The following is a 70631-nucleotide window of genomic DNA, read 5'->3' on the forward strand; positions in this document are numbered from 1 at the left end:
GCTCAATCGCGGTTGTTGGACAGGGGTCGCTCCCGTGTTTCGGGCGCGCTCTCGATGAAATTTTCGGAGATGAATAGTAATCTCATGAGCTCACGTTAGTTGGCGATTCTCTAGGAATTCACTGACCTACTTATCCGACACTCTTTCTTGATGCTTGAGATGATCCTTGCTCCGAGACATGAACGGTTCCGGGGGGAAGTTACCGATTGTTGTCCTTCCCTAAATTAATTGAGTGAGCTTTGACTTTCAGCCCTTTCTTGTGGGAGCTAATGTTTCGAAATTGTTTGCAATGGAAAATTCAAATCGATGCAGGAAAGGACATTAGGACATAATTCATATTCATCATGAACTTCTGAGCCATAATCTGATGAGAGTTTGCGGAATCGGAGATCGACGATTCCCGATTCGTACGTCTATCCCAGCCTGCTTAAACTGGGGGAAAGATCTGATGTCAAAAGTTTATAAGATATCGAGTCTAACCGATTGTATGAATGTAGGAAATCTATATCCCCGTTGCGATTGATGCGTGAGCCCGAAGTCGTCGTGAAGTTTTAGGGATCATTCATCGGAATGATCGGCCGTCAGATCAGCCGTGATAAACCGTGTTACAATTGGAAACTGAGGAGCTGTGTAATCCCAAGTGCTGTGTTCTAGAATACAGTCAAGACCGCCATTCGACATCTCACTACAATCAAGTGTCGTGTATGCTTGAATTCATTTGAGACTCTGAATGAGTGTTCCATTCCCCGATTTTGGAGCCTGGAATAAATTTTTGGAAAAATGCCGTATCTTTGTGTCCGGTCGCGACCGGTAAATTCGTTGATGAATCATAATCAACGGGACTTTCTTAAAGTCCATGAGACTTTGGGAGCTCGCAGGTTCCTCCGCCAAGGACTCGAGCAAGACAATTGGAGGTGAGCTGGATATTTCTCACTCGCGTCCGTCGACTGCAGATCGGTCTTAAGCCATTCTCCCCGACCAGCTTAGTTGCCCGAATACCCGAGATCCATCAGAGCTCCCCCCGAGAAACTCCAGCAGCCAATAGCGGTCCCGCGGCGGCTTTCCGCCGTCTCTCAGCACCTTTGCAGATTCACCTCGGACTTCGTCGCGTCGTACGAGACAGAACGTTGACTTATGCACTTATGCCACGCACAGCAGCCGTTGCGAATGTAGTCTCCCCCTGGAGACGTCCCCTCAAAAATCTTCGGGACCACGTTGTCGTTTCCAATAGAGCGAAGCTAGCGACCTACGTAGTTTTTTGTTCTGCCGCGTGTCGCCCGCTCCGAGAACGAGAATCGTAGTCGCTCGCCATCGATTGAGGTCCGCGCCATTCACGCCGCAACTGCTGAAAGATTCCCGATCATCGTTCCTGAGCCTCGGTGTCTGGGAGGGAAGAAGTTCGAAACGCACGTCTATCGAGTCGTATCCAAGAATGCGAGGAGAGACGAGAGAGGGAGCTCCTTCATCTAATCGTAAGCATAAGTTCCCTCGCCTCAGTGAAGCTTCGAATCATGGAATCGTGTGGTTCTCGATCGGCATGCCTCTAGGATCTAAAAATTCACAGCGAATACGATTCTTCAGACGATGAAAGCTTCAGAAGGATCTCTGAGCAGATAAGACGGCGGGTAATCCAGTCCGCACGGAGCTCGCGAAGATTGAGAGGATCTAATTTCAAATTAGACTCTGCGTCCCATTCCGACATATGTTTTGAACGAATCGCAGAAGGAAACCTTATTTTCCTCTTCAGCGAAATTTGGACTGACCACCCGGCGGAGTGAGAGCCTATACATGAGATGGACCCTCCATTCCGGAACTATACGAGGAAGAAGCTCGAGCAGGGGAGGATAGTATTCCAGGGAACCATTCCGTCTGCGACATGCGTATTTCGAGTGAAGATACTGAAGCACCTTAACTGATGCCCGAACGGGAGGATATCGATTCGATTCTTTTTTTCTTGATTCGTCCTCGTGCGGACTCCTGATGCATTATTCAGGGGAACGAGGCGGTGAAACAGAGCGCTGCCCCAGCGAGTGATGCGACGACAACGCTGCGTTTCACCCTCTGTTCTCCTGATTGGCTGCAATCATCCTTGACGACAGGGACTTTCCCCCGTGAGCTCCGTCACTCGCCACGGAGCGAGATACTGATCTGAATATGGCCAGGCTCGGGAAAATCTCGGAGCGTTGAAAGCCACCTCAATCATTGAGACAGAGGAGTGAAAAAGGCGAGACTCCGTTTCGCGGTGCAATCGCCTTTCCTGAGGCTTGATTTATTCGACAATCGATTTTTCGAAGAGTCTGATCCTTCTAACGAGCCACTCCGAGAGGCAGTTTGAAACCGCGGGTTAACAAGCGATGAAGTCTGTGGGAAGTTCCGCGGTATATTAAACGACGGAACAACATTCTGATCACACTCTGAGTGAGTTAGTGCGTGGAACAGTCGTAGCGTAAGTCGAGTTCTCTACGATCAATCGAGTCAAGCAATTCAGACTCTCAGGTGACAGAAGAGATCAGCATTGTGAGATTCGAATGAGAACCGCATCTTATTCTGAATCGATGGAATGTTGTCCTCGCTCGGAACCAAACTTCTCCTCTGTTCAATCGACCTGACGACCGGTCCGCGCACAGGAACTTTGGAGTCCGGGCAACGATAGCATCTGACACCCCCGTCTCGTTGAATCTCAATCCGAGGAAGTCCCATGCAGAGTCAGAGCCCCGAAGATCCGTCAAGGGATCACGCACCGTCCGCGCCCTCCCCGCAGAAGCTAGGAGCCCTACGAGAATGTGGGCGAGAGGCTTTCATATACCGAAGCGCTCCGCTGATGGTAAGTTCCGTTTTGGCTGTCGCCTGGGCGCTGAAAACGAAAAGAATATCCATCGAGCAAGGAACTCCTAAGCTCCCGATCTACCTGGCGACAGCGGCAGCTGCCTTCGTAATCGGGAAATTCTCTTATCGCATGAATTGCGCCCATAAGCTTATCGCTCTCAGTGAGGAGCTCGAAATCGAGAGACACAAGACTTCGCAGCCAGCGAGTCCGGACGAGACGCTCGAATGGGGAGCGGGGAGAATTCATGCGGAGAAGGGACTCGAGGGCGAAGATCCCCAGCAGAACCGAAGACGCCAAGAGTTCGCTCAGCCAAGCCTGAGTAACGCCGCTGACAAATCAACCGATGAAATGATGACCTCGACAAATCGTTATGGAGATAATTGGATTCGGTAAAGGAGCGTTGCGAAGCGAAATATTGTGGAAACTTGTTGGAGAATTGACAAGCCGATGGCCAAGAACGACCCTCTCCGATTGAGAAATGGCCGTATCTTTAGGCGGGCATCTGAGTTATTGTTTGTAGCAATTCGAATAGAATTCAAGGAAAGGAATAAACCGAAGCCGGCACGGCACAACCCGGTCGATGGCGGAATTAGTCTTCACTCCACTTTCCTTCATCGATCCATTCCTGAGCGGAGTCATCTGCTGCGCATCAGGATTCCGGGACAGATGACGTCGATAGCACTTTCTCCAGATTGATTCCCATTTCGTCCCCAACAAGAATGGAACCCTCGGAAAAATCGTGTTGACAGCGCTGATACTCTGTTCTCATTGCTGTATGTTGCGAAACGCCCTCCTCTACTGGCTCTTTGCCAAGTCAAGAGATGAAAGCAACAACCATCACAAGCCCTCAGGCCGGGAGAATCAGTTTTGGCTCTCCAAAAAAGTCAGCCATGCGGGAAGTTTTGACGGAAAAAATCGGCTATGCTTGGAAGGGACTTGTCTGATCGGGAAGGACTCGGAGCAGAGACGGGATCTATCTGATCCGTCCGAAATCGTCAACGGAGGGATCTCCGGTCCTGGTGCGAAGGAGACGAATCGTCTGCTGGTAGCTTCTGAAGAGTTCTTCCAGAGAGCTCAAGACATTTGGTAAGCTTGCGTTGGAAGTCAGCGAATCGATCGATGATTTCAGGATCCCTCATCCGCGGCATCACGAAGGAAACCTGCAGAAAACGGTTCGTTCTCGTTCTACCGGATCCCTCTGCCCCGATTGGCCTTTTGATCTTTTCTCTGTGAACAGTGAACTTCAGCGAAATGACATAATGGATGACTCATTGAGTGAAATACTCGAACGATGTCTCCCCTCCCATTTTATAATATGGGGGATACGTTGCTCAATTTTCCCCGCGAGGAACAGCCGGGGGTGCCCCGAACAAGAGAGGTGGGTTTGTCGTGGAAGTCTGCTCGATTGACCCCCCTGACTGTCGATTCCAACGTCGATGCGGTAATGTCAGAACCCGATGCAGACCATTCTGAATTATTTCTAACTTGTCAATTTTGGGGAAAATCGATGCCAAGGATGCCCCGCCGAAGTGCGCAAGGAATCGGTTACCTCCCTCCGCTGAATCTTGGTCATTAGTCATCGCTTTCCATTCAAGTCATTACTTGGGGTACCCTGAAAACAGTTTTTTCTCCGCTCCCCGGCAGGTTGGGGCCTCCAGCTCCGATCTCCGCTGGCATTTCGGCGAGCAAAGACTCCAATCGAGGATAACATTGAGATTGGATCGCTGGGTCTTCGGAGATTCCAGACCGCCAGGGTGATTGCATATTCATATAAGTGGCGCAGCGCTCCTCTGCTTGCTCTTCCGTCTCACGGAACGAAAGCAAAGAACACGGGACAGCTGTATATGCTCTCGATTATTTGCCATGTTTCGAAGTCGACAACGGGATGGTGCGCATATCATGTCTCTCGAACATCTGTAGGTGGGAGCCAAGCACTTCGGGCAATTCGTGATTTCCTTCGGGGGCTTCTTTTTTTCGAATTCATACATTGCGACAAGAAGCGACAGATTCGAGTGTTTCGTGATGTTACGTCGAGATTTGGCGATTTTTCAACCGATGTAGCTCCTTTTCATCGCTCCCGAATGTCCGGACCAGACAAGGCTTCGTATGGAGAACATTACTCCGTTCTTGGGTAAGAATGTGGCATTCCCCGACCCGGTGAATTCCTCGCGAGGCATAGCGCCTCTATGAGTCTCTGTTCTCTCGGAGGCTATAGCGGGTCTCGAGGAGTCTCCGACCGTCCCCGCCTCGTCCAAGGGGACTGGAACCGTCATCTCCCCCTAAAATCTCCAAGGGCGGAGTACGTTCCAAGCGATTCGAATTCCTGTAAAATCGAAGGAGTAGGGAGCACAGATTACTGAGCAGTGACTTGGCGTGGGTGCTCCATCTGGGGAAGATGAACAGGTCCCCAGCTTACCGTGGATCGGTGCAGCGTTGCCGTAAGGGGCTCGGAAGGTGAAAAAAATATCCAGAGACTTTTCAGAGGACAACCATAAAGGGGAGAATCGAACGAACTTGCATGACCAGCTCCTATGGGATCTTCCCATTATGATCCGGTCACATTGATGGACGAAACACGGAATTTATCCAGGTATTCTTTGTATATAACATTGGAAACAATCTGGAGCGCCTCTTCCCGCGGCGCTCCGTTGATGAACGCTGGTCGGATATTTGAAGGGGATACCTCTCTGACTATCAGAAGACCCTGTCGCTCACGGTTTTCTCCGATTCATTGCTGTGTGATGGATCTCCTGAATTCTGACCCGAGCTGGAATCCGGAGGGCTGAAATCCTGAACACGAGAGGTTGGCTCGAAAGATCATCGTAGCTCGAAGAGTGAACTCGAAATCTCCTGATGAGTATGAAATTGAGGCATAACTTCTCCCGATCCCACTTACCGGGGGCGCGGAGACTTGAGTCGTGCGTGTAACCGGCGAAATGTTGCGGATCTTATTAACTATCTTATGAACTTGCAGCTTCCCGTATATGACGCGCTGGAGGAATTCCTGTTTGAACTTGCGGTTGATGAAGGCCAGGATATAGAAGTAACAGGAGTATTTGACCATGTAAGCCGCGGTCGAAACGATCGAATGAATCTTCAGAGGAGTCCCGGGCGGGGCTGTAAGGAATAAGAGAGGAGAGAACTCGGCGTGCAACCTTGCGTCTGCGAGATCAATTTTTCGCTCAGACTCACAGACATCTGTGTAAATTCCGCGCGCGATCCGAGGTAGGCTAGTGAAGAAGAGTACATCACATACAATGCTGATTGTGGGTAAGGCAAGGAGGGACATGGTCAAGCGATTCTCTTCGATTCGGCGTTTCAGGGTCGTACTTTCCTCGTTCTGCGACAAAACACTCCGTTTCGCTTCGCGATTGGCTTTACGAACCTGAGAGATGGGTACGTATTTAGTCTAACATTCGCAAGGATTCGACTCCTCAGTATCTAGCGAGATACGTGGGACCTGAGTGAGAGGGATCCGAGATGATCAGATTACCTCTGATAACTGCTCCTACCTACAGTGCTAGCCTAGTCTACTCCCGTGAACTCCTGATACCAAGATGACCTTCCGAAGTCGCACTCACCACCATAACGATGAGAAGACTGAGAACTGTCAGGGCAACGGTTGAGAATATTCGGAAACCCATCATAAGCCTGCCGTAAATCTTCGAGAAGCGTCCCTGCCAGCCGGGACGATCCGACGCTTCCATGCATCGGACTGATTCCACATGCTGCATCACGAGGTGGCTATAGAAGTTCTTGAAGATCGACTTCACATTGCGCGGATTCAGGAAGAACTCACCTGCGAAAACGAGCTCGCCGTAGGAATCGTAGTTCATGGGGAGGAAGTTTCGAGCGTGATGCTTCCGAGCAGCTTGCATGACTCACAGGTATCATTGACGTGAACAGCCCGGCCGATGAGCTCTTCGTACGGGAAGGTTTTGTTATAAACATTCGGTTGTGTTTTGAAGCGCCTTTTCTGAAAAAAATCATGAATTAGACTGTCGCAGGGGAATACGACGACCAGCGAACGGGCTCGATCTACTAACCACAACAGTCACGTTGAGTCTCGTGGAAGTGTACTTGAACATGTTGCGCTTTGAGCCGAGCTCGGAAAAATTGAAACGCTGACTTTGGAGTATTCGCGGCAGATCACAGAGCTGCTTTTCACAGTCTGGGGTTTGCGTTGGGGCACTTAACTCGTTTCTCCGCTCTTTGAAGCTTTTTTTGTGACACTCGAAAAGATTCTCGGACGAAGTCTGCAAAATGAATCAGCTGCGAGTCAAGTCCGGACTTTAGCAGCTCAGAGAATCCCAGGGAGATCTGGGGCACCCGCCGATTTTTTTCTAGGAGCACTCTCTGGGCTAACCTATCCTCACTGAGGAAAGGAACCCCTCAGGAAGAGAGGAGAACTGAAGGTCCTCTGCAGAAAATTGAATTCAATAAGACGGGGCGTAGACTTTGAGTTTTTGGAGCTCCATCACATGCTAGCTTCTAAAGGAAAGCGGTACTCTCGACAAGAAGAGGTACCTGTCTCTCTGTCAGGCCAAGACCATTCATGAGCAGCATCTTGATCGGGTCTTGGTTAACAGGGAATGATCCGTTCACTCGATATACATGATTCCGGCCGCAAATCGCGCGCGCATCAAAAAGGCAACAAACCTCGTTCAAGTCCGGTGTGCAATAGAAATCGAAAGTTCGAGCGGGAGGGCCGGGCTTCGGTAACTTCCGATATTTTATTCCTATTCTGATCTGAATAGGAATCAGAAACGCGGAGATGCAGGACAAAAGGAAAATCGCAACGCAAATCTTCCGTGCTCGTTCCCTGGTGCATAATGTGCGCGTTTTCAGGGGCCATTGTACATAGACGAATCTGGATGCAATGATAAGACGAATGAAATCTCGGGGCTCCAGGCCGGAGATGCTGAGCGAAAAAGCCTGTTTCGTAGAGGTAAATAATCTGGGAGGGATCAAGGATCGGAAATCCCACCTTTCCATCGTCATGATGAGCGTCAGGAGTATCAACCAGGTTCTCATGAAATTAATGAGCACGGTGTAGCAGTACCTGCAATTCGATGATTCGGTATGAGGTATAGATGATGGCAGCAATGTACGCAAGACCTCCGGTACCAAGGAACCTCGGCCGGTAATCTTCGGTTCGCGTCATCGCATACTAACCAGTACACAAGCTTATAATAATACATCATTTCGAGGCTGAGCTGGCATGATTCGCACGATGCAGCCGCTTGGCTCAGGTGACAAAAAAGTAGGATGAGGTTTGCTAGCGCGATGCACTTCAAATACACATATGGAGAATCATTGAGCTGTCCGTAGTGTATCGTGAGGAGCATAAGGAAATCGCCTACGATTCCGACCATTGATAGGATCAAGTTGACGGATCTCGATGTGATGTGGACCCAAGCACTGCTCGGGTAAAGGTCTTCGGAGCTGTAAATTCATTCAGACTCAGGTTTCTTCTCGAACCATGCCCGCGGGAATCCCCACGATATGGAAAGTTTCGATCAGGCTAAAGCCCATGCCCCACATCTCGCTCGTCCCCGTCTCCTTCGGTTGCTCACCATCTCTCATCTACCGGGAGATACATCTTCGAAAGAGATGCGGGACGGTCTTCTAGTCACTTGACCAACATTTTGATAGCGTCGCGTAAACACTTCCCACATCCATTCATCAGAGGCCGATTGAGGAAGCTGGATGGTTGATCATAATCACAGTTTTGTCACCTTGCCGCGGTATGTGGAAGGAAAATCCCGAAGCCGAGTCCCCGATCGCTCTGCAAGCTGCGAAAAAACGCACGCCTCGGTCAGACCCGACGCTTTCGATTATCCGGTCCCACAAATGTGGACATGGTCTATGATCGATGTTTTCTTACCTTCCGCAATTCGAACAGACTCTCCTCTCGAACCTCGCACAGCCCCGAATCCGGAGGTCAGAAATCGCTCCACGAAAAACTTTCTACGACGGACATTTGTTCCCAATCCATTGCTCGCTTAAACCAGAAGACTAATTCGATCCTCTGCGGCTGTATCGATCGTTGCACACCAGTTGTAGCGCTCCGGAGTAGTATGTGCTGCTAGCTCTTCTCCCGAGGGACGACTTGTCTAAAAGCGGAAAGTACCTACCAATAATTTTCGCTAGCACCATCTGCTCTCCGAAACCGAGCCAAAACACTATTAAAGATTCGTGAGTTGAATAATATTATTATTCATCTATTTCGTGACCTTGGTGGGTCGCATGAAAAATCTGACGGCGATACCAAGCACATTGTCGTCGACCCAATCCGAACATTTGAGCTCTACTCCGGCCGTTTGCTCCGGGAGTGTCTTGCTTATCACTTCTTCACTCCCAAAATTCGAGATCACCGCGCGCAATGAGCAGAGTCGAGAGAACTCGAGATCACAAGCTCTGACGATGATATTCATCTCACCAGTGAGATACTCTGCAGCAGAAGGGAAGCGTATGCGAATGGTATCATGGTATCGGTGGTATCCGTACCAAGAATTGATTGACCGAAGACCAAGGAAAGAGAAACGGAATCACGTTCTGCCTCCGGAGTATTCCTCACCGATGGAAAGTCGGCGAATCTGGGTCTTGTAATCCCCGGGAAGCTCGAGTCTAGCACTGGGAATGGCAAGGGAAAGATTCCACTTCTCGTCGATAATATCGCTTATGTAGCGATTCTTGCCCCCCCTCAAACCATCATCGGGCGCCAGCTGTGCCGACAATAGGAGGTGTTGGGGCCAGCCCGAAAAGAGTCTGACGTCTTCAACAGAGAGATGCTTTCCCAGAAGAACCGGATTTTGTCGCGAGAATCGCAATCATAAAGCTGATGAGATTTCCGGAAACATAAAGAGTCCCTCAGGAATAAGTAGGAAATTGGACGGGCCATATAATGCGCTGACTGAGGCCGATGATGTCTGCTCTGGCGAGAGCGAGAGTGCGTGTTCCAGATCGAGATGAGTTTTCCAGAGAGATTGAGTAATCCCGGAGGAACATGTTCATCGCCTAGAGACTCTTCCGGACTGTCCAAGCGAAGCATTGCTTTCGAGAAATTCTATCCGCCTCTCCTATTTTGCTGTGTACAGGTGTTCTCCAGAAAATTTCGCTGATGTTCTCCCCCGGTTGGGGGAGTCTCCCAAACAGCTTCTCTGACGGCGGGGCACTGCGACAGCACATTCGGAGCTCGATCGGGGGCGACGGAATCTGTTCCCCAGGCAGTGGCCGATGCTCTTAGCGGCGACGCGCCTCACTCCTTACGGAACACCCTACTTCCGATCATCCCAGCCGAATCCAGCTCGTTGAGATACTTCTTCCCCGCCGAGGCTCACAGATTGAAGATGACCTATCCGAGCTTTCAGAAGCGAGCCGTTCCCTCGCAGGATGATCCTATCGGATGACATCATGAGTAGCCACTAGGCATCATACGCCGCTCCGTGTTGTTTTATTGTGCGAATGATTCTCTCTTTCCCGAGTCCCCTGCTAACATTCGTCTAAAATCGATCAGGTGGAGTGTTCCCGGGAATCATTTGGCTGGATTGAAGCATGGAGTTCTCTTGGTACCATCCCTCATTTTAAATTGACTTCCCATAAATTAGTGTAAGCTCCGGACCCGGGCGCTCCTCTGCATGAATACGATATCTTCAGGGGGTACAGCCGGGTCGACCGGAATCTATCGCCTCTGGAATGCCTCTCCGCCTCTTCCGAAGCCTCTCCGAAATTCTCTGTGTGCTTCCAACAGAAGGGTCCTCATCACAAGCGGCGAAAGTTAAGACTGTCTTCGAAGTCGATTTTCTTTGTTGTGTTAGCCTTATATGAGCGGAACCTTTAAGGCGGCAGATCGAGCGGAAATATCTGACACGAAATAGGTCACGGCTTGAATTCCGAAATCATACATCCGCGTGCAGAGCACCGAGGGGCACTCATTCAGATCTGATGAGCCTGTATTCTTAGAAACATCGGGAAAGGAACGGAAGATTATTGCGAAGAAAAGACATTAGGCGTCTCTTCTTCTTCAACTCTTTCTTGGCTCCGGAGCCTCCGCTATCGACTGGTTTTATCATCTCAAAACCGTCCTTTTGACCAGTCTTCCTGTACATATCCGGAACGAAACATGAATGAGTGAAGCCACATTTTTCGTACAGGCGAATCGCTCCGATGTTCTCCGCCATCACATGCAGGAAAACGTAGCTTGTTCGAGAGGCCATAGGATAGATTTCGGAGTTTTCTAAGGTGGCTAGAAGGATTCTCGCGAGTCCTTGCCGTCGATAACGCTCAGCTACGGCCAACTGTGCCACGTAAAGGAACGAGCCTTCGGGTCGAGTTCTGTATCGTATGTGGTACGTGGGAGGACATCTCCTCGTGAGTATCGTAGCGATAAGCTCATTCGTGGTGCCTTCGAAAACCCCAAAGGACCAATTCGGAGAAGCCGTCAGCGTCTGAAATGCTTCCGATAACCCCATTCAATGTCTGTAATACTGAAACAGTATTTAGATGAAGTTCGAGATCAAGAGCAGACCTTATACCTGTATGTAATGCAGATTCGCCGGAACGATCAAATTCCGTCGATGGAAACGCAACATCTCTGCGGCGTCTGATGCTCGGAGTTGGCGGAACTTCAGATTTCTCAAGATCGGATCGCAATCTGAAGAAGTCGGCATCTTGCTTTGAGGTCTGGGTGGACAATTGGACAGCAGATCACTTCGTTGTATGTTGTATGGGCTCTCGGCAAGTAGCCCAGAATGTTCTCACAGACGCGAGGGCTTTATTAATCACGAGTTACAAGCATCCAGTCGAGAAGATCAGAGGAACCAATGACAGACTGACTGAGAGGCTATGGCGTCAGGACTTAGAGAGTGAGCGTCAAAGAGGTGGAACTTGCTTCGGCGAAGGAGCGAGGATAACGAAAACGGTCAACGGTCTCACCTTCTCGGGCCGTTCAAGTTTTCGCAACAACCCATGCAGTCTGTCAAGCGATACGGGGGTGGGCTTGAGACATTATCCTCGCACAGTAGTGAAAGTGATCGTAGTTCACGGAGTCCTACGCGGAAACCCAAGAAAAGAGGAGGGAAGAAAAAGCAACAGAAGCCAGGGAAAGCACCTCAATCTTATTCGATCATTGTACCCACGTCTCAGGGTTTGACATCCGTGCCTCTCGCAAACCCGGCTGCCGCTTCGCGGAAGACTACATCAGCTTCGGAAAAGAGGCAGAAATCACCAGAAAAGTGCATATCTCCCGGTGGAATTTTTCATGAAACATAATTCGTAATAATTATCGAGAGTTATCGGGACAGGATCAATTATTCCACTACGGAGAACGACAGATAATTGTTCAGTCTCAGTGTCCGGTTCAAAATCCGAAGTTTCTCTCCCGAGTCCTCCCAAATGACGGTCAGAAGGTCTCCGTAAAGTTAATGCGGGATCGATTTTACAGGCGCAGCGAAGCCATATGGTGGTTCCTCACTTGCTTCGTTTCGCTGTTGACAAGCACAATAATCACGCTGTCGATCTACATCTCATCGTGCACAATCGAGAAGCCGCAGAAGACCGATGATGGATGATTTTCATGGCTCCTCGGAAAGGTCGGAACTCCATGAGTTCTCCATTTTTTTTAGGAGATAATTCCTCAGTGAGCAGCTTCCCTGGCTCTCGAAATCATTCTCGGCTTGAACCGATCCGGGATGGAGCCGGTCAAAGTAATAAAACAGGCAATGACATACTTGGCGCCTTTTTTATTATTATTATTAGTTCGATAAATAACAAAAATTGCTTGACATGGCCTGCATCGATACTCCATCGTTCGATTTTGATTCGTCGGCTCCATGGTATGATATATGCGTGCACGCATCACACGCTCAGACATCCATTCGCTCTCTTAGGATTCTTCGTTTCTCGACTTGGTTCAAATACATGTCGAATTTGTGGTGGTGGTCGTCGTTCAACTTTGTTGCTGGGAACTTGGTGAAAGGCTACTCTTTCGAGCTCGGGAAATTCTTGGTTCCTTTGCAGTCAGAGAGACCTACAGGGTTTTTCGACGTAGGTCCCTTGTTTCCATATTCCCAAGATCAAAAAAGTGCCGTTCGAGAGGGCACTCCGTGCGAATGCGGAAACTCCTTTTCCCGCCCGACAAATTCGTTCGCTGCTTTATCTCACACATCGACCACTGGGAAGGCGGCCTTGTTTCGTCGTCGAGGAAGATGAAACGGGACGTCTTATGATGCTGAGCTGATTTAGTCGGAGTCACCACGTTGGCACGGAGTAAAAAGGGGTCGCATCGTCGCTCCTTTGCAGACTCGGCAAGCGACCCCTGGCCGAAATCATAGGAATCTGACTGCCGGAAATGTGTGCGGGGCAGTTGACGCTTACATCTGAGTGGTGGAGGACTCTTCTGTGATGAACACTTGTCGGCTGCCGCCGGGCACCTGCAAAGCGGTCGGTCATTGACTTCTCTCCCTCGATTCTCCGAAAACTCTCATTTGATTTTAACCTCGACGCATCTTCCTGTGTAGTACACGTCTGGTTCCGAACACGGATTTTTTTTCGGACCCGACTCTCCCAGTTCCGGGACCGAATGAGGCTCCTCGCTTCCTCCCACGTCAAGACTGTTCCACGTCCACTCCCGCATCGGGCGGTGTTGTTGCTTTCAACATGTCGGCATAACTTTAGTTCGAAAAGGCTCTACTTACGCTGGATGTGGTCACCCAGCTCCTGTGCTTGGCTCGGATAAGCGAGAGATTTCCTTCAGCAGAATCGGCTCTATCTTCGGCGGCTTCGAGCTCTCGTTGGAAGCGACGGACACGGGACAGATTCTGCTGGCTGAGGCCTTCCTGCGAATTTCGTTGAGGAAGAGAAATCAGCGTCAGACTCGATTCAAGCGAAGCGTGTTCGGGAAAGGCACAATCCCCATCGACGGGTCGGTGATCGCTCAGCCTTTGGAGAGAATAAGTCGGATCGATCGATCGAGAGCGATCTTCGGCGAGTCCCTTCTACGAACTATCTACTCACGAACCTGCTCAGTCATTTGCCTCTTGTAGACTTTAACCTTCTCGTTGAGCTTCTCAATGGTGTCATTGAGCATGGTGATGGTCTTGTGGTCTTCCTCGGTCTGGACAAGCAATTCCTTGGAACGGTGATCCTTCTTGCGGAGGACCTTCTGAGTCTCACCGTGGCGTTTCTTCTCTTCGTCAAGTTCGAGCTCAATGTCACGGATCTAGAGAAGAGTCATGAAAATGAGTACCGTTAGAGGAAGAGGTCATTGACATCTTTTACCGCTCACGAAATTTGACGTTCGTAATACCGTCGCTTTTTTCGTCATTTCTCCTCGGAGGTACCTACATCGTGAATGGAGAGCAAGCGACGGAGAAAAAAACAGTTCGCTCGTGCTTACCCTGGCCTCGAGTTTTCCAATGACCCTCTTGCCACCAGCAAGAGCATTGGCTTCGACTTCCTCGATCCTGACTTGGAGGGTGCGAACCTCGACCTCGAGCGACTTCTTGATGGATTCGACCTTGATGTATTTCTCTTGTTCCTCGACGAGGAGATCCTTGGTGCTCTTGAGCTCGACAAGGGTCCTCTGGAGGCGTTCATCGACAACGCGGAGCTCCTTGTGGAGTTCATCGTAGTCGGCTTGGAGGGCAGAGAGTTCGCCCTCGAGCTTGCTCTTGGCCGAAGCGATGTTGACGTTGATGGTGGTGAGCTCATTGATGCGAACCTGAGCCTCTTCGAGAGACTGCTCAGCAACGCGTTTTCCGCGGAGGGCGGATTCAAGCGCGACACGTTGTTCATCCAGCTCGGCCTGGAGACCCTGGCACCTCCTTTGAGTGACACCGAGTTGGTCGAGGGTCTGTTGGAGCTGTCTAGCGACCTCGTCGTAGTGGGCCTGGAGTTCCTGGATCTGCATGGCTTGCTTCTTGATGACGCGCTGCAGGTCGAGGTTCTGCTTGTTGGCGGCGTCGAGCGACATTTCGAGCTCGGTGATCTGAGCCTGCATCTTCTTCTTGATGCGAGCGACCTCGGTCTTCAGCTTGGCCTCAGCATCGGCCAGACGCATGTTGAGATTCTCGACTTCCAGCATGTACTGCTTGCGGAGCGCCTCGAGTTCCTCTTCCTTCTGCGCGAGACGCTTCTCGTACTCGTGACGAACTTGTTGGAGCTCGGACTGGAGCACCTGGCAGCGGTTCTCGGCGGACTTGCGCAGGGACTCGCTCTCCTTGTAGGCGGCGCTGAGTTCGTCACGCTCGTTCTCGAGACGCTTGATCTCGATCTCGAGCTCGTGGAGGCGACGGATGGCATCGGCGAGCGAGCTCTTCGCGTCCTGGAGATCGTCGCTGAGTTTCTTGTTCTCTCGGGCGAGAGCGTCCTTCTGTTCTTGGAGCTTCTCGTACTCGTGCTGAAGTTTGGCGAGCTCGGCGGCCTTCTGCCGGGCGTCCCTCTGCGCCTGCTCCATGAGCATGGTGACTTCCTCGAGCTTGGCCTTCAGATCGTTGTTGAGTTTCTCGAGCTGCGCGACGCGTTTCTCGAGAGCCTGGGCGTGAGCCGTCGCCTTCTCGAGGTCCATGATGAGGACTTCGACTTCGGACTGCAGACGCGACTTCTGCTTCTCGAGCGACGAGCACCTGTTCAGGAGGGCTTCGAGCTGCTCTTCGTACTCGGCGATCTTCTGAGCCATCTTGCGACGAAGGTCTTCGACCTCGTCGATATGCGCCTGGCATTCGGCCTCGTACTTGCTCTTGTACGTGGCAGCGTCAGCGTTAGCCTTCGACAGCTGTCTCTCGATCTCCAGACGGGCTTCGGCTTCCTCATCGAGTTGAACTTTCAGAGACTCGATCTCGACCTCCAGAGTGTGCACGTGGTTTTCCAGAGTGGAGCGCCTCTGCGAATCGGATTATCATTTTATTTTTTTCCTGTTCCCCCTCCCGAGAGAAATGACGCCTCGCCCCTCCCCCTCGGATGATTGCTCGGATATATTGCAATGAAGTCGGAAACACATACCCTGTCCTCCTCTTCGAGACGCCTGCGGCAGTCTTCCAGCTGGGTTGCGAGTTGGCCTTTGAGGTGGTTGACATTGTCGAGGGAAACCTTAACCTCGTGGATCTCTTTCAAGTACTCAGCGTTCTCGGCGCTGAGGCGGGACCTATTCGAGGGAAGAGGGTTAGCTCGGGCTCTAGACGCTCGCCTCGCTATTCGAGCCGCCACTAAGCCGAAAAACTCGCCTCTGAGCGGTGACCTCTACGATGGTTCGGTTCAACTCTTCGATACGGATGTTCAATTCATAAACGGTCGTTTCGAGCTTCTCCACGGTCTTCATGGCAGTCATTTTCTCCTTCTGGGCGTTCTCGACTTGAGCAAGCAATTCGTAAACTTCGGCCTGGAACTTCTGCTTCTCTTTCTCGGACCTGGAAGCCGGACATTCGGTTAGAGCTGCAGACCCGCAATCCCTCATGAGGGGAATCAAGTGTTCGCGAGCGATTTTCTTCATTGTCCGTTTCCTGCTACGAACATTGATCCGGAAAAATATCGGGAACGAAATTCCCCTGTTCGGGAATTCACAGCAGGTTCTATGTCATGATCTCTGTTCTGAGCTGTTTCGGTATCGATTGAATGCAGTCGTGAGAGCTAGATAAATTCTGATCCGGTTCTTACTTGGCCTTGGCACGAGCAACCGCATCGAGCTGCTCTTGGAATTCAGCGATGGCTTCCTGGTGCTTCTTGCGCAGATGGTGGGCGGTTTCTTCGCTTTCCAAGTGGACATCTTCGAGCAGTTTCCTGCAATCGGATGGACGACAGATTACTTCCTCGAGCGATTCACCGACTAATTTTTCCAGAGCCGCGTCAAGCTCTCTCGAGCTCCATCGCACCAGAGCCGGGGGAAAGCATGGGGAGGCTCCTCCCCCGGACAGGGGCTGGGAAGCCCAGCCGGCCGAGTTCCGAGCCCGTACGCAGCCATTCGTTTACATACCTGAGCTTGGACAGCTCAGTGTCCCGTTTCTTGTTCATCTCGCACTGGGTTTCGGCCCCACCTTCGGCCTCTTCCAGGCGGTCGGAAAGTGCGATGAGTTGACATTGCAGATCGGATCGTTCGCGTTCAATCCTCTGCCTCAACTCTCGCTCGCTGTCCAGATCCTCATGGAGCAGACGGAGTTTGTCCTGGAATCGTCAACACCTTAATACGACCTCACGTCCCTCGCCCCCAGGCTTCGAAAGCATCGAAGGTACACCCGCAGTCACCACCGAAAAGCTTGATATTCCGAAGCGAACAGCACATGATCTACGATACGATCGCTTCCGGACATCCCGGAGTCGCGTATCTCTTAACAAGCGAAGCCGAAGCGTCTTCTGGCTCTGCAGAAGCAACTTTTCTCTTGTTCTCTTCGTCGTTGAGCTCGTCGTAATCCAAAATTGCGGAGCATCACAGTCGTCCAATCCTCTCTTACCTCGAGCCTGGTCAGGGCGCCGAGGTCGGTTCCATACTCGATCGAAATGTCGCCTCCGGATCCCCCGCTGCTCTTGTACACGTATTTGCTAGACCTTGATACGGAGGCCATGATCCTTCGGTGGGATCACGAGATCACAGAACCAAACACAAACCCTCAACGACAGGCGCGAACGACGAACTCGACACTCCCGAAGCTACTGAGAGCGGCCTAGCTCAAGTCTGGTATTAAGTTAGTAGCGGTGGCCTTTTTGGGTATTGGCTTCTAGGCCCGGAAAGGGCCTCGGAAGAGTGCGAGAAGGAACGCACCGCAGAGATTAGTCATGATCCTCCCTCAGGGCTCGGGCCCGCTTGCGAGATGGTGCAGCGCAGCATCGCTGGCTTTCCCTCCAGCTGACCTACCTGTATCATTGTGGAAAGAAGGAGACGCGGCGGCGCCGACTGCTTCCTCCATAGAGACCATTGGAAGGTGGAGAAACCCGGTAGAGGGCGGCTGAACCGGGAACACCAACGCCCGCATTCCTTAGCTTGGTTGCTTGAGCAGACCACTTCAAAGAAACGGAAATTAACACCCGGTCAGGGTACCTATTTCTCCGTGAGGACTTTCTTCGTTTCGGATTGAACGATCGCTCGTGTTCGGCACGTTGTAGAGTCCGATCGAGGATCGAAGGAACGCCCGATGGAGAGCGCGGGAGAGGGAAAGGATGAGGGACCATTACGATCTTCTTGGCACGGGGAAAATACCGTGGGTCTGCAGTGCTGGGCTCCGGGGTCAGAGACGGCAACTCGATACGGTCCACCCGACGTTCGGGTGTCTCCTGGGATTCCCATCGAGTTCCTCGTTCCTATGAGATAATTTCTCCCACCTGGGTCCGTGGCTTGAGCCGGTGGCTATCAAGCAGGCGACATCCGAGGACGTCACTCGGATGAAAATTCAAGCGATACTGAGGGCGCAAGATCGATATCAGATTCAAGGATGCAGGCCGAATCTACTCCCTGTCGTGGACGTTCTCTTCATCAGAGAAAAGGGCTCCTCCAACCGAAGCCGGACCAACCAATCACAAAAGTCTCCCGATGTATTTTCATTTTGAACAATTCTCGAGCAAGTGACCTGTTGGGATCAGGGGAGCATCTACTAGGGTCACCTGCAGACTCGTCCCTAGGAAAATGAGCACGTACTCCCATCTGGCGGATTGAAGAACGCAGTCCTGCTCCTGATCTGAACCATCTCCTTCGATTTGCGAGTGCCGCGATCGATTTCGCTCAGCTGTATGGGACTCTGGAGGGGAGGATTCAGTGCGCTGTGAACTCGGAGACCATGTAGGGTCGTCGGTTCTGTACTCGAGAAGCCTTTGTATCTCCCTAGACCTGTCGAGTTGACGAGCAGCGGGAATCAGCTCTTTAGAAAGGGAGTGGCTGTCGAAGAGTGAAGGCCATCGGCTTTGTCCTGGTCCAGTTTTTTTTTGAGCTCTTTGCGAGCTCGAGCGCTCGTCGTGATTCCGTGGCGCAATGAGAGCAGAGCTGGGAAGCTCTTGCGAAGCACACGATATTCCGAATGAATTTCTATAGCTTTTCAGTTTCTTTTCCCTCCGTCCCTTATCCGGCATATCGGCTGATTATTCGATGATGATTGTCCGAGTCGGGGGAACGAGAATGCAGTCTTACGGAGAGGACGCTTGCTCCACTTTCTGACGAGGCCCCTCCTGTCGTTTCTGCGGACTCCAGGGCGGGACTGGAGGATCCGCGGCACCGTCGCGAAACGCTCCCGTCCTAGGCGAGGAGTAGTCCCACGTGACGGTCAAAGGGTGTCCCACACTGTGAATTGGGGTTCGAAGAACGTGCTGTCGCCGCGTTTCTCTAGCCTGAGTCAGATGATCTTGCACGACTCACCATCCGGTGACACCGTGTTACCGACATCCGCGATGTTTAGCCTCGCTCTGACTCACCGCAGTCGAATCAGTGATCACCAAATAACGAAAGAGTACAAGTACTTGGATTTTTCACATCCGAGTGAGTCATTCAGCGATGTTCCCGGGCTCGTCAATATACGCGAAGAACGAACACCACGATCAGAAGGATCGTCATCTAGGAGGATTTGAAGCCGAGCCTGGACCTCGAAGGTTCCTGGTCCCGCCGGCAATTTCCCAATCAGACCGAGACTCGATCCTCGCGACGATTATGACATTTCTCAGAACGAGATTTATCTCCCGGTCAGGAGATCTCCTTCGGTTCACCGAGGCGGTTGCGAAGAGCTTCTCGAAGAGTGCACATCTGCCCCGTCCAGCTAGTTTCGAGGGTTCGGTGAGAAGTTGACGATAAAAAGACAATCTAATCTCTTTCTGCCGTAATGGCCTGATTCAATTAGCGCAGCACGCGTTGCGGTCCAACAACGAGCATTCGTTATGTAATATTTGGCTTGAAACAAGTGGCGGTAGTCCACCGAGAGTTGCTTAAGAGTGTGGTTCACCCGCCACCATGCTCGGTAGCCGGCCGAGCTCTGCCCCTCGCGCGATTTTCGACACCGGTAGCTGTTCCGTGATGGACGAATTCATGTGCTTGTCCTTCTTACCCTGGAGTGAATGTGTATCTTTACTGTTCGGGAGGAATCGGACTCCGTCCAATCTATCTTCAGGGAGAACGAGTCTCGTGACCTCAACAATAATTGACGGGTCAATGAGCAATTGGAGAACTTTGGACATGCTACGCATATTGTTACCCTCAATCAATAGGGTTCAGAGTTTCGAGTGGGAGCCGCTTGCGTTCGATCTACCCATGCAAGCGAATTCGTGAGACGTCTCCGAGAATACTCGGCTTATGCCTGGTTACATCTCACTCCGAACTCAGCGAGGTGGTTCAAGGTTGGCCCGCTTTGTTAACCTCGCGAGAGAGAAGTCACAATCAGTCGGCATCAATGCTGTCGTGATCATAAACAATTCCGACTCGCATAGAGATCAAATAGAGCTCCATCTCCACAGCGCTACTTCTTTTCCACATCGCCTTCGCTGACTCCTCACAGGGAAATGGGAGGAGAATCGTTCCGATCCCCTGAGCCCCCTCGCTTGCAAGCCTGCAGTGGAGTTCGAAAGTTACGGCTGACGGAAAATCTAGGATTGACGGTCCTGGTATGAGGAAACAGTAAGTGCCGTCGACGGTCCGAACCATGAGTGGTCTCGAGTCATCAGGCGGAGACTCGGAGGAACGATCGTCTGTCTCACGAAAGGGTGACTTCCGACGTCAAGTCTGCTCGTAATAATGCGTGGGCCCTCTTCGGAGAGCGCGAGGCGACTCTAACAACAGGCTTCTCGCGAACGTGAGCGAGAAGAAATAGATTGAAGCAGCGAGAGTGAATGAGCTCCGTCTGTGATGCACGCCTAATTTTATCCACGGACCGATTGCGCCAGCCATCGTTGTTCGGCACTCACGGTCGCCAGCCAGAGCAACGACTTCGATCGCGGAGAAATTCTCAATGGGAGAGCACGACCATGTAGAATACACCGATATTTTTTCCGGCGAAAAAAAAAGATCTGAGGAGATACTATCATGAATTTCCGGAATGGAGACCTCAGCGGTGAGCGGTTCGGAAGTCATCAGAGAGCAGTGAAGATATCAGGGCGGAGTAGGCGGCCCAGATATGAGTCTCGAGGCCTGAATTTCCGGAATGACCACGCACGCTCGCATATATCATAAGCTTGGAAAACTCTGAGACAATGCTCGACATCTCTATTTCTCGAGGGCAGCAGCTTCAGTCTAGAGGACGCCAACTGCTACCGCTCTTGGGTGTGGTTCTAAAGCGGGCATAAAGCTGATTGTTTAGGAAGTGGAAGGCTCAACCACTCTCCCGTCGTCTCGGTGGTTTCGGAGGGTCCCTTTTATTTTGCTGTCAAAGCGGTTCATGTCTAATCTCATTATTCCTTAATCCCTCGATCGTCTGTGGGGGAATTCAGCCATGTCTGCTCGAATTTCGATCATCTTCCCCTCTAGGTAGAAACAGCTGAAACGACTCGGATCGAATGGAGTGAACACATGCTGGGGTGTCGCTCGGAGCCGAGGCCGCCTCGGAGCCGATCGGTTCCTCTGAGCTCGGAGCCGATCGGTTTCTCTGTGCTCGGAGCGCAGAGTTCCAGCCGACTGGTCATGCATGGGGGCTCGTCTGAGCGTCTGACCGAGCGGACTCGAGCAAGTTCGGGAGATCTATCAAATGTTCGAGACCGATCGTATATGTGTCGAACAGTGAGTCATCATCCATAGAATTGAGGGTCTCGTGTGTTTGTGGCAGAGGAATTCGTATTGCCTTAGTTTCCAAACACCCACGAGCTTTTTTCTCCATCGTCGTTTTCGTGGTCTTATGCAAGAACGAGGTCGGCAAGGCGTCGTCGGCAAGCAGCTCGGCCATACTATTTCGACGTCATACGCCCAGAATGGACCCGCGGTCACAATTCGTTGCCTGATTTGAGATAAACCGGCAGCGAGCTCTTGCCCTCTGACAGCCATCGCTCTGAGGCTTTCATTCTCGAACTTCCTTAAGAGTTTCGAGCCGAACAGCAGGGTTCTTCAATCTCGGAGTGCATGTTCGCATCCCTGAGAATACGTACGCGCAGAAAGTATCTAACTCTTTCGTAAAGCTCTACCTACCCACCGTAAGGTCACGAAATCCTTTTCGCTTATCAATCCCATGCATGGTGAGTGCCTCTGTCTTTCTGGTGTGGTTGACCAAAGTTGCCACGTCGGCGATACCCTCACGGAGTAGGCCCGCGGATGAGCCACCCCTTTCGTTGTCATCTACGTCCGAGGGATGCAGCTTCCGACGTTGCGTATACACGTACAACCTTCCTATATGACCGAATTCCGGGGTCACCGGAAATTCCGGAACCTTAGCCGCCGCGAATTGTGCCAAAATGAGCTGGGAATTGTCTCGTCTCGCCGAAAGCACCGAAGTCGGAAATTGTTGTTTGGGAGTAGTGAGACAGGACCGCGTCGGATACTTGGTGGACCCTCTAAAGATGGCAGCAAGCCAGAGCCATCCTAGAAGAGGTCCGACGACCGAAAGAACACACCCTTATGGCTAGCTATCTGGATGCTTCAACTAGCAGCTAGCCCGCTTGCTTGCTTCGGAACGAGCAGGAGAAATCTCTAGAGGAGAGAAACAGCCGTCCACCCGCCGTCGAGCTCGCCTGCCGGCGGCGGGCCAGTTGGCTGCCCGGTAGGTCGGCAGGCTCGCGGACCCGCCCGCCCTCGGTTCATCGCGACAGACAGCCAGACAGAGATACGGACCGACCCGGCAAGCAAGAAGAGGAGGACCGAAACAACCACCGACGGTCTTTCTCCCACACTCTTCGTAAGCAGCATCGGTAACTATAGAACGCCTGATGAAGCAACTTATCCCTCGTTCGTTACCTCTCGATCAATCGGGTCGCGGCGATCTTCCTCAGCCTCATTAAAATTAATTCGGTGATTTCGGGGAGACTCCCCGAAATCGATTTAGGTACTCCCCGGGGGAGTACCTAAATCGTTTTTCCGATAATTCCTAATCAGTGGTCTTCGGTTCTCTCCCCTCGGCTCAATTTTCACAGTGTGGCTGGTGACATCGATGCCTTCTCGGCTGATACATATATCTCTCTGAGACACCGCGGCTGGATTTGCTTTCCGCTCGACTGTCGGCCACAGACGTAACATGACGTCTCAGGCGTACATGGAATAATCAGGGGGCCATCGCTATGTCTAGACATACTTATGAACATCCAGATAAATATGATGCATGATGTACATTCCCGTATAAAGTTACAATGGACCCTCCTGCGAATTCTTGGACCTCGAAAGCCTTGTGGAACACGGCGATCGTCCTGGAGCTGCGACTCCCAAACATTGTCGCAGGATTCATGAGCTCTGTGGGACGCACGATCGATGCGCTCCTGCTGGAAAAAAACTTCTTCCCGCATTCAGAGGGACAAAAATTCGGAGGAAAGTTTCTGAAATCGTAGACGAAAGCTTCGTTCTCCCCTCGACATCTACTCGAGGGACATGATGGATAGAAGACACCAATAAGTAGTCCGTGGTCGACTCAAGGGATGTTTTCGTGGGTCTCGCGATGTGTTTCCTTCCTCGATGTCGCTTCGAAGGATATCGCGACAATACCCCGCGGAGAGGTCAGCGATCGAGGCACTCGACACAGGACGGAAGATCGGGAGGCGCGCGGCCAGGAAAAGAGCGTTTTCCACGGCTCACTTCGATGATAGATGGAAGACATGGATGCATGCGTTTGTGAATTTCGCTAAGTATGTCGAGAAGCATCTAGTTGAAACGGACAACTCTCGAAGCAAGGAAAAACTACGCTTCGCTGGCTCTAGGGACTATGAGCTGGCGTCGCTTGGTTACCAGGTGATCTGAGTGCTAAGCTAGCTCGGAGATGGCACGGTGCTACTGGGACTGTTGCTGCTGCTGCTGTTTCTAAAATCGAAGAGCTTCCTTGACCCTCCCCGACAGAGTCAACGCTTGGTTTATAAATAGGGCGCTTGCCGAATCCCGGATGTCACAAGTATTGGGAGAAATTCCCTTCTGTAGAAATTTCCCGGCATTCCATTGGAGGGCACTCGCGGAACGGGAGCGGGCGGGAGTCGACTCAGCCGGCTCGGATCCAATGGAAAGCCTCTCAAGGGGAGGACTCTCTCCAGGGCCTCGCGTTAAACCTTGAATCGATTTCATAGAGACCGATTCACGGATGCTAAGCGTACTTGATTGCAGGACTTGGCCCAAATTCTACTCCTTCGTTGTAGAGTTCCATAATTGAGTTTTACCCAGAGAATCGTATCTCAAAAATCGATGGTTCTTCGCTACAGAATGTCGAGAGAGAGAGACCGTCTGTGTACCGTCGGTGAGCCACCCTGCACGTCATCTGTTTGAAAGTTATTGATGTTCTGGAGGAAGTTTGTTTACAAGCTCTTCTCGAATGACCTAATCGTTGTGGCTTCCCCCTTATCGCTATTGTGATACGTGATCCGCGGACACCTCAGGGTGGTGATGTCTCTGTGATAATAGAAAGATAATAATAATCACCGCCAAGATATGTTGCAATTCCCACCCTTTGTGCTTGTGGGCGCCGTGGCGATCACGTTTTTCATTGCCATCAGTGTCTTGATCCTCCTCTCACGGTATTTGGCGGACGAAGCGGAGCAGGACGACACGAAAAGGTCAGAGGAATCAGATCAAGCTCCATAGAGACGTGTATCAGCTCGGAGATGAGAAACAAAACAGAGGATGGAGAGCGAGGGGAGTGAAGATTATTCTCAGAATGGATTTTGAATCCAATAATGCCTCCCTTCCAGGCTATGGAACGACATTGTAGATTGCTTGACTGTACCCATGGATGATCCGGATACGCCGGGCGTGCGTATCGTCGTGGAGCCTCCGTCTCCTGAGATAACTCGAAGCTTCTCATGGGAGCATTCTTATAACCACGGCTCGTTCTACGCGTCCATCGGCGAGAGAAGTACCCTGGGAGCGGTTCTCAACAACTTCACGCCCGACTTCCCGGTGTATTGATCTCATGCAGATCCTGCTCAGAAATCGAAAATCTGGTTCCCGCTTGCATCGCAATCGTAACAACGGATGATTAATTCGAGATTGAATCGAGAAACCGAGACAGCGACGGAGGCCAAAACGGGAACTCCGTCGGCTCCGCCGTAACCTCCAGTAATTGTGTCCGCTCAAGCGACCGAGGTTTGCCCTCACCTGATGCATCTTAACTTCCCCAAGACGAGACTGGTCTGGTATCTCGGAGAGAAAGTAAGGATATCACGAATATTTCGATCCGGATCGGTCTGGGCCGTTTCATTATCGAGAACGAATACTTTTATGTTTATTGAATCATTTCGGCCATTGGTCCAAATTCTTCGTACCGTCGGAAACTCTCCGAGTGTTCACGAGAAACGGATTTTCAAACTGAGGAAATTTTGATAAGATACATTCTATAGAATAATTCATGCTGGCGAATTTCGACCGATCATATTAGTCGATAATATATGAAGACCAACGCCAGGGCAGACGTGACGGTCTGACAGACATGACTGGATTGATTCGATGAACAAGGCTTGAAACATTCTCTCATAAACGGAGTTCTCTTCGGTTTCGTTCACTTCTCGAATGATAAGAAAATACTTGCGGGCTCAAATATTCCTCTCGAACACAGAGAAAGTTTATTCGGTTGAACATGCATGCTGCTCGCGAACGACTACGCATTCTTCCAGCCTTTCCGGCGCTTCGAGTTATTGTATGGCTATACATATCACATAATATTTACAGCTCAATTTTCTGGCTCGTCCAGCGATTCTTGATTAGTTGAAGAGGGGAATTCATGATTCTGAAAGTTTTCTCTGAAATTATCTCAAAAAGCCTCCCTTGTTCGTTTGCTTGTTGTCCGTATCTCAATGGTCCTAAAATCGCACTCGAAAAATTATGAAGCTCATGATCGAGAATCATTTCGGCGACGGTCTCGCTTCGACACCGCGGATCACAGCCCGATCCCATCAGTTTTTGCATAAATATCTGCGGACCTTGACTAGTATCTCATGGTTCGGCTGCTTTGAATCGTCGTCCTCTGGGTGACCATTCGTCCTCCCGAGACGTTTTCAACGTCCGTTGTCGTCGTCCTCGACGCAAGAGCTTCGGCAGGGATGTCGAAAGTTTCGTCCGATCGAGCATCGTCGGACAGATCTGCATCGATCTCGATGGGTCTCAGCACGGGTTTCTGGTAACTCGCAATCGAAGCCGCTCTCCTCCGTTGTGGAGGCTCCGTGTACTCAGAAGTCGCTCTGTCTCCTTCCGGACGCGATTCATCAGAGAAAACGGAATCGGCCTTCCTCCTTGATGGTCCAATTTCGGTTTCGGTCAGAGACCGGAAATCCACGTCAGGAACGTCTCGAAGCGGTGGAAGCCTCCTGATAGTGATCGTGGGTTCGAAGTGATAATCCGGGAAAGTCAAAACGCGGATTATCACGTCCCACACTGGTCTCTCGAACACCTGGACATAGTTCGCATGATACGAGATACGAGTGTATTCCTCGACGGTGTGAGCTTCATGGATCAGCGTCCGGAAGGTGTCGTCCGTCGAGATCAGGACAGTCCAACGCTCCTTGATGGGTGGTGTGATGAGCTCAATTCCCTCGACGGGGGGCGGGGAAACGATTCTTTCCAAAAGTTCATATTTAGGAGGGGTCGAAGAAATCGAAACTAGACTTGGTTTTGGCGGGGTGACACTTTTTGGCGGTTGTAAGAGGACTGTATCGACGCTGTAGTCGACATTCCGACGTATATCGGTCGTACTGCGTATGTCTACGTTGGTCACGTCGATGTTCCGCACGTCGATATTCCGCACGTCGGTTGTACGGTAATCTACGTTTCGGATATCCACGTTCCGGACGTCCGTATTCGTGATGTCTACGTTTCGGATATCGGTGAAGCTTCGGCTTACGTTAGTCGTGTCTCTGACGTCAGTCGACGACATGTCTATGTTGGTCTGACGCACGTCACTATCGAACCGATCGGTCACGTTGCGCGTCGTGAGGTCCTCCGTCTCCCAGGTGGCAGAGGGTCCCTGGTCCGTTGAGGCAACCGGGGTGCTCTTGAAGTTCACGTCCCAGGTGGGGGCGATGTATTCGGTGGGAATTTTCAACTGTTCCGGTTCGGCTTTCTTGAATTGCTCGATTGTGTCCCGACGACGTTTGGTCACTTCTTCGTTCGTGATGATGTCGTGCTCGGTGGTGATGATGACGTCTTCGATGTTCTTGACCTCGATTTTCGGTTTTCTGGCCTGGACGATCGTATTCCTCTTGTTGTTTGTGATATTCTCGTCGGTGTCGATGATGTGTTCATTCGTGACGTGGAGATCGTCGATGAACTGCGAGCTCCGTTGCGGCACGCGCTCCTTCTGCGGCAAGATGACTGACTCAATCTCACTCTGCGAGTAGTTATCGTTGTCAGGAATAGATCCGTATAAGGGCTGAGCTTCAACAGCATCGATGACGGTATTCCGTTGAAGATGGTCGACGTCTAGGTCCTCCGTTGTTTCTTTGATCGTGTCAATGAAGAAGTCGTCCGCGGTCTGGAGCTCTCGCTTCGGTCGGCGGGGAATTGTCGCGACTCTCTGCTCGGATGAAATGCTCTCGGCACGTTCGGCGTCTGCGGGATACGGTCGGGACTTGGGTCGAGGAATCGGAGCAGCTCGGAGAGGAAGCTCCACCGACGCGAGAGACTCGGCGCGTTCTCCATCCGTGGGGTAAGGGGCCGGCGGTATCGGGATCTTGGCGTCGACGAGACGCCTGTCGACGGCTTCTTCAAGATCGCTCGCGCTCGATGGACTCTCCGATGGATAATCCGAAATCAGAGTGGACTCGCTCGAAGATGATTGAGCAACAGCTCGCGGGATCGTGATCGGAGCGAAATCGGATATCTTCGTGATTTCAGATGCGGGTGCGGATATGGGACGTTTCTTGATGACCTTGACATTGCGTCTCTTGAGACAATAGTATGCGATACCGATGCCGAGCAGCAGAAGCGTCAGGAACAGGAGGGCGCAGATGATGAGGAGCAGCTCGATTTCGGAGAGCTTCGGAGGTCGCAAGGGTGGCACCAGAAGTGGAGCTTCGACTCTGGAATGTCGAGTATGGGCATTTAAATATATCTTCCTCGAATACGTGGGATTCCGTTTTCTCCCGATTTCAGGGTCATTGCCAGGAGATTGATCCCCTAATTAATTATGCTGTCACCGTTTTATTGATACTCACATCGGCGCGATGACATTGGCGGGTGGCGGTGCGAGCGGTGGCGGGTAACGGCAGATGATAGTTTTTATTTCGTCCTCTTCGAGCTCCAGCGAACGATGGAAGCGGACGATAATGTTGTTGATGAACACCCTGGGCGCTTCCTGAAATAAAGGAGCTCTTTTCAGTACGGCGGCAGGGAACGTCAGGGCGCTCTGTACAGAAAAGCAATGGGGATGCTTGACTCGAGTAATTATCGAATATTAACAGTAAATGCACTTTTAACTTATTCGATTGCAACCGACCTGTTTCGTTCCGCATCCTTTGAGCGGAATGCGCAGCTCGTAGTATTTCTGTCCGTCTCCGTAGAATTTACAAGGGCTCGTTTTGTCATAATCGACGTAGGTTATGCCTCGGAACGGTTCACTGAAATTCAACTTTACGTGCATCTCGCCGGAAGCGCACGACAGGAAGGCCGTAGTCTTGTTGGTGAGGATTTTGGAGTCGAACTCATCGGCGACCGCCTTGTGCACGACATTCTCGACGTGAGAATCGTCTCTCACTCCCTCTTGAGCGGCGATCACCCCGACGAGAGCAGCCACCTGTGGATTAGAATAATGCTCCTCGATGAGTTTCTGCACGAGACGAGCCAGGGAACCTCCGCACGAATGAACTCGGTTCCGTCGAGCGGACCGCGGGTCGACGAGCAGCAGCGAAAGAGTGATGCCAATTGAGGACGAGGAGAGAAACTTTTCGTCCAATCGAGGCTTGTGATGCCAACTCCCCCAGGGAGGAGATCACCTATCATCGAGGTCATGAGACATTTCTTTTCAACAGGAAAGGCGTCCGATTCCAAGCGCAGAAGAACGACAGATGGTATTTCCAGGCAAAGCGAACTCGCCTCTCCAACGTGAATTTTTCCCCCATCCTTCAAGGCTCGAGGAAGTCCTCTCGACGAAGTCCGAAATTCGATCGGACCTCCCGAGCTCGCAGCTGGAGGTTCGCACAACAGACCCCGGCTGCGGGACCCAACATGGTCACGCAGAGTCGCGCAAGGTCCGGAATGTTATCATGGACAGCCAGCATACTATGCATCAAGTCATTCCGGCCCGGGTCCGGTGCAGTCAGAATCTCCCCATCCTTGGAATTTCCATCCACCGAGAGCCCCGGTTGGATGCCGAAGTCTTATCATGAATCATGAGTGAATGCGCGATGCTCCGTCCCCGGTTCTGGGGCGAAGCCGAGGGGATTGAGACGGCCGAGCTCTGCTGCTCGCCGGAGTCGCACGGCTGATCGGGCCCGCTTGGATCGAACGAACCGGGAACTAGAAGCCCGAAAGCCAGAGCTAGAGCCTGTCCAGTCTCTAGGCGGTGCCACCGCAACGTGTTCCAGATTCCGTACCGAGGAAGATGTCGTACCGTTCTCGGTATCCCAGCATGACGACACTTATTGTCCGGTTTAGATGGAAATTCTTGACATTCTGCTTTCAGAGCACTCTTGCTAAACACCCTGGAAGCGTTAAGAGAATTCATCTCATCTCACGCCTCGCCGCATCGCATAACCTTGGGGAGCGGTGACGTGGCCTGACTTCAGTTTTGACAGGATTTTCCGTCTTCTCAAGGGGGAAAACACCGTGTTGACAACTCTGTCAAGCGCGTGGAGGCGAACAGCAAGCGGAAAATTCACGGGCTCTTGACTTGATCGGTAACGGATAGCGTATGAAAAGCGGAACCATGATAATGAGTATTCGTGACGCAGTCTTTTCTGCGAAGATGACGACTCTCTCCGAAAGGAAAATTAGTTTCGAAACAATGTAATTCAATATTTTGGTTCAAGAGCCGCAGGCAGTTCACGGAGCACGAGCAGGACGGCGCGGCGTAGATTCAGCAGCTCAGAAGTTTTCCCCGAACGTATTTCGGCGTCCCGGGACATTCATATCGCTTGGGCGTCCTCGATCGAATCCGAACGCCACTCGAGGATTTTCTCTCATCGAACACTCGTGGCAGTACACTGTCGTCAAGCGCGCCAGAAGGTGCTTTGGAAAAGCTCGATGATACTTCATGGTAATTACCACCGTAGTGCTTGCCAAGCTCTTGGTCGCGGTTCCGTTGGTTTTGTTATGGTATCTAAGCAGTGGAGCTGAAGTTGCCGTTAGGACTGTCGGCGGTCTTCAAGGCTACCCAGCATGGAAGGAACGGCATGCTTCGTTAATGAATGGCTCGGCAAGCGGCTGAAATTTCGTTCCTGCCTCCGATTTGATAAATATAGACATTGTGCGCAGAAAAAACGCTTTGCAGAAACCCAAATCAATTACCGTCCCTACTCTGACTCAACGCGATGTGAGGACTTCATGTTCCCATATCGAGCCCGAAGCCCAAACCAGCCTATTCCATCGTAAAACTTGTCCCCCATTGACATGTGTTTAAGCTCGCGCGACCCGGACGAAAACCTCCCGCAACGGTCCTACAGGTTGTGCATGTCGACGGCAAGGCCGGGAAATGAGTCCGAGAAATTGACACTGAAGTCGATACTTACGCATACCGCGATGGCGAACATTGTGTCTTGTGCTTCTTAATCGCGTCTCCTGAAAACAAGACGAGTATCGCTCTTATAATATTCTCTCTAACAAAGACTCCTTTTTCTGCCTTCGCGGAGGAACTATTGCGAGGCATTACGGTGCTCGAATGAGGAATTCCGATATAATGGATGGAATTTCTAGTCAAAACCTGTATTATCAGAGAGGCTAGCACTGCCGAAGGCAACGATCACCAGAATTCTCTGACAATAGAATACTAGCGCAACAAAAAAAAGAAGGAAACTTCACCCCATTCACACAGACGAGGCGGAAAAAATATAATAAGTATAGCGTAAGGCGAGATTGATTCATAGCAATAATAATCGACGGTCTTCACTCACGTTCTGGGAAAGCCTTGGCGACACCTTTTACGGTCAGATCATCTGGAACAAGCACAAAATGAGTCACAATTCCACGTCCATTCTCTTCTGAATCATCCCTAGACGAGTAACGCAGGAAATATCTCCCCACTACGAGTCTTCTCCTTACTGGAACAAATCACCTCGAAGAATCGACCGATCCGAGTACACCCACAGGGGCTCTCCGTGAAGTCGTGATTGATGCTCACAGCTGCCACAGTGGGCTCGATACACAAATCATAATCAACATGGCCGTATCCGAAGGATCATCGAACAAACTATGCGCGACCGGTTGATGACGGAGTTTCCGACGTCGTTTCCGTTGAGAATCTCCTCCCCAATTCCAAGCAGTGACGAATTCGTCGCTTGCCGTCGCTAAGAAAATGCGATGGCCTCAGCTAGCCTACACGTTGGCATTGAGATGTGGCTATGCAAGTGGGTTGTATGGAATGTTCTTCCCGTTCGTCGAGGAACCGCCTTCAGAACATTCTGTTCGAAAGGGGAGGACGCAACAGCATTCGCGGCGGACATTTTGTTCTCGATTTCAAATGGTATTTCTCCCTCAAAAGCGAGATCATCGATGGATTGATTGAGACCGGTATCCCCCGATATTCTTCACTTCCCGTGGAGAATTCTCATTCGAGCATCAGAGGGCTAGGTTCCTTATCGTCGCGGAAACTATGGGTAATGTCTTGCCTACGCCATTCACGAGCGGAATCAGGCGCCGCACCGTCCGAAACTTCGCCGGAAGAATGGTTTGGCAGAATCCGTTCTCAAAGAGAATTCGACGAGCGAACGAGCCGGCTCCGACAGGAGTGTACCTAAGTTTCTGTTTGAATTGCCGAATGGCTCATTCCGGTGAGTGTCTAAGTGCCGTCGTGAGAACTTTATCACCAAGCCGAGTTCGGTTTCGATTCGGGTTGTTCTGGAACGGGAACACAGACTTCGACATTGAATGGTTGAAGCCTGAGTGTTTGATCAGGGAGGGGAGAGCACTTCATTCCTGCTGTGTGCGCGCGAACGGCCTTGCAATTTGTAGGATTCCGAGACTTTCACTTTGCTGGCCGATGGATTTGACGGATGGCTCTCGAAGTCTCCCGGTAAGGAATCATTTCACAGGCGGCAAGGCCTTGTACTGACGCGCTTCAGTCGAAAATGAGTGCGGCCGTGAACAAAAGAACATATCTCTGATGTTCCCTCACGGGACACCCCCTAAATGGGCTCTCATGCATGAAGTCAGTGAGAGCCAGGGGTTAGAATCCCGCGGACCCTTCATCGATAATTCCTCCATTCCGAAAGCCCGGATGGAGCAAAATTCTGATGTCCAGAAATAGATCTTGTGCTGCTCGCTGCTCTGTGTGTCTCGCCAGCTCTTCTTTGGAATAATTCAATGACGCAACGGTTATCGCCCATGGCGACCGTCCAGAGGGTTGGTCCGCACCCGTGTGGGCTCCTCCGACTCAGCGTGGGCTCCGAAGGTCCCCTCATTCAGTCACTCCGTTTGAGCAGCCGGACAAAAGCTCGTCCCATCCCGCATCAATCCATCCCTGGTAGAACTGAACCTTACCGCCCGGAATGGAGTCTGGAGAGAAAAATCCGATGATCCCGCGGGAAATTCCCGCAGTCGAGACCGCCAAACACTCCTAATTATGACACGAATCCCAGCCCGATGCGTAATCTTCCGGGCGATCCTAAGTCGGGAAGCCTCGCTTTCCCAATTTCCGCAAATTAATCCAACGATCCGGAAACTTTCGAGCACCACGAAGCGTCTCCACTTCTTAGATCCGAGATCAGATCCGGAAACAATCCGCGCCGGCACCACTGTCCTGCGAACTGCACGCTGTGAACACTTGACAGGTCGGTATTCACGAGGGTATCCTTACCAAGCACGTATTTGAGAGTTTTCACCCGCTGCACGACGACAAAGCCTCAGAGTCGAGCATGCACGACGAACCGCGTTGCACCGTCAAGTTCGCACTGAAAACCGAGCGACCGCGCGGATCGCAGCTCGACGGAGAGGGATTCCCAGACGCTTAACGTAGGCTGCACGTAGGAAGCTCCGATACGAGACAAGCGAACCAGAGCGAGTCGGTGGAACAGAGAGAGTGAAACCTCTCTCAACGCTCAGCCGTCGACTTTATAAACTCGAGAGATGATTCTACCGATCTTTCTTGAATCACCGCCTGCGGCGTCCGCATGATCGTCGCGCAGAGCTCGACGGCTTGCGGTTCAGAACTCTCGACGAATTCCCAGCTTCCAAATGATATCCTATGGATGGAGGATTACCTTTTACTAGGGGCGCCGACTCCACCATTCGATGTTGCTGGCATTTTCCTGGAAAAGAAAGATAGAAATCCTTAGTATCGACTACACGAAGGGGGTGGAACGAAAAATATAGGATCATAGGACCATCGCGTCAACGAGAGACTGGCATCACCAAAACCATGTTGATATCATAAAATCGATACAGACAGTGTAAATATCGCTTCTCGTCCGGTCCTGAGTCCTGACACGCAAACTTCGATCTTACGTCGGCTGTCGAATGAAATTCCCGACGGCAAGGGGCTTCATCGGCGCGAAGAACTAGTTCAGGCCTCATTGGAGTAATAGAATGATTACTATTTTGTCGTTCCTTGTCCCTATAGCGATTCCATTCTCTCAGTCAACTACAACTGTCTCGTTCACGAAGGTAGCATTGACAAGACAAATTTCTGTCATTTCTGACACGGATAGCGTGACGGCTTGTGACGGCCGAAAAACATCAAGGCGGCCGCGAACAAGGATTTGACAAGCAATTTGGACATGAGAATAAGCTTCTAAGCATCCATCAGCTCGCTCATTCATCCCGTCGTTCGGTTGGGACAAACGCACGTACAATTTCATCAATGGTGGCGTAGCATCACGGAGCCGCGGTCTACGTGTGGCGAGGTTATGGCATCTGTTGCGAACAGCCTTTCCTAAGACAAGATCCGCCGCTCGCTTGGCCATTTGACCGATGCCGATTGAATTTCTGGTTTCCCACGCCAGGCCTTGCCCCAACGCCGGCTTGACGGAAACAAATTCCGAAGACAGCCGAAGAGCCGCGTATCTGTCAAACATAGTGGAAATCGAAAGCTGACCACTCGAGAAGACTCTCAGGATGAGGGTAGAGAAAACCGTCTTCCCTCCCGATCGCTTTCCACGCAGCAGCTCAGTTTCGGTAGGCCCGTGGAAAACCCGAGAATCCTCTAAATGTACTCCTCCCTTCTCCAACGCTTCGCTCGGGAGGAGAAAAAGCTGCGGTGCGATGCAGCTCCAAAGCTCCGACACGAAGTTTTCTGCAGATAAAAGTAGCTATCCACTCGCTTCGAGCAGTTTCGAGTGTTTCTGGTTTTCGCAGAAGCGGAGTTTTTCCTCGGTTTCGTTCTGATCGAGGAGTAAATATCGATACGTTGGGGTTCGTTACATTCGATTTGAGGCAATAAATGGAAATAATCATTCGGGACGATTTATACCGAGTGGAATCGATAGCTAAAGTCAACTCAAGTTCACCAAAGCATCGCGAAGACCACCCACTGAAGACGAACGTACCACCGAAGACGCTTACACCCTGTGGACTTAGCAGAATCAGATCCTCTGTCTACGTACGATAAGTGAGCGCCTGACGTTTAACGATCATTTTTCACGGTCAGCCCCTACCGGCTCACCAGTTGTACTGGGGGTCAATAGACGACTGCAGCTCTGTCTTCTCCTCCGAGCGAGCAAGTGAGTCGGTCGGCAATAAACTCTCTCGCGATTTCCTGCTATTACTTGCAGTCAGAGCAAAATGCTCATGGTCGAATGCTAATCAAACGGACGCTAGTTGTAAACGATACTCTGTATCTCCGAGTGCTTTCCTCAATGGTTCTTTGTCTAACAGGTGATGGTACCTCCGCTTGACCCTCATTTACGATGCAGCGCAATTTTCAGCATGGGGAAAAAATGGGTTCTTCCCTTCCGAAATATCTAATTATCGAGAGCACGATTCCAGAAGTACCCCATTCGGGGACGAAACCTCAGAAATCTGGAAGCTCTTCAGTCCAGACATGAGACATGTATGCAGATGCCTTTTCTGAGCTTTCCCCGCCTCATGCGGAGTCATCGGACTGCGAGCCGCATTCCAGGCTGAGGAAGATGATGAATAAATTTTTCCATGTCGCAACATAGACGCTTCAGTCGAGCGCCAACTCGCTGATGTTTCGAGGTGGGGAAGGAGAGAAGAAAGCAAAACAAATCTTTCTCTGTCGCTGCATAGGAATTCGTGGAGCGGGGAAGCGAGCCGGCGATCGAGTGACTTGATGAAGTCAAGAAAGGCAACCGAATCTCCATCTGTTGACAAATTGTGGAACAGAACGTCTCTGAGCCATTGAAGTCATGCGGAGCTCGACTGTCAGCCCTGATAGCGATGTAGTGGGAAAGGAAAACAGAACATGGTTCGAGTCGTTGACGGGATTTTTCTCCACTGTGCGGTGAACAATGGTGCATTTTGAGTGTTTTCTATGTGTTTTTTTACGCGTCGATCGTGACGTCCGCTGATTCGGGGGTCCTCGCGTAATAATAATAATAGAGCCGCAACAGGATTCTAGTTCTCTCAGAACGGATTCCCACTGCTCGGTCTCATTCTCCTTGGATCCTCTTATCTGTAGGGGGCACTCATGTGCCCTCTGTCATCGACGATCATCCGACCGAAGTATATCAGCCTCAGGATCTTCACTTTGGCAGCGAATTCAGACGACCCAAGAGCAATCATTTCCCGGGTCTCGGGACTTCCTCCTCGAAGCTACTCATCGGACTGAGCGATGATCAGGGAGTACGAATCAGAGCACTGGAACTGGAGAGCCTCAGCGGTCATGGACCCGAGAGTCCGTACTCGGCTCATGGAAAAAATCCAGTTTTTCGGAAACGGTGACCGTAACCCGAGAATTGTCTTGAGGGTTCAGCGTCTGACTTCTGCGGAAGGCTTCGCCTGACGAGCGTCATACCCGGGACGAAGTATCCATTTTTTTGAGCAATCGAACCTTCTAACAGCTAGGTAGGGCCGTTGAACCTTTCGATGTCTCCTCGATCTTCTATTGTTTCAACGATCAGCTCAGACTGACGGATGCACAGAGATATTCTGTTTCGAAGATTATCACCACAGAGCCGGCTGTCTATGACGTATGGAAAGAATAATATAACTCGGGGCGGCTTCCCTAGCTGTCGCCACAGTTTTTAAACACAACAAATCGTCTCGAAAACATCGTCCCGTTGTAACTCCAATGCTCGGAAGAATCTGTTTGTTGGAACGTCTCCGTCTTTTTCTGGAATGTTACATAACAAAAATGTCTCTGAAGCACCATCCACATGAAATCAATCATTCCGGTCGGTCGTGAAATCGATTGTCAAGCGGAGCCATTTTCGATTGCGATGATATTCTACGGACTTGTGGTCATCTTGTTAAATGACATCTGAAGCCCTGTACAGCCTCAGAATTGACTGAATAAATTGCGACTCCGAGACGATGTACTCGTGACGTTTTCCGAAAGTGCTCGGACGCGCTCAGGCAGAAGGATAAGGCGATGCCTGAATTGCTGTCCCATAGAAAAGCGAGAGTTTGAGTCCAGAGATCGTGCGAGAGCGCCTTTCCTCAATCGCAGGGAGTCGGAAGAAATATCCATCTTTGAACGATCGATTCATGGGCGGTCAGATGAGCCAATCAGTGGGCGACGTCTGCTGAGTCGCATCAAGAGGAAACTTTCTCTCTGAGGTTGTTGAATCGTGTGGGCTTAGCCAAGGTCGCAACGGACTCCTACGAAACCGTTTCATTCAGGGACATCCGACCTTGCGACGAAATTTACGTCCGACTGACGTCTTCTCACATTTGCATTCGACGCTCTCTTCACCGTCGACAGTGAGAAGAACTTCCGGCCTGCTTAACAAAACACCAGCTTCAGATCGAACAGAGGCTCGGTCAGAAATATTCACAGCAACAAGTAGTTCGTTGTCAAACTTTTCTGGATGCTGCTTTCCCCGAAGCAAATGCGCAAGCGTCCATGGTATTAGCGTTTTCAACAATGTTGTCAAACGCTTCTATTGAGCATCGTCCGTTCATTGGATTCGCATTGGTCCTGACAGCAAGGCTCGCGTTCGGAGAATGCTTCAGATGAAGTCATGCACGTAAGGATTGAAACAAACTTCCTCCAGGTTACTTTTGATCAGGAACGGCATAAATCCGAGTATTCGAAATTGGGGAATGTCATCCGCGTTATGGCGTTCGTGCTGGTATCAAGCATCAAACGATGCGCGACGGTACGCGATTCCGTACAGCCGGAACTTTGGGAAGGCAGCGGTCAACGCCCAAGCACTCCACGTGTAATGAACATTATCCGACCACCAATATTACATAATACGCGCTATGGGAGTCAGTGTATTTTCTTCCCATAATTCATTTCGGTGTACGCTCCTTCCCGGATGCGCTTGAGTTTGCAAATCATCATTATATGTTCTAACCCTCCAACGATGAAAAGTACGGCCGAGTCCCGTGCACGATCAATTCATATCGAACAAGCCAACGATCGCTCAGCCCCACCAGGTCTTGAGCATATGATGCTACCGCAGATTCACAGCGACCCGAACCGAGGAGTGGTCCCGGGGTTCTGCTAGCAACGCTAAGAAGGAAGAAAAATTTGGGCTTCACGTCACGCATGCATATCGGCGATGTTCACAAATCGAGCTATTCATTTGATCTGGATCCACGGAAAACTGGCGACCCGAAAATGTCGCACGTTATACTCGTTACAACGTTTATGGGTCAAACTCCTACATAGTACACGCGCTCGTTTCTCTTTTCTTCTCTGATTTTTTTCCGACCCTGTCCGCGCTTCGGGAGCGAACTTGCAGGCGGCGAGCGCTCTGTGTACCAGAGTTTTGCTTTTTTCCACGTTTGGAACCGTTCTCTGAAGCATTCATCGAGCATTCACGGTTCACGAGGGGGCGGTGCGCCAACGGAATGTGATGAGCCCTTGCTGGCAGCCGAGCTTGACGATTGTAGAAGCGATCCCTCTGATTAAGCCGTTCATTTAAACGGCTGCATAGTTTGTCAAATTTTGCTCAGTCGCGGACGACCCTTGACGCGAACAGACAGAAACAAAGTTCGCTTGCTTCCGAAGCGTGAAACCGAAGCTCAAAGGAGCCGAAGCGAAAGAGTCTCGGGACTATTCTGTCTTTTTTCTGACTTTGCATACTTTTCCCCGTTCCCTAAAAAAATGAATATACCGCACGATAATCCACTCTCACGGAATCCGTGACGCAAGCAGTCTTCAGGAATCCGTTATGAGCCGAATGTGAACCGCATCTACGGATGCAGACCGCGATCGATCGATCGGTCGGTCGGATGGAGTCGTCACGTCGCTCGCGATGACAGCTAGACTTTCGAATCGGATTTCGGTGCAGCTTTTCCTATTCCACGTCTTTTTTCCTCCACTCCATCCCTCGCTCGACGCAGGTTTCGCTGTTTCAAGATTATTCGTTGGCGGTCGGTTCACCCGATTCGCACGGTGAAACTCGGACCAGAGGAGTTGGTTTTCGAGGCTTTGTCTTTCGGATCATCCCTCCGCTCGGCTGTATGTTTCCGTAAACTTCACCTCTTCTTTCTCTTCTTTCACGGTCAGTCGTCTTCTTCTGCGCTACTATTTTTCTGTTTTCGACATCTTCACTCGGAGCGCATTGGGAGGAAGCGATCCAGCCGCCTCCCCTCGAATATCATCTCGGCGGTGACCGGCAGGCTTCTAGAGCTCGATATTGCGTTTCCCATCAGGATATTTTCCATAGTTCGATAGATCGTATCGAATCTACGATTCACCATTCGAATGTGATATCCTGAATTCTTCAGTTTTTTCCATTTCCAGACACATCTCAACTGCGAGATCCGCGTCGACGAAAAAATAAGCTGCGGACACGCTCTGTCCATGGATTCTCGCCCTCGAATAAAAACATATGATAAGCTACCGGGACTTCGTCGTGACCTCGTCTACTTGGTGAACCAGTTGTCATCTGCTGCCGATGAACCATTTTCTGGGTGGTGGCCACGCACCGAGTCTGGATTGTTTCTGCTTCTGGCTGTCAGCGAACGAAATCGACGACCTTGATCAGTCAATGCCAACGGGGGACACTTCCCATCTAAACAATGCGTGACCCGTGGATTAAGAAATCCGAAACAGATCTGGAATCACTTCCCGAAGCCGATCGCTCTGGAAAGATTTCCCGGGTCTCATCAATATTCTCACCACATGATGGACACGGCGATCGATTGCTCTCGATTCCGAAATTCGGAGGGAATCTGGAATCCTTCACCGTAGACGCTTAGAAACCACTCTCATTCACCGGTCATACAGCCCTTGAATGGAACGGATTAGACAAATCCCCCAGTTCCAGCGGGTTGTCTCCCCGCGGACCTGGCGGTGACCGGGTTTTTCTTTTGGGGGGAGTGATGGTGCACTTCCAGGAATTCGGTTGAGTTCCAAGAAGAAGATTGATTCTTGCAAAGCATCGAGAAGTACAGAATTTCAATGAACGAAAGGCGTGGAATCGCATAAATCTAAAGGGATTGGTTGCCTATTAAATTTTTGGAAATCAAAAGAGCGACGAGCGTCCTGACTGCAGGGGAATTCGTGAGCTCTAATATCGATATATTCTGCTTGAATAATGACTGACCGAAATACACGAGGCTATGGGTATCCCGGACCGTCGACTGGATTCGAACCTCGGCATTGGGACCCCTGGCTATCACTGATCCAGAAACGGCCAGACGAGCAGAACCCGAATCGGGGAGAAAGAGCTATAGTGAAGCTCGAACTCCCTCAAGAGGCTCATTTCGAAGAGAACGGTCTCCGACTGAGTTTACCCTCGAATGAAGGATCAAGGACCCCGACTTCTGGCCGCTCGACGATAGAAAGACCCGATGGCGCTGTCGCTAAGATAAGATTTCGGTCAAAACTCTTTTCGATCTCTCTTTTTCTGACGGCGGTGAAGCCTCCCACCTCGTATCGTCCCGACCCACATTGGAAGAACCGTTTTTCAACCACCGGATTGGGACTCACAAACAGTTCATGAGACAGGACCCTGATATCGATCAGAATGTTTCTATCAATAATCAGGACTCTGCCGATGATCACAGCACATTAGTACTCTACGTCCCTCGATATGGAGTGAGCTCAAGTCACGCCGAATTCCAACGAACGGACCACCATACGCAAGGAAACCGAAGGCGAGATCGACCGCCAGTTTTCAATCGATTGATTGCGACTAGCGACTCATCTCTGTTCCACTGAAGAGCCCGTGATATGGATGCCTGATAGAAACCCGAATATCTGACCCATCTGCAGATGAACGTTCTGTGTAGGTTTGTCGCATGGGAAATGATGGATTGTATTTGTGTGTGACGACGATGCGGCGACGTTGTCAACCCCTTGCGTGTAGCGGAAGAGGGATAGAAAAGTGTCGATGTGGGTGGCTGTTGGTCGTGGTGCCGAGCGGCTTTGGTAATGTTGGCTGCGTTCGTCAACGCCTACAGATTCAGCATAGTGACATTGGTGAGCGACGGCGGCGCTCACGACGTCCGTAAAAAGATTGTCGTCGTTAGTTATTTCAATGGCAGCGCCAGGAAGGAAGCTCACGGGCACGACCGCGAGCGACCGTTCTTTACTCAACGATCAAGGGCTCATCCGAACACTGCGACCGGACGCGAGAGGAACCAGAAAAAAAGGACAGCACTCGCACCCCTAAACCCGAGCGCTGTAAATCTACGTCAAAGACTTGCTCGTTTTTTTCCACTATTTTACTTCTGCCTTTTTATCGATCCTGCGGTGGATCGCGGTCTCAAAACGGGACCCAATCGAGTCGTTGACTTCGATGGACGGTGTATTTCCACTCTATCCCAAAGAATACTGCCGTGGATCGTTTCCCTGATTTCTTAGGAGGACGACGGAGCACTTCTCGGTGTTTTGCCTCAAATTGTCGTCGCGTTCCGGTTGGTAGGGGACAAGATAAGCGGCACGCGTGTCTCATTCACAGTTCCAGAAGAAATTTTCGGCTGAAAGTGCGTGCTCCTTCCCCTCGTCCGTTCCACAACGAGTTTCGAGAGTTGACAGTCTCAACGATAACAAAGCCCTCGATGTTTCTGGAGATTCTGACTCGTTTCAGAAGAAGATCTTCAACATGTTCACGGTGTTTTGTCTTCGAAGCGCCTGCTCGTCCGACTCTGACCGCCTCGATCGGGTCTCACTTGATTCTCTATCCATCTGACTGAGGGTCGAGCGAACTGACTCAACGGAGAGAGCAGCACTATCAATCATTCCAATTTGAGCTGGCGGAGCAATTTGCAACGTTTTGTAGAGGCAACCGCGGCTACATACTACGGAAGGCCCGTCATCCGAAAAACGCTCGACGGGCATTCTGGCACCGGTGGCAAGCGCCGGCTCAGTAGTCGCGGAGGCCGGCGTGTGGAGCTCCGTGGAGCCCCGCTCCATTAGCCGACGAGCAGAGAAAGAAAGAAAGACAGAGTAGTTGTGTAAGTTTAATTCAAACGATGCTGTAACTTCGACAATGCTGCGCAGGGTCTCTAACACCTTACGTAGCAGCAAACATATATATGACGTACTAGCGCTCCCGGTCGCCGCTTCGCGGCGACTCGGAATCGCTAGACTCACTACACATGCGCTAGCTCCGAGTGCGCTGGCTCCGTATGCGCTGGCTCCGGGTGCGCTTGCTTTGATCGCGCGTGCTCTGGGTGCGCCTCCCTGCTCCCCTCCCCGTTTCCCACTTCGTTCCGCTTTCCCGTTTCCCCGCTTTCCCGTTTCCCCGCTTTCCCGTTTCCCCGCTTTCCCGTTTCCCCCACTTTCCCGTTTCCCCACTTTCCCGTTTCCCCGCTTTCCCGTATATTCCATATGTTCTTCGGAAAATCTTTACCCTTCACGGCTACAGCGATTTTCAGCGAGATTCATTAGTAGAAAGACAGAGGCCAATGATGACGGCAACCCCCGATAGCCTTCTTAGGAGCTCCCGAGAATCCGCCCCCTCATGATGGTCCAGCCGTTGAGAAATCCTGCGAATTCCCGCCTTCCCCTTTATGAAATCTTTGATTCTCGGTGAGAGGACAACTCAAATAATTTTTTTATGGTGGGAGGACCCATCACATGAGAACGACGACCCTCACATGACCTCCCTGAAGCTCCCGAGAACCCCCCCCCCCGAATTTTCGCGGCGATCGGTTCAGGCGTTTGTGAATTTAGCGAATTTACGATTTTTCAATGCTTTTCCGAGTTTTCGTATTTTCGCCACTGGAGCACTCAAATAATTTTTTTAAGGTAGAAGGACTCATCGCATCGGAGAACTGACCCCCCTATAACCACCGCTGGATCGCCCAGAACACGCTCCTAAATTTCACGACGATCGGTTCAGCCGTTTCGAGTCTATAGGTGACACCAGACAAACAGACAGACAGACAGACAAACAAACAGACAGACAGACATACGTTTTTATATATATAGATAGATGTCCTCCGGAAAATCTTTACCCTTCACGGCTACAGCGATTTTCAGCGAGATTCATTAGTAGAAAGACAGAGGCCAATGATGACGGCAACCCCCGATAGCCTTCTTAGGAGCTCCCGAGAATCCGCCCCCTCATAGTGCTCCAGCCGATGAGAAATCCTGAGAATTCCCGTCTTTCCCTTGATGAAATCTTTGATTCTCGATGAGAGGACCACTCAAATAATTTTTTCATGGTGGGAGGACCCATCACATGAGAACGACGACCCTCATATGACTTTCCTGAAGCTCCCGGGAACCCACCCCTAAATTTTCACGGCGATCGGTTCAGGCGTTTGTGAATTTAGCGAATTTGCGATTTTTCAATGCTTTTCCGATTTTTCGTATTTTCGTGGGTGGAGCACTCAAATAATTTTTTTAAGGTAGAAGGACTCATCGCATCGGAGAACTGACCCCCCTATAACCACCGCTGGATCGCCCAGAACACGCTCCTAAATTTTCACGACGATCGGTTCAGCCGTTTTCGAGTCTATAGGTGACACCAGACAAACAGACAGACAGACAGACAAACAAACAGACAGACAGACATACGTTTTTATATATATAGATAAGCAATGCGCAACCGATCGTCGCGATGGCGAACGAACAGAAGCCGATGGTCTGATATATCCATTCGAGAAATTCGAGTCTTCGAGTTTTTGTACATACATGGGAAGGTAGAGGCTCTCAAGGCAGCCTCGGGGGCGAGTCCGAGCATTCGGAGGAAGATCAAATGCAAACGTAAGTTCTCTCGATTCGACTCTCCAACATAAGTGACCTGTACGCTTCTGAATTGAGGGCGAAAGAGCCAGCGGGGTTCCCCTGTGAAGTCACCAATCGGCTGGAATTTTCTCCAGCCCTGTGTGTTCCATCACCGATAGCCGTCCGGGCGTCGATAGAATCTGTTGGCCTCAGGTAGTCGATGGTAACGTAATTTCGACCGAGTATCCGATTCATTCTTCTCGTCCCCGTGTCATTCCTCGACGGAAAGCCTCGCGTACGGCGCAAGCTACAGAATCCAAGCCATAAAAAAACTCTGGGTCGGCGTTGTCGTGGAACGCAGAGGAAATCGTAGTCCGCATCGATCAGCGGATTCGGATTCCGCTCGAGAATCGTCAAGAGAGATAGACAGATCAATCAGATCAACAGTCAGGTTCTCAGGAAGCTATGTCAGGGAGCCGACAAGATCTCCGCCGAAATTATGCGGCAAAGAGAAAGAAGCTTTCCGCCGTTGTCGGCGGCCCGATACTCCGAACAATTGTATCGGAGCATCTTCGCTCATTTTCCGCATTCCATCGGCTTACCTATATAGGTGAACTCTGAGCTGCTTTCGTGCGCAATCCTGCAGGACTATCAGCAAGATCGGTGTTTCTTTTCCATCAGACTACAATGGGAGCCATGCTGATGATTGATGAGCCCCAATTTCGAGTACCGACTCGCTCGTAGTCCAGAAACTACCTGACCCTCTCGATTTCTCCCGTTCTTTCTCTCTTGGCATGATTCCGGTAACAACAGAAGCAACTCGATATATCGACGCGATTTGGGCATATTCAATTTGCGCCAAACGAGCCCAAGCAATTTACGCGGCTCCCCGCGTACCTCCTTCCGATGAAATGAGCGCTCTTCCCTGCATGCCTCCTCACGACTGGATGCACGACTTGCGAGCGTAATGAGGACGTTGTCTGATGCACGCGGTTCACTCATCCAATTATACGGACGGCAACGCGTACCGATACAATTCGACATTATTAATCGTTGTGGTGCATCCGCGAACCGGCTCACCGGCGGCTTCGCGCGAAGGAGCTGTCTACACGGCGGGGTTATCTCATGCATTTTCTGTAAACGCTGCACCATTTCGGAACCGGCGAAAGGAACCCTCGACAATCTTCGACGCAAGTACCATAGCCGCGAAATTGTGCGCCGTTCGGATCCTAATGCGGTCTGGGATTTCTCATCGAAACCCTGGGCGCGGTGTGCAATTCAACTTCATAGAGGAGCTCTTTTGAACGGATGCGTGCTCCAGTTTCTCGATAGCGTCCAATCAATCGCTTCATTGAACTCTCTAATTATTCGCTTGAATGACTCATAAATCCCGCAGCTCCATGCATCGACGTTGGTCTCTTCACCGTCCCGGAGGAACCTTCAACTAGTGCGAAGGTACACCACCGATCCGTCACCGGACGCAGTCCAGTCTACGCAACGCGGAAGGAGACCGACACGCCGTCTCCTCGTCCCGCCCTCTCTCGATGGGCTCAGCTGATTGACTTGCGAGGCTCTCCCCCTCCCCCCCAGAGTGTCCGAAGCTGAGCGAAGCTCCACGAGCTTTCTCGGAATCCGCCCGACGTAATTTTCACGCTCGCGTATAGCGACCCGGCGGTAAGCGCCGCTCGGCTGTAAAGACATCACGGGAAGAGAGCAACCGCAGGCTCGCTCGAATACATATTTGACGAAACGAATTATTGGTGGACATCGTGATCAGCAAATGGTCTTTTGTAATTGTTTACAATCATCATGAACGGCAAAGGAAGCTCTTGTCATGTTTGCGCGATGATCATCGACTGGTCGCCCGTCCGACCCGCTCTTTTTCTGTCCTTGTTTTCACTCATGATCCGTTCTTCTATTTTTCACGTTGTATCTAGACGTGCGTGTCCGTAGAAGCGAGCAGCGAGCATGCTTGCTCTCTTAATAAATTCAGCTTTCCGTCAGAGCAGTTACTCGTGATAAATTGTTCCTCCAGCAATGCCTAAAGGTTTCCGCCCAAGACAAGTTATTCACATCTCATCGATCGGGGTTACCCGTTCACCTCCTCGCAGAATCTGACGGAATCGACTGCAAGCAGAAAAATCGAGAAATACTCCTTTCGCTCATCCGCGGTGCTCATTCGCTCCATCGACTTCATTGTTTTATCTCGAACATGATCCGTAGATCGATAGAGTACCTGTAGATCTGCCTGAAATGACTTTCACGACGCAGTACGGATCTGTGCAGAAGATTTATGAGTGTCTATCACACTCCTTAGAAAGCATGTAGACCTTATCGACGGCTCACACAGCTAAATCTTGTGTGGAGTCTTTGTTGCGAATCCTCCGATCGAATGGCCCGGGAGTGAGATGTCATCTCCGTCGCCATCTACGCCGTCTACGCGTCGACCCCTGCACCGAGCAGAATAATCCTCGATCCACTGCTCGGATTCCCCGAAGACGACCTGATTTCGACCCGTAATCGAGACAAGTTCTTTTGTGCACTGCACAGTGAAAATTTTCATTCCTAAATTGATGAACACTTAAGGAACCTCGGAGCTCGTCCGACTCGAACACGCGAAATTCGTGCGGACGGATGCTCCCAGAAGCAGCGCACTTTTCTCCGATTCACAGATTGAGATGGAGCGGCAGCCGAACAATCCGAATAATCCGAACTGATAGCGGTGCGCCGCGAAGTTCTGTGATCTTCTTGCACCCTGACACCGCTAGGTGCCGACATTGTCCGATCCCGTGCCACCTCTATCGTGAACGCCTTTATCTGTTACCTCACCGATGTTATCTGATGCTACATGCTTGCTGAGGTGAGCGAACTCGTTTGAGTCGCGCGCGCGCGCGATAACTGGCGGAATGGTACCTCGGGTTGCCGCTCGGAGTTCTCGCAGGAATCAGAGATAAACATGCGGGCCGCTTCTTTTCGTTTTCTTTTCATGTTTCATGTACAGCTCATTGTTAGCGCTCATCGTCCGTGAGGAAGGTGTGGTTCCTAATAGTCCACGGAACGGCCGGTATTAGCTCACCGTTTTTCTCCCGTTCGAAAACGCTCGTCGTTAACACCGCATAAGCTTGAAAAAGATCGCAGCTTGGGAGCGGTCGACTGGGGATCGATGAATATCCGTCGACATTTTGGCCCTTCCAGACTGAATCGATTGCTAGTATTTGCGTCGAACGAGTTCAACAACCCAACGCAGTGGCGATCGGCTCCCTATGGAGGTGACGGATGAAGTAGGCAAGTAGCGTGACGAGGTCACTCTTGAGATTCACGCCCATCGAGAGCGAGTGGGGGGATGGAAACACAACTCATTGGGGCCTGAATTCGAAACGAGGTTCGGACCCTGGAGAGCCTGCCAGAGGACCGGTGGCCCAATGGGACCGCTTTGATACCACCGAGGCGGTGAGCTCTCATCATAACTCGATTTCGCTATCTCAAGGTCGACCCGCACAAATCCTCGGTAATATCTGAAAGAAGGTTCAACCACGATGTAGGTGCTCGAGAGTTTTCGCTGTCATCGTGGAATTGTCCCTTGATTCCCGCTCTTCTCGATCGAAATTGCTCCAGTTATCACGATCAGAGATACCGAAATGATGTCGTCCGACATCAATCCTGTCTCGATTTCATTAGGCCGCCGTGTTACGCTCGCCCTTATCGCAAGAAGCCAAAATCCACGGCCTGAGCGGTCTGAGCGCCGCCTGATTGAGGAATATTTGGAACGCTGTTATCTGACCGTAGGTATAACAATCACGGAACCGTCTCGGGCGCAGGTAATCAAGTCATCCAACTGGGGGGAGGGGAAGGGGGGAAAACACCAGGAAGGAAATGAAAAGAGGAATGAATGAGCATCGATTAGGGATTGGAAAAATCCGGACAGTTGGAGGGAGAGCGAAAAAGCCCTTTGAGCTTGATGGACCGAAATATTCTCGGGTGCAGAAGAATTCAGTTTGAAGATTAAAATGCGATTCCTCGTTCAGCTCGAATTTCATTTTCAATCGAATTTCTCCGGTCGTAGAGATGATTCCGTAGCTCTAGGAATGATTTCAGCCCGGGAGCAGATAGAAAACGCGTGCGACAGTCATCATACGACGGAAGCGATTTCTCGCTTTCGTGATCGCGGTGAAGAGAATACTCAAGCTTCTGGAGAGCTTCCCAAAGCTATGGATGAATGAAAGCTCGTCTCCCGAGGCAGAGCGGAGCAGGCGAAGGATGGACGAAGACATAGAGCTCGTCCGACTCGGATCGATCGCATCATGCCCACGGGAAAATTTCGCGGCTGTCGACGACTCGTGGAGAAATTAGGGATCTCCAGACTGCCTCGCTCTTCCATCACGACATTCGAGAGACGAATGTCTCTTTGGTCATTTGGCATTAATAGATCCCGCATTAGACTTCTAAATCCAACTGCCCGATACCCACGCTCGACGCTTTTCCGACCTCTTATACGGCTCGAGAACCAGGATACGTTTTTTGCGCGGCTCCGCAGGGTTCTTCAGATTACGAATTGAAAGTTCTTTTTTCCGGAGGTCTCTGCCATGAAGGCGATAACTCCCCGGAGAAGTCTAGGTTCCTCGGATGTGATCATCAATTGGTCGGAGTCCGAGATAGGAAAGTCAGGATTTGGGTAGAAGCTGTCACAACGGAAGATTCAGACATAACGCTCAGGATTCGGCTGGACATTTTTTCGCGGAAGTCGCACCATGGGTGCCGCTTTCCGCACGGGCTCCAGGCACTGAGCAAGCGGGTGCTTCCCTAGACTAGCGCTTCTTCAAAAACAGTTGAACCCTGTATTGGAAAAGAGAGAAGAATTATCTACATGTTTGATTTCGTTTCGGGTAGCCGACGAGGTTATCGACACCACGGATGTTTGGCCCGTTGCGGGCTATGCATAAAACTTGACGGTGGTTTTCGCTGTGTTCGAGCCGACAATTCGACGCCCATATTACCCAGTGCGAACTTGGACAGCTTCCCGCGCGAAATTCACTCCGACGCTTCTACAGGGGCTCACGCCATGCGAAAACCTCTCGCTAGAATAACCGCGTCGCGTCGCTTCCCAGAACGAAGAGAATACGTAACCCGGAGAGGTCGGGAATTCCGTCAAGTTTTATCGAGTCGTCAAGAGCCATCCGAGTTCCACAGACGAGATTCAATCTCCGATCGTTCCGCCTTCGCCACGTTCGTTTCGCCCAGGAACCTTTTAGAAACCCGGGACAGGAATCGAATTCCGGTTACCATTCGCGGCTCGATCGTGCAATTGGAGCCTCCTCAACTCCCTACATTCGAGAAAAAAATGAAATCATAATTTTTGTGAGCGAAGGTCACGAAGCGTAAGGGGCCGTTGAATTAATTAAGGACGTCGGAAGAGCATCCCATGCACAGAAAAAAAGTTTTCGCCGTAAAACGAGAGATACAGCAAATGAGTGGCTCTGATAGAGCCGAACATAACGGCACAATAAACAAGACTACGCAAAGATTCGACGACCAGCCTGACGTCGTGTCGTGGCTCGCATTGCTGTCGGTTTTCCTTCCGACACTGGCTCGTGGGGCTGCGCTTCGAGGTTGGAAATGACCGAATTTTTCCGATCCCGAAGTCAATCGCGGGCCAGTTCCTCTGGCTGAGTGAGTGGAAGAGGGGTTTCGAGAAGTTGGCCGCCTACTAGCACTTTGACCCAAGTCGTGATAGGGGTGATTACAATATCCAACGGTGGCTCGTCCCATACCAGAAACAGCAGCGCCGGCAGCCACTCTGACACGAAGTCTTCGAACGGTGTCGTTTCTTGGAGGAAGGCTGGATCACGACCTCATCGATGACTCCCATTTCCAGTAGTTCGCTCGCTCGCTCGTCGCTCGAGACTCGAATTGACGACTTGATGATATACCTCGCTGCATATTGCGGTGATCCGGCGTAATTTGAAATATGGCGTTGGGTCAACAAGACCTCTTCCAGATCAGATGGCGTGAGACATCCTCTGGAACCGCGGCTGGATGAGATATCCATCGTCAGATCTTCTCGAGCGAAATTCTCTCGTAGAACGGATCGAGCAAGGCTCGAGCCTCGGGTCGAGTTTCCGGATTCCCGAAACGCCGAGAGTGTTTTGGACAGAGCTCATGCTTCGAGTAAAAGCTTGCCGCAAAAGAGCGTCACGATAACGCCGCGCCGTTAGCGCCGGAGCGAAATGTACCATTAAATTAATTCTGTCGGTGTGAATCTTTCCGTTTCTCGTTGTCGTCGCCGGTGCCGCTGCGGTGGAATCAGCGGCGGCGGCGGCGAGCATGCATTCGCGGCACGGATACGGCGGCCTGCTGTGAATTATTTCCCCAGCTGCCAGAGTGTCAGGACACGTTCACGGAAAAATCGTCTCATTGTATAAAACATTGTCGTGAACTCGTTCTCATTGCCTGGAAGAGGAACGATGTACGGCGAGCCAGTCGAATCGCTGTACATTTTTTCCACACCGTATGTCGGCCAAACGATGACGCGCGATAAAGCTTGAATTCCTTCTTGGTGCCGACCGGGCTGATGGTTTTTCCAACGCGTTTCATTAACGTTCCTCCATTTTCACCTGATTTCCGAGCGGGGCCGGAACGATACGGATCGGATCCTGGACAGATGCTTCGGCGATGGTCTCAGATCGCACCGCGTCCGAACATCATCATTGATCGGATTCCGTCGAGGAGAAACATTGGAAAACGCCGACGACGGCTCGGTCAGCCGCTTTCCGAGTTTCGGAGACACGGAATCCACGACGCGGCAGATCAGCAAAGAAAGCGGATTGGCTCCTTTCGTAATTCGAAGGATCCCACAGCTCGGAGTTGGGCGTTGATCTCGAGCCATACCTGGGACCATACCGACCCACGACAACGGCTGCCTCCCCGTTCGCCATGATGCGCAAGGTAAGTTTTGCTACATTCCGCTCCTAGGAAACCGTATGTCAAAACGAGGAGTCCGCACATCGAATCTCCGCGGCTTCCGAGGAGCGGATTCTGTCCATCGCATCTTCCGGATGCCGCTAAGGAGACGCCAATGGTCTACGTCTACGGCTCCGGCAGGGTAGATCCTCATTCGTATTTTCGAGGACCGAAGAAACTTGAACCAGCGGCGACCGCGCTCACCACCGATGGCCACCCGGGCAGCGCAACTTCCAGAATCATTGGACGCTCTTCGGGACTGTCGCTCTTGACGTGGAGATCGTGCCTCCGAGAAAACGGAAATTCGCGATTCGCTCGTGGGAACATCCCACCACGAGTGGATTGTGCGTGGCGCAGCGAATCAACCCCCACACTGAGCGGGTGACTAGACATGAATTCCCAGAGCCGACTGAGCTCCCCGTCATAGTGGTTTCCTCTTCGGCCGGTGAAATATGAATTTCCTCCTTGGGTCCGCACGATTCCGAGCATCACGCAACACGGTTTCCAATACACTGCGGAGCATCTCGAGGCAGCGAAGAGCTTCATCGGTTCTTTGGAAACCCGATTCGAACAAATTACTCCGTTCCATTTTTTCGAAGTCTAAATGATTCTACCATTTCCGATCGTCCACTCAGCTTGGCAGCTGCGGTGTTCAGATGAGGAGACAAGTCATATTGGTGTAGGATTCGTATTCGCGGACATAGAAGTCGCTCCTCAGAAGAGATATTCATTGAGCGCTCCGCACTCATCTTTCGAGCGACGCCCTTTTTTCCACCGACAACGCTCGTGGTCAGACCCCTCGGTACACTCCACGGCATTCACTCCTGAAGATCAGCCGCATAGCGCGTCGTCGCTCGGTTACGATCCTAACAAGAAACCATGGTCCGAATCCGGAGGTTCGCTTCCGCGTCGTCGAGCTGAGAATGTCCTGTCGTTAGAAGTTGTGAATCTAAGGAGCTCCCGAAAGAGGCGTGAGCCATCCCGTGGCTATAACTTGTCGTCGATTTTTTAGTCGCTAACTAGAGACCCTATCGTTTCGGCAGTTATCATATTCTGGGAGTCCTCAAATCTTACTTCGCTGAGCGAGGTGAATATTTTCTGAGAATTTTGTCCGATCCCATGCTATGAGGCTCTTACGACGAATCTTGACAGCTCCTCTATGAATTCACCATTTTCGAAAAAAAGGTGGCTCGTTTGCCCTACGGCTTGAATCCCCCGACTGGTCACTGGGGTTAAGGGCCTTCCATCACAAATCCATCAAGCAATGGCCCCAAGATTTCCAGAATTCAATCTGCCGTCGGTCGAACCAACTTTCCCCTTTCAGATATCCTTTGGGAGAAGCCGTTGGGATCCGCAGACTCATTACATGAATACGCGGCTTCCTTCAAAGTACTTCGGCCCATGACGATTTCTAAGCCGCAATCCCTCAATCGTTCGCGAAGGACGCCGAACGGGTGCGCGCGGAGTTCTGGTAAATAGTTGCCGTATCTCGTTTCCACCTTTGTTTCTCCACGAAGCCACCTGACAAAACGTTTCTGATCCGATAGTGGCGACGATCAGAATGATGATACAGATGATGTCCTGGTTCTTGTCGAGCCCAGTGAGCATCGCTTCTTCTTGGCTTCTTTTCGCCTCTTTTCTATGAGTCCCATTGTTTTGGAGGGACCTTCATCAAGGTCCACAGGTGGACAAACGCAGTGGTCGCAAAAGACCCAGAAGTCAAGAAAGGATTCTCAGCAACTGTCTTCGCCAACAATTCAGTCAGCCGCTCATTTTGTCGGTCGATTCGCCGAGCGGCCGGAACCCCTAAAACGACGACAGGTCTTCCCCAGAAAGCTCCTGTCTAAGTCGTATGAGCTCCATCTAAATTTAGCCGGACGGCATTCATCACCTAGTCCATGTAACGTAAGGACGACGTCCACGTTCCCTTGTTTGGGACATGAACGAAAGACGAAATTTCCGCAGAATTGAAGACAGGGTCCCGGTCCTTGCTCCAATCATAATCCCAAGTCGTCAAGCCGGCCGGAGATTCGAGTTCTCTGTTCCCTTTCCCCTCCCCCCGATCGACTTCGTGTGATTGGGGGGCGAGTGGAAGTTGGATCTCGTATCTTTGTGGACGCGGGAGAACGAGTCGCAAGCGAGAGGTGCGCGGCTCTTATGCATCGCGACAGCTGGGCGCGCTCACGACTTGTCAAGGTTATTTGATTCGGGATGAGTGCGATTCAAAGGAGGAGAACTATTTGCATTATTCAGACACGTTCGTCCGGCATCGCTTGTACGGCATCCTCGTTACGTAATGGCGGATCCAAATTTTCACTCGTCCACCCCGTTTTCTCCATCGCCTGCTCCGCATGACCGTAAGCCTCAAGGAATGGCGTCTACAGCTACCGTATAACGGTCGGGTGTACGTGCGCATGACCGTGAATCGTACTCGTGATATCGCGGGTATCGGTTCCGGAACGATCGGGAGAGAAATTTTACGGAAGTGAAGAGACGCGCTGAACAGCTTGCGAAAACCATGGTGCGCTTCCCGCGCCCCGGACAGACACGGTTTCACTAATATAATGGAGTTAATAAGGGTCGTTGTCGTCGTCGTCGTCGGCTGCGGCGTTGAAGTCCTCGTGGTTGTCGTCCCCAGACCCATCTTGTTCTTCATCAACGCGGAGCATCAGTAACATTACCATTATAATGTGGGAACTTCTGCAATGTTTTGACTTCAAATGGCTGCATCCGACAGCTCCCGGACAGTCTCACTGGTTCAAAATGAAACTACTGAGGCGTAATACAGCCACTTTGTTCCGAATGGAGTCAGCTTGAGGACGGCGCCTCGGCGGATTCCCAAGTGAAGTTCGCGCCCTAGACTGTCAGGAACCATGAGTGATTCCAAACCGTGGAGGGACGTAGACTATCCAGTCGGGAAGTTCCACTGACAGCCTCGTTCTTGATTTGGTCTTCAACACTCATTTTGACGTGAACCACGTCTATAAGGACACTTGTGTAAACACCGTTACGGAAAAGGGAACGGATGTGACGTCAGGCACCACCCAGAGAAAAGCTCAGCTCCACAGCATGGAATACTCATATTTATCATCATTGCCTCCGAAGAACTCTCTCCCCAGGAGGCAAACACCTGCTCAAGAACGATTCCATGACCTCCGCCACTGAAAGACTTCTGTGCCCAAGACGCGCGGAGATTTGAAAAGAGCCGAGAGCAGACGACGGCGAGTTACCCCGCATTCGTTCCAGCCCCTCTTCTACTTGCTCGAATAACCTTCGAAAACGTCTCTGGCCGTATTTATGCTGTTGGAATGAACGACAGTGAAAATGGTGAATCTCCGTCTCCGTCTGCGTTCGACCCCACATCAAACCATACTTCACCCTCATCAATCAAAGAAAGCCCGGAGACTCGTTCCAGTAGCACCCCGCGCTCACCCCCCCCCCCACCTAGAAACCCCACCAGAAAACGATAAATCATATATCTTACTTTAGCTATCATCGACCGATACTGACGGTTTTCACCGAAGCCGTCATCCTAAATCTAATCTAATATATAAGGTAAAGTGTTTGTGGCTTCGTTTCTCCTCGATGCGCGTCCAGACCGCTGGACCGATTGTCTGGAAACTTGCGCAGTCTGAGAGTTACATCGATGAGACGGACATAGGCATACCAAAAACCGCCAAGAAAGAAAGATGAAATTGATACTAAGCTTTTCCGCATTTCGAACAAACATCGTCGTTTCGTTTGGAATGGGAGGGCGACTCGAGCAGTCATTGAATCATAATTTTCATCATATCTATATCCTCATACGAATGGGAGGAGGAGCAGGAGGATGACGGGATGAGGAAACGCGGGAAAACAAACGAACGGGAACTCAAACCGGAAAAGCAACAAGAAAAGACAAGGCAACAAGGTTCAAAACGGGAGAAACGGGAGAAACGGGAGAAAGAACGAGGGAAGGGACGGGGAAAAACTGGAAAAGCAACGAGGAAGAGTAGGCAAAAAGAGACGGCACAAGGTTCAAAAAGCGAGAACGGGAAAAGGAAAGGGACGGGGAAAAACTGGAGAAGGGTCGGGGAACAACTGGAAAAGAAATAGGCCAAGAGACGCCCAGAGAAAGTCGATGGTACAAGGGGAAAAGAATGGAAAATTTGACGCGGACACGGGCGGAACGACACGTCCTAAGGAACGGAACAAGGGTCGGGAAAAGGAAAGGGGAAGGGGCGGGAGAAATAATGGGAAGAATGACGGGGAAAAACGAGATACGGAACGAGAGAGTAAACGAGAGGAAGGATGCAGGAACGGACGGCTCAAGATCAAAAATTTCCCATTGAATCATGATACCAAGGCTCTCATACGAAAGCCGGAAGGAACGGGAGACGAAATGGGAAAAGAGACGGGGAGGGAGACTGGGGAAGGAACGGGCTAAGGGACGTCTGCAAAGACGGGATGGTAGACGGGGAAATCAATGAATTTGACGCGGATACGGACGGAACAACGACGAAAAATCTACACTCCATCATTACACCAATATGTTCATCATCATGCGCATCCTATTCCATGCGGCAGCAACGCGACGCTGGGCCCGGCTACTTGAATATACAATATACCGATTTAATTAATAATACTGAGACCAGTTCTATCCTTTCTAATCTTCCGTATCCGATTGTCAGATCTATTCGTTCGTACGTGGTTCACGTGGGAATAGGTTTGGTTCCCAACCAAACCCGCCCAAAATTTTTTGACAGGTACGTGGCGCCCGGGTTCGGCGGGTCCGGACATTCCACTCGATCGTGGTACCGGCCGGACTAGTTGCTTTCGGCCTGGCAGAATCCTGAACTACCGGAACAGATTTTGAGACGGCAGCGTCTCGAGAACCTGAAGCCGCGACCTCTCGCTTGAGATGCTCATCACTCACAACGCGCTTCGATTTCTCGGTCCTGCCAACGGTGCATTGGTCGACGTAGTCGGTACTCGAAACGAGAATCAACTTATTTTCCACGCTCCCATGAGACTTTCAAAGAAACATCGGATGATTTTCACGGTGGATGCTGTCACCAGCTTGTTCATTTTCTTCGTGGAATGGCTATCGCTCGTATCTCATTTGTTTCTGAGTTCGTGCATGGCCTGAGTTCACGCGGTGAGCGTGTTTGTTTGTTTGTTCTTGTGTCTTGCGAATTTCGTTCCAAGCGATATGTCGTCGAGTAAACGTTTTTACGAGTCTGTCGTTTGATTGTAGCAGACAAAAGACTACGCAGGAACAACCCGGTGCACCAACCTGCCGACCGAAGAGTGAACGAACGGAGCTCGCGAACGAACGGCAGCCGGGATAAAGCAGCGATATGGGAACCCTTCTCAGATCTCACGTACGCATAGCCATCATCGTCTCCAAATAGGGGACTTCACGAGAGAGCGCGCGGTACAAGGGAGCTTCTTCGACGCTTCCCCCCGCAGAAAAATTCAATGGGGATTTACCTGAAAACAAGAGGAAAAAATTGGAAAGATATTCAGGGGGAATTCGCCGGCTTCCTTCGGGAAAGATGTTCACCCGAAGTGTAGTACCTAATCATTATAATTTTCCCCAGAAGGGACGGAAATCTTCACAGATCGAGCAGCAACCGATGGACCGCAAGCATGGCGTCACCGCTCTCACGCGATTGAGAATAGGCCGATTCTCGCGCGACCATCAGACTAGTCTGTTGAATCGAGCCCCTTGTTCTCCCCCTGTTCAACTGGCCGCAATCTATAATTTTAAAGAATTAGGTTTTCTGGTCTTCTTTTTGTTTCTTGGATTTCCGCGCGGGGAATACCACAATGAAGAGTATGATGATGTAGATGAATGCGCAATCATTCTTCGTTTCAAGGACGTCGCGGCGAACGTCTCCCATCTTCAATGTTGTTAGTTGTTGTCGCATTCGTTGTTTTATGGAGCAGACGGGGCCGTCTTCGGCAATTCCGAACGTTTTGTTCCACGCCGATTCTCCGTCGCTCGATTCTAGTCCTGAATGTCGTGTGTATTCCGGAGACACCTCCGGGCGGCGGCGGAGCGTCGAGGGAAGCTGTGCAGCCGATCTCATCACATTGTGTACTATATATTCAAGTTATGTGGTCTCCGCTCCCCTTTTCGATCCCTAACGTGCGTGGATTCCGGCGCGAGCCGCGTTTTTTTTCTCAAAGAAACGAGTCACGCTGTAGACTGAGGCATGAAGACGAGGGCGCACCTCATACGCCGGTATTTGGGGTAATCGTCGTAATGTCCATCATCATCGTCAGTTGCGACTTCACGGTCGTTTTATCCGGTCGGTTGGAGAACTGTAATTATTGTTGTCACCCTTGTCTCCTCTTCCTCGTCTTAATCGCATTCGAGCCGACGACATTCAGACATCAAGTGAAGCGGCATGACAATCTGCTTTTGAGCTGCGTAGACCGACTGATTGAGTGAGTGAGCGAACAAGTCAGAGGCCGTCACCGCGGTCGGCGTTCTCTATAAAATCCCCGAGCGGCGTCGAAGGAAGTGTAGCCGAGGGTTGAGATTCAATTTACAAGAAGGCGTCAAGTTGACGGCCCACATCCGACGGGCATGCATGTTTCTTGGTCTCGTAGGAAACTCTGCTGGGAAGAAGAATGGCGCAAAAGGGGAAGATCTGGTGAGCGGAGATCACAGTGATTTAAGGTGATTCGTCTGTGAAGCTCGATGACAACGATTGCAGATTTCAGCGAGAGTCTATTGCCTCTTCGAATCGTTCAAGGAGCAGCGAGCCAAGATCTGACTCCCCGGATCCAAGACGAAACCGACGGAGAGAAGAAAGAGAAAACACCGCGCATGAATATAACTTTCCTCCGAACTACAGAGTCGCCCTTTGTTCTCTCCATTGTCTTCTGAATTCGCCGAGAGTAGGATGGCGCACCTGTTTTTCAGCTTGTCGGAAAACTTCGGCATATTCTCTGAGCACCTCGAAAAAAAATTAGAATTTGAGGGTTTGTGAAATTATGACGCTCATCCAAGCACCTGGGAACTTCCACCGCGCGCGAGGAACGGATCCACCTGTGAAACGGAATGCGTAGGGCGGGTCTCGGATCCAAGGGGCACCTCGACAGATTGCAATGATCAGCGTTCCCGCACTGCGCAAAAGATCGATCAACTCGGGGGGAAACTTGTCCCACGATCTCCGAGCGCTATGGCGCGGAAAACCTCCGGGAAATTTCAACTTGCAGAAGGAGGATCGCCGCTGTCATCATCGGAGCAATCGTCACGCTCACCGAAGAGCTCGCTCTCTTTTCTGAGCGGGAGAGCTCGACAAGCGAATCGAGAACTTCAATGACAGCGCACAAATTCGGGTCTAGAAAGCGCCTTTCCGAGCAGATTCAAATATTCTGGAACGTCGAGATCGAACAATGATAATTCCAGGAGTAGAGCGGCACGACGCAAAAATTTCCAGCATAGCAGCACAATGCGTTGAAGAGACTGACCAGCTTTGTGTGGGACCGCAGCGAGTTCCGCAGGACAATTTGCTTGCGGTCATTTTTGCCTTTCGTGAAATTGCGCCAAAATCAGTGTGATCAACGAGTGAACAATGTGAAGATAGGACGCGTACGGAGCCACATTGTTCAGTTGAAACCGTCTCACGACTATGGATCGAATGAATTGGTCGCTCACTCGGTATTGGGTCAAGCATGGCGACCTCCGTCGGCAGGAGTCCGGTCGAATGCAATTTGCAGGCCTAGTTTCCCCTGCAATTCTATTTTCTTTCTTCTTTTTCCACATGTATCCCATCGGCGCTGGCGGAGGCAGACAGACTTCATTTGTTCTTTCCTCAGCGCGGTGTTATTCTGTTACATTGAGCCAAGCGAGCATACTGACACGCACGCTCCACCAACAAGGTCGAACAAAGCACGCATAGCCAATCCAGTCGGCAAAGTTCAATTTCGAAAATGTTCCGCCGGCATATTTCGTAGGGGCTCCGTTTCTGATTGCCTGTCCATCCGGAATCACTCGCTAAGCTTGAACAGTGAGACGAGTCGTTCAAAACCGAGCCCGCTCCTAGATTTTTCTCGATATGACGGAAAACTTGGAGCATGTTGCGCGAGGCGGTCATCGAAATGAGGCGACCAGAGTCAGAAAGGAACTTTTCGTTCGGGAAGAGGTCGCCGGCAGATTCTCTACTCAGGTCGGAGGAACTGTAGTATGTTGGTGATAAGGAACTGGAACTCACGGTTAGTTTTCCGGAGCGTGCGTAAGTCTTGCTGAGAATTAAAAAACAATGATCATCTGGAACCCGGTCATATCATCCGGGAGCCGGTCACATCGTTGTAAGCTATGCCAATGGTGAAAGTGGATAAATGCTTCTTGTCACGAAGTAGCCGAGAGCGTGTCGTCCGAGATCCGGTGCCCTCGGAGCCTCGTCCGTGGCGGCGGAGCCGCTATCCGACGGAGCTTCAGGAAGTCAAGGAACGACAAACGCGATCCAAGGTTCGGCCGGAGCTCACCGAGAAACAGAGCTGGACTTTCTGTGAGGATTGAACCTGCGGAAAATCACAGTGGAACGCTCAAGGTTGGGATCGCTTTCTCGAGATATGATATCTGCGTATGGTCGATTGCCGCATCGCCGTATGATGACCGAGGAGAACGAGGGGAGGGCAGAGGATTGAGTTGAATCGTGAAATAATTGTCGAGGAATGTTCGTTACGACGGCATCAGTTTAATCCGCAGTAATAGGCGACGAGTAACGATTCCGGTCAACCAGACCCCCACTAATCAAAGGTACGAGCAGTAAATGTGGGCTCGTGGATGAAACATCAGCGCTGTATTTGGTTGAAGTCAGTCAGTGTAGTCAGGCCGAAGATTCTCTCGGTGCGCCGAAAATTCTGTGGTATTGCCTGCTTTTTCTTACGCTCGCTCGTCGAATCGGTCGGTCAGTCGCTTCCCCGACGACGATTCGTCTCCGTTGGTTCACGTTGCCGACTAAGTGCCGCTCACGGCTGAACGTTACGTAATCGCAGTGTTTTTCACGTAATGCAATCTGCTCAGCTGAGCCTTAGTAATGAAGGATCCGGACTCAGATAACCTGCATGCTTGCTTGTTCACCGTCCCGGCCGACGCTCACTCATGGTTCCTTCGGCCGGCGGCAACGGCAGGTCGCTTCATCATCTATGCTTGTAACGGCATCGTGTCCCACATCTCGGCGGATCTTCGGTTTCAAAGCCAGCGATTAGATAACCGATTGACAGATTCTTCTCCATTCGGCTTCGGATGATGGGCTCCGAAAATCATGAGGAGCCCGCCGCACCAATGGCATCGTGGGTACGCACCAGGGACGCGTGGGGTCGAGAGGATATTATGCAGCATTCAATCATGCAGTTTCGGTAAGGTTCGGTATTTGTGCCGATCGGCATAGTATTCGCTTTGGAAAGACCACCTCGTCCAGAACGCCATCCCACCCGCGGCGGATGGAATCGTCGCGGTATCCAGATGACAGAGGATTAAGAAGAAGACTTAATCAACAATTTCTGCTATCCATTGATCGGAACAATCGCGATTCTTCATGAATGCGCAACGAAGCTTCGTCTGACGCCTAATACTTTTCTCTGAATATCGAATGCTCGGTTCTAGAACGTTGGTGCTGTATTCGACGGCATTCTCGCCGCAATACCATGGATGCAAATGCACTTTATAGCGATCATCTTCCTTCCGTCCTTGGCCTACGCTCGCTGCATGCGCTTGTTTCTAAGCCGTAGCTGAACAAGTTGAGCAAAACAGGTCGTTTGAAAACTGCATTTCGTACGGAAAACTGGCCGGAAAACCGACGCGACGGGACTCGCTCGACGTTCCGGAGAGCTTTGAAGCCCGAAGAAATAGTAGGTAATCTCGAGTGTCGCGAAGTCATGCACGATCCTCGAGTTCACGATCCGTTGCCGAGTGTATTGAATAAACCTACAGGTGGGCGGCGTTGCAGTCGGGGTCGGGGCCCTAGGTAAGCTCTATCTCCGGGAAAACATGAAGGATCCGGTGGGTCAAAGCGAGAAACAGCGCACATAAATAACCAACCGCCGGGAATGTCGGTGAAACTGTCTCATCCCGTCCGAAGCGACTGAGGGTTGCGTGAGTGGAACTCGTTCGTGCTGTAAGCGATGCTTTCCAATCAGGCTTCGATCAGCTCATAATCAGCCGCAGAACGAGGCGTCTCTCGAGCTTCTGATATTGGTTTCACTTTGAGAAGAAGCAATTTGTACCTAATGTCGTCGGCTCATAATACGGCTTCGTCGGAATCTCATTCGATGCCACGTTGTTATTACAATGAAATATCGTCCCAATGAGGCGCCACTGACACTACAATATGAGCCTCGGGAATAATTGAAAAACTTTCCGCAACGATGACTAGCACAGCAAGAACGCGACCCGGGTCCAGAGAGCGGGAGGCTTCTCGAGCATCCGAGGGGGAGCTGTGAGCGGCTCGTGAATTCAGAAAAGATCTCCGGCATAAGCACTGGAAACGCGGGGAGACGGTTCTGCGGAGACAAATCACTCGACAAGATCGAGATTTCGACGAGAGATTCACCTAATGGAATCACTTCGGGAGCTTACGCTCATTGGAAGACCCAGTTCGGACAAGGTCGCCCGCTGATCACGTCAGGAAGGTTTGGAAGAGACTGAGCGGCGACGAAACCAGGAAAGGCGAAATGAAGCAAGAGAGCCCTTGCGATAGAAGGATCGATCACTCGATGAATGCCGCGAGGTGCGGGTTACTCGGCTGACACAGGGTACGTTCGTCGACGATAAGGGTCTTGATAGATAACGTTATCGAGCGGAGACCTTGCCAAAAGCCTGATCGCAGACACTCCCGCGAACGCGAGTCAGTCTCATTATTTCTGTCGTCTGTCGCAGCTCTTGTCTTTTCTTGTCGGCAGCATATCCAGCAAGTCTCGCACGCCTACACCTTCGCGCCTTGACGGGTGTCGACGATCGAAATCATCAATACACTTGTAGCTATCCATCTCTCCGCATATTTTTCCATCAAGGTCTCCGGCGTCATCTGTGCGTCTTCAAGTTCGTCGATATTGTTTTCCACCCCCGACCGAAGTCGAAACGGGTGAAGGTTCAATACAAGAAGGATACCATACGGGTCTGTCGGGGCGTCCGTCCGTTCTGGCTCGCAATCGCATATGATGCCTCCTGACAGGCGACTGATCGAAAGAAACGGGAAGAATACTGGAATTGACGTTCGGTCCTGTCAGCCCGACTTCAACGGCTGGGAATTCACTGCAGACGGCCTTCGCCAACGACCGGCACCGATCTACGTACGCTCGCCATCAAAAAGAAGGTGAAACAGAATTAAACAAAGAGAATACCACAACAAGCGATACGACACTGAGCGACGCAGACCCGCCGTCCAGATCCCGCCATCATCGTTCGCACGGACTGTACGCCGCCGCTCGTGATCGGCAGCCGGTGCGCGAACTGACGAACAAACGACCGATTCAAGTGACTGGGAAGTGAACTGCCCGAAAAAAGCCGTTCATTGCGACCGAGTTCCGTTCAGAATAAAACGGTACCGGCGGCTGCTGCGCGACCCAAACATCGATGCCTTTTGAGTTTAATGTTCCCAGGGAGCCATTCGTGGAATGCGACTACTCGTCGATGAGGACGAGCAGCAGCAGCAGCAGCGATGCATTCACACGGGGAGAAGGAGGGATTTAAAAAATAAGAGGCATTTCTGCAAAATACTGCGTACCCGTATGCTCACAGCGGCGATTAAATTCAAAGTATCGCTGAAGTTTCTCGATCTATCTGTAAACGTTGTTCAACAAGGATCCGCGATAAGGACCGGAGATTACCGAGAAACAGGAAGAAGAGCAAAAGAATAGAAATAAAAAAGATGTAAAATAGAGTAGTCTACCGATGTATAAAATTGTTCGCGTTCCCCGAAAAGAGATTGCGGTGCTCGTTCAGATTCCGAGCCAAGACGCGATAATCGACATGGGTAAAAGGATTTTTTTATTAGCCGGAGAGCATGTTTTCCCACAATCGGCGGCAGCATGGGCTCTCTCACAAGTCTCGCTCATAACCTGGATAAGACTTCGATTGGCATCTTCCGGATCTACGCTGACGATCCTAAGTCTCTCCGATCTGTTCTGATGGTTGCCTACAGTTAACATCAGCTCGACCATCACATGCGCGTTGTCAGCTACGTACGCGGCCGTCATCTAAGATGGCATGAGACCGAGGTGTGAGGCTCCGATAAGAAATCTCACCCGACCAAATTCCTCTTCCGAACACGTATTCAATTATCGAGAACATGAATCCGCGGCATAGATACGTCAGCGTCGAGCGCCTCCGAGCGATCAGAGAGAAAAGGATCGCCCGTTCGTTTACTTTCTGAACACGGGCGCGCCGATACGAAGGAAAGAAAGGAGTCGAGTCAGAGCGTTGAGCGACGGCGTCGTGCCAGAAACGGAAGCTCGCGATCGAGCTCGAGCTCCACGAGAGAGTCTCTTCTCTCGAAGCAGAATGTTTCCGCCGGGCGGACAGTAATGCCAGTAATGTCTGAGAGCGTATCCCGAATTGCGGCATCGGTCATCATTCCATTTTGGTGTGTACTAAAAAAATCGGGTTGGGCTTGAAGGTCTCGCGTTGCCGGACTCTCCTCATCTGATCCAGTCGCCAGATTTTAATCACTGAAGAAGGAAGAAAGGGAGAAACGAAACAATAGGCAACGATTACGAGTGTCCGGTCGACTTCAGCACCGTATTTTTTTGTGAACTCTATGGAAAATCACTGGCGTTGGGATTAGCGATGGCGAGCTCGCGGAGACTGGAACATCAATCACCATTGGTGAGTAGTGATCCCGGTTCTTGCTCCGGCTTCTTCTCGAGAATATTCAATTTTTCCCCATCGTAGGGAATCATTGAGCGCGGAAAAATTGGGACTCATTTTCCCTGGGGATGGTTCAGGATGGTTTTGGCTCCATCAACTATCGGTCGTCTTTGTTGATCGGAACTATGTATCATTGGCCATCGATGGCTTTCCTTCGTAATTTCACCAGATGCTGCCGGTCACGCGAGCGAACGACAAGGACGATGGCTGGGCAAACACCTAGAGTTCGCCGGAAACTCGCGGAGATGTTCTCAGCCGCTGCAAAACCAACGGTCTCCTCGGACTCGGTGATCCCCTGGCAGAGCGGAATGCTTCCGCTGTAGGCCGTACAAAACAATGCGGAGGAAGACCGGAAACGTCGCTCCGGAGTTTCTTCGATCCCTTCTCGGTATATATGATTACCACTTGATTTTCCGGGAAATTATCGTCGTCGGAGAAATGAGGAGAAGAGGCTTCCGGTGGCGCGAACGGGTTCCAGTTCTCCATCCATCCATGGATTGGATCCGCTCTAGTCTCCTTTTCGTTGGGACGTGAGTTTCCGTAGAAATCCTTTGAGATGCCAGTCTAGTGATTGAGACGATTTTCGGCTGGCGGAAGGTACAGGGTGCGCGCGTACCTATTGTGTAGCGCCGCGCCGATGCGTTCGCGCGGAGCGGACGCAAGAACGAATACAGACCGTTCTCTGGAAGTGAGTCGACACAGCCCGCACGCCTTGAATGATGTCAGAGTCTCCCAAAATAGGCTTGCCTGACTTGCTGGAGAAAAACTCACTCAAACGAGCTCAGACAAGAGTCCCCAGAATCCAAAAAGAGGTTTCGGATAGACACGCTTCGCTCGGACTACCGCGCAATGTGGTGCTGGATCAGCGAGATCGACGATCACTCCTTCTGTGGAACTTTCATATTAAGTTTTAAAATTCAATAGTTCCTCGGGGATGAGCCTGATACAAAATTGCATTCATGCAATTCGGCAGTCAGGATTTTTGCAGCCGATCCGGAGCTCCGACTTCGTATGAGCCTCCCAACGGTGACAGCTTGAAGGACGAAAGTTTCTTTCTGTCATCGCCAGGAGAGCCGCCGCGTCCTCCGTGTCTCCTTAGAACCGTTTTCCCGTACGCTGCATCGACGGAACGTGCTTCAGAATGACATCGGGCATAAGCGTAATGCGCGTTAACTCCCCGGGAAAAATTATCCTCAGCCCCGAAACAAGTAATCCCCGAGCCGACATCTTTCGGATGGGCTCTGAAAATGCAGATGTCCGAATTCGCAAGTTGACATTCCGTGTGTGGTTTTTCACGGCGTTTCGCTGCAAATTCTTGTCTTCCATGCCGTTTCCATCCGAACATATTCTGTGCATACATCCATGCGTTGGCTTTGATTTTCAACAGACGGTCGAAAGAGCCGACAAACGCATGAACGAGAGAAAGACGGACCCTCACGTAGCCATAATTGGCAAGGCGTTGGGCTAGGAGTCACCGCTGCCGGCTTCTCACCGGCAATAGCATTACTGCTGTGCCGCTTCCCCGATACAGAAGATCCTAAACGTACTAAACACAGTCCGGTCGCCACAGTTGCTAAAAGTCATTCTCGGATCAGCCGGCGTGAAGGACGCCGACACCAGAAATACAGGAACAGCTGTGGGAGTCCGTTCGCTTACTTACCAGCCGGCTGGGAGCGTGCCTGCCCGACAGATTGCTCCAGAGAGGATGCAAGCCTAACCAGGAACTGCCACCGTCTCAAAGCCACCGGGGGAGCATTCACGCATCCGGAGGCAGCTTCTTCGGTCACCGTCTGGAGCAAGCGAGTTTCTGAACGAACCGGCGACTGAGAGAAGAAATGCGATGGGTGGTAGGGAGAAACAGCTCAATTCACCCGAGCAGCTGTCATCGATCATCGGACTCAATGCGATCAGGGGAATTGAAAGAACGCCTCGCAACAGGGACGCCTCAGCGAAGAGTGACCGGCATCGATGAAAATTTGCTCGAATAGCTGCTGTCAAGACCTCCATGGCGTTAGAAATATTTTTGTAATTGACTTCCCGCAGACTCCCGTCTGAAGCATTTCCAGATGCGTTCCGGAACATTGCTCGAACGGAGCTCATACATACGTCAAATTTCACGATCTTCATTCGAAGAGGTGCGTCGGGATCGTAGGTATCGGCGAGAATTAATGAATAGAAACTCGAAAAACGGGGGAACTAATGCGTTTTGCAGCTGTCTGGGCTTTCAGACTGATTGTTCCATTTACGGTGGTTCTCCCCGATGACAATAATCGACCGAAGCGGTTGAAATACCTTGCGACTGTGATTCGCAGAAAATGGTCCTTTTCCGAACGTCAAAAGCCGGGCCTTGCCCATGACTCATAGAACAATCACTGAAAGACAACGTGCGTGCGCCTGTCGTCGACGCAGGTCGTCAAAAATTGCCAGACAGGAGCTGAATTTTAACGACATTGGTTAGCGACATCTCCCAGTCTAGGCGGTAGTTTTCTGCTCGGTAGTCATGGAGCTCAAGTTCCTCTTGTAACAATCCAAAAAGCACTTCGTTGTTTTGTTAGGAGCCGCGTCCTTGACGTTACTTTTGCAGTTTTCGAATCGCCAACTTTCGACTAAGGGGAAAAAGAACAACAAGCGGGACTCCGTTAACTTCATTCATTCATGCAGTCAGTCTGTCAGTCACTCATGAGCCGTCAACGCTTTATGGTCCGCCTCTCTGATCACCAGATACCGACGGCAGCGGCGGCAACATCGACAACAGAAGCTGCGCGATTCAAGGCGACGACCACGTCTAATGTTTTGAAATTTTCCTCCCTCTGCAGACTTTTGATCACGAAACTTGCAACTTCATTGAATTCCTGGAAGCGTATTTCCCCTGCGAGCACTCAGGCTGCTTGACCCAGGGACGACCTTTGCGATCCACCGTGATTTGCCTTAATCATCGGATGGCCGTCAGCAACCTCACCGGAACCAGTAGGTTTTGTTCATCGATCAATCGCTTCCAATGAAGATTCGACTGGCGTTTCGAAATCACCTGCTGTTCAGTTACCCGAGACTCCGAGCCCGTAGCTCAGCCGAACAGAAAAAGGATCGATGATAACTAATTAATCGAACGCTCATAACGCTCAATAATGGACGCACTTTGCCCGGACCAATTTTCGAGGGATACCGAAAGCATCGTATCGAGCTGCAGGCTGCTATCGCCGCTGACCGTACTCTTCTGCTATAGGAACCCAAGCTCTGGGGCTCCTCTCATGTACCGACTTAGCGTGGAACCCTCGTCCAAGCATCCGCAGTCGATCACCAGCGCTACCATAAGCCCCGCGAAATCGGTGCTATCGATGATGATTTGAGCACGGCGTCGATCGATAACGCCATGAAGAACGACTTTCAGTGCGCGAATCCGTTATCTCGGGAACTCCTCACACGGCTCATCTGAGATCTGCCTGCGACCGGATCGCTTCGGCAGACCACCGTTCGAAAATGGAAGGATCTATAGGCCGCTAATCTTCTAGCCGGAGGCGACTGTCGGTCGCTCCTCCGTTCGCCGTCACAGCGGCGTCACCTCAGTAACCCACTTCTCCACGGTTGTGGCGCGCGGTATGCATTGCATAACGGCGAACCGAAAGTATCCGCCGATTAATCGGCGGCCGGCCGGCCGACCGACCGGTTGGCTTCGAAAACGCATTTGTTCACGCACATCGCTGTTTGTATAGCCCGGAGCGTCATTGGCACGAAGGACCGAATGGCTCGTCGCATTCACCTACCGCAAACAACGAACACGGGCGTAAATAGGACTCACACGTTGTGGACCGTATAGTACAGCGACTATGTGTCCGCGTCCATCCGCGGAGATCAACGAGACGGGCATATAGCTTTCGATATATGTATCTCCATTGTTGTCGGTAAGCTTCAGCTGTCCGTCGGTCGTGAATCCATTGCGATCAATCGGTTCGCTCCTCTCTTTTTTTTTTCTTTTTGTTAACATTCGTAGTTGTTACAATAGCTTGAGTGACGAAGCGATGACCACCCGCTTCGAACCGATGACGGCTCAGTGCCGTCAAAGTCGTCGACATCAGACCCTCGACTACCTCGCGATGGCCAGGGGCGGAAACGCTGAATCAGCAGCACTCGTAAACAGCTCCAAATTCGTCTGACAGCTCTATTCTATTGTCGGAGTGGTATGCAGAAAAACGTTCAGACAGGTGATGGAGTAACATCTGATCGTAATGTTGTCCGGTCAGCTGTCTTCGCCGTTGAAACAAAAGCGTGTTTCCATCAAATCAAGGTGTTAATTGAGGAAACAAGCCCCTTGATTTTAAGCATTCTGTAGGTGTCGGTGATGACATCTCAAAGCTGCTAGTGGTAAAGTAATCTGTGAAGAATGGAGAACGAGTGGGTGCGCTTTGAGTTTTCTCCACACTGTGAGCGTTGATTGCGATTTCGCGGTCCTTGCGATTACAAACTTCATCTCCGTTTCGGACAATAGCCGCCTCGTTTCCAATTGTCTTCAACTAGCTCCTATCCGCTGCTGCTCCGACAGACCACACAATTTGCTCTGTGGCTAATCGGAACCGAGTGGCTCCGAGAGCATCCTCTTTCGAATCTTCGGAGCAGCGCATTCCAGGGCCTGTCTGGGAAATCGGTTCGCTTTAGAGTGCTTTCCGCGGGTCGCGTTGCAGGAATCCTCACCCTCAGCCATCGCGTTTCCTTTCTAATCGCGGATGTTTGACGGAGTGTCGCGACCCGAGCCGCGTACTAAGACCTGGCGGACGCGAGAACAGTGCACTTGTAGGAAATTAGATAGCGCGAATCAATGACCGCTCTCAACAGAAATGTTCGGTCGGGAGAACGAAGGACGGGAGGCGGTCTGTTGTCGATTGCAAGAAGATGACGCGAAACAACAATTCGGTCGTTTGCTGTCTCTCCTCGAATCAGTAGAAGAGGAACAGTGTCGAGTACAATGAGCCAGCCAGCTCAATTCATGGCTCTGGAACAGAGCGATAACCGTATCGAGTCGGGACAGAAAACAGTGATTTCAACGGCAACGGAACCGACAATGTCGACGGAGGTTCGGAAGACGATGACGACAGCGGTTACGTGTGAGGGCGAGTCAGTGAGCGATTCGTGATAACTCCCATCCTTTCGAAGTTTCTTCTGTCGAGGAGATTATTCATGGGATCGATCGAGAAAAAGCATCTTGAGCGCTTGCTTCGGTGTCCGTTCATGCCCAGAAGAGAGCTGTGAGAAAATCAGAATTCTTGGATCCGAAGTCACTCAGTACCGCCTCGTGAGTTCTCCTGAGTGTCAGCCCGCGACGTTCCCAACGGAAGAGGTCAATACCGGCCGATCTGTCCAAGACCACGATTCTCTTGAATACCGTATCGGACCATAAAATATCGATTGAAATTCCCCACTATGGGCCCTGGAGGAACCCTTGATGACGCCTGCGAACATTATCGATGCATGGATTCCATACATGATACCCATTGTGTGACTCAACATGATCAGTCTTGACCCCGTGCCGAAGAGCGAGGAATGAATCTCTGGTGCTGAATCTTCGAGGGTAAGGCTTCGAAGTCTCATCACGAAAGTCAGACGTTAGAACCCAACATATTCTGATGACGCTGGATCCGCGATTCCATCAATGCCGAACCGCTAGGCAATGATCGGTAACGGCAACTTCGACTTTCTCGTTTTCGCATAACCAGCTTTCGACGATTGCGATTCCACAGGCGGTAGTCCTCAGTAACGAAGTAGAAATCCCTCACGGCGCGGCGTCTGGAAGCCCTTCGTTCAGTTTACCCAACGTCTTGAACGTCATGATCGGAGACGACGCTCGGCTGTACTGTCTTAATGAGTCGTCAGTTTCGCTTTGACTTTCCAGTCGCGCTTCTGTCCTCAGTCGACGCTTGACAGTCATCGTGACAGGCAGATAACATTGCTTTGAGCCGCAGCAAGCGCAGAAGCAGCGTCGGAATCAACAAAAGACATGAAAAGAAAACGAAAGAAAAGACGAGCTTACCGACTCACGAAATCTATGATCTTGTTCCGAACGGTTCGTCAAGAATCGACCTTGAAGCCACCGGACACGCATCACTCGTCTTGCGCGAGCTTTCCCCGATCATATGCTCAAGTCCGCAGAAATGAGCTACACCTGTGCGTCTGTCATTGCCTCACCTCGTTCATGAGCGTGAAATTAATTGGCACGCCGTCCGTTTTCCTCTGCCAAAGCCTGAGCCGGATATCGGGTGAGAGAACCGAAAGATAACAATTGAGTGAAGTAACTCAGGATCAGTCATTCTCTGAGGAGGAGTATTTCGAGTCGCTCAGTGAATCGTCTCTTTTTGATTCCTGTGGAGATCAGGACCATGAAGATGACTTTGGGATGAGCCAAGGGTACCTCAATGGTCAGTCGAATCAGACCGTCATGGTTCACAACTCGCTGACATATTCTCGACCCTCCATCAGGTGCAATACCGACGGCTTAATCCGTCGAATGCAACCTCGGGAGGAGATGAGAGTGCTTCAGCATTCGTCAGGACCGGATCCGTTAGCGTCCCCGACCGTTCGTTTATGGATGAGAGAAAAATCTCCATATGCCACCGAAGATGTTTCCTCATTGAGATCGCCAGAAAACGAGATAATCACTTCTGCACCATGCTCACGATGATCATCGCAGTAGGACATCGAGGTCGAGTTCAATCACAGTCGGATCGGGAGTTGGAACGGGTTCGATAATATCATGCATTTTTCTAGGCCGCTTCCTCTCAACGTCAATAGCGACCTCATGATGTGTTGAACTGCGGGAGTGTCTCTGGAATATTTCTCAGATTCCCCAAAAGTCAGAGACGTGCCCGAATATGCTTTGGATGCTAAATGAGTCGCTGAGGAGCTCCGAGACGCGTGAATGCGTTCAGCTGAGCTCAACGGAAGGACGAGTTGGAGCTCTTCCCAAGGTTGCACTGGCTACAAGTGGTCTGCCGGATCTTTCTCACTTTGTCTGATTCGGTGGTATGTTTTGACTCGTTTCGCCTTTGTTCCAGCCGCTTAGCTCTAATGCCTTCCTGCCCATTAGATGGATCCAAGCTTCGAGTCTTCCAGGCGACCTCCGAACGCTCGTTGGGCTGAGTCGAAAGCTGCGATGGGAGCGAATTCAACTAAAGTTCGCCAGCGACACTCAAGACCGCTTGTGCATATCTCGATGGACAGGGCATTTCTTCTGGAGGCGCTTGCCAAAATATACAGCAGGAAATGTCGGTGTCCGCCAGCTAAGCAGTTAGCGGATAAGTTCCACAGAACTGTCACACAATGGTTCTCCGTCAAACATTCCTGGGGTTCTTCTCGGAAATATCCGAGGAACGAATGACAGTTCCGCCTTCCGAGCCGGAGGCTTTCAGGAATCACAATTGAACGCGAGAGATTCTGAGCGGTAGACGATAATAATGAATGGATCATGATTCCACCACCGTTCCTCACCTTTGTCGCGAGATCCTCCGGTAGTGTGGGCACAGACGGTCTAATTGAGCGCAGTAGAATCGAGATCGTGGATCTTTTCCAAAGTGTATCCTTA

At 51.1% G+C, this 70631-nt stretch overlaps 4 protein-coding genes across 4 annotated transcripts; 2 read left to right on the forward strand and 2 right to left on the reverse strand.

Moving 5' to 3' along the window:
- The first annotated feature begins 2637 nt into the window (after positions 1 to 2637).
- On the forward strand, positions 2638 to 3260 carry LOC108864402 (uncharacterized). The gene has a single exon (XM_018639977.1). It carries the CDS (start codon positions 2699 to 2701, stop codon positions 3218 to 3220), a length of 522 nt encoding a protein of 173 aa, XP_018495493.1. The 5' UTR covers positions 2638 to 2698; the 3' UTR covers positions 3221 to 3260.
- A 9304-nt stretch (positions 3261 to 12564) lies between these two features.
- On the reverse strand, positions 12565 to 17472 carry Prm (Paramyosin). The gene is made up of 9 exons (XM_003744447.2): positions 17272 to 17472; positions 16797 to 16984; positions 16481 to 16603; positions 16051 to 16233; positions 15830 to 15971; positions 14226 to 15710; positions 13848 to 14048; positions 13525 to 13665; positions 12565 to 13260 (listed from the first exon to the last, which is right to left on the reverse strand). Exons 1-9 carry the CDS (start codon positions 17380 to 17382, stop codon positions 13201 to 13203), a joined length of 2634 nt encoding a protein of 877 aa, XP_003744495.1. The 5' UTR covers positions 17383 to 17472; the 3' UTR covers positions 12565 to 13200.
- Positions 17473 to 24178: 6706 nt separating this feature from the next.
- LOC100898705 (uncharacterized) lies at positions 24179 to 25358 on the forward strand. The gene is made up of 2 exons (XM_003744448.2): positions 24179 to 24454; positions 24590 to 25358. The coding sequence occupies exons 1-2, from the start codon at positions 24330 to 24332 to the stop codon at positions 24804 to 24806; spliced, it is 342 nt and encodes a 113-aa protein (XP_003744496.1). The 5' UTR covers positions 24179 to 24329; the 3' UTR covers positions 24807 to 25358.
- Positions 25359 to 25698: 340 nt separating this feature from the next.
- Positions 25699 to 29056, reverse strand: LOC100900984 (uncharacterized). Its single transcript, XM_003744463.2, has 4 exons — positions 29036 to 29056; positions 28327 to 28623; positions 28046 to 28185; positions 25699 to 27910 (listed from the first exon to the last, which is right to left on the reverse strand). The coding sequence occupies exons 1-4, from the start codon at positions 29054 to 29056 to the stop codon at positions 25822 to 25824; spliced, it is 2547 nt and encodes an 848-aa protein (XP_003744511.1). The 3' UTR covers positions 25699 to 25821.
- Positions 29057 to 70631: the final 41575 nt, after the last annotated feature.

Source organism: Galendromus occidentalis, unplaced genomic scaffold (genome assembly GCF_000255335.2).
Source record: "Galendromus occidentalis unplaced genomic scaffold, Mocc_1.1 scf7180000077468, whole genome shotgun sequence".
In the NCBI taxonomy this organism is placed as follows: Eukaryota; Metazoa; Arthropoda; class Arachnida; order Mesostigmata; family Phytoseiidae; genus Galendromus; species Galendromus occidentalis.

Excerpts from the sequence above, each read along its gene's own strand:
- LOC108864402 (XM_018639977.1), top strand. The coding sequence starts at position 2,699 with ATGCAGAGTCAGAGCCCCGAAGATCCGTCAAGGGATCACGCACCGTCC.
- Prm (XM_003744447.2), bottom strand. The coding sequence starts at position 17,382 with ATGGCCTCCGTATCAAGGTCTAGCAAATACGTGTACAAGAGCAGCGGG. Across the intron at positions 16,604-16,796 it reads ACTGAGCTGTCCAAGCTCAG|GAAACTGCTCGAAGATGTCC; the intron begins GTATGTAAACGA and ends ATCCGATTGCAG. Across the intron at positions 14,049-14,225 it reads TTGGAAAACTCGAGGCCAGG|ATCCGTGACATTGAGCTCGA; the intron begins GTAAGCACGAGC and ends ACTCTTCTCTAG.
- LOC100900984 (XM_003744463.2), bottom strand. The coding sequence starts at position 29,056 with ATGTTGGGTCCCGCAGCCGGG. Across the intron at positions 28,624-29,035 it reads TGTTGGGTCCCGCAGCCGGG|GTGGCTGCTCTCGTCGGGGT; the intron begins GTCTGTTGTGCG and ends TCTAATCCACAG. Across the intron at positions 28,186-28,326 it reads AAGGATGCGGAACGAAACAG|GAAGCGCCCAGGGTGTTCAT; the intron begins GTCGGTTGCAAT and ends CCTTTATTTCAG.
- LOC100898705 (XM_003744448.2), top strand. The coding sequence starts at position 24,330 with ATGTTGCAATTCCCACCCTTTGTGCTTGTGGGCGCCGTGGCGATCACG. Across the intron at positions 24,455-24,589 it reads GAGCAGGACGACACGAAAAG|GCTATGGAACGACATTGTAG; the intron begins GTCAGAGGAATC and ends CCTCCCTTCCAG.